Source organism: Lynx rufus, unplaced genomic scaffold (genome assembly GCF_022079265.1).
Source record: "Lynx rufus isolate CCGP_SWC_20201006 ecotype Redwood Valley unplaced genomic scaffold, mLynRuf1.p SCAF_2, whole genome shotgun sequence".
Taxonomy (NCBI): Eukaryota; Metazoa; Chordata; class Mammalia; order Carnivora; family Felidae; genus Lynx; species Lynx rufus.
The window spans coordinates 115,814,673-115,886,320 of NW_025814834.1; the positions used below are offsets into that span (position 1 = coordinate 115,814,673).

The 71,648-nt window shown below is 45.7% G+C and overlaps 2 protein-coding genes and 2 pseudogenes across 2 annotated transcripts; 3 read left to right on the forward strand and 1 right to left on the reverse strand.

The window, feature by feature from the left end:
* Nucleotides 1-16,957: 16,957 nt before the first annotated feature.
* On the forward strand, nucleotides 16,958-22,364 carry S100A11 (S100 calcium binding protein A11). Its single transcript, XM_047084236.1, has 3 exons — nucleotides 16,958-17,029; nucleotides 20,954-21,106; nucleotides 22,035-22,364. The coding sequence occupies exons 1-3, from the start codon at nucleotides 17,027-17,029 to the stop codon at nucleotides 22,188-22,190; spliced, it is 312 nt and encodes a 103-aa protein (XP_046940192.1). The 5' UTR covers nucleotides 16,958-17,026; the 3' UTR covers nucleotides 22,191-22,364.
* Nucleotides 22,365-43,775: 21,411 nt separating this feature from the next.
* On the reverse strand, nucleotides 43,776-44,641 carry LOC124514248 (phospholipid hydroperoxide glutathione peroxidase-like; annotated as a pseudogene).
* A 3,991-nt stretch (nucleotides 44,642-48,632) lies between these two features.
* Nucleotides 48,633-58,658, forward strand: S100A10 (S100 calcium binding protein A10). The gene is made up of 3 exons (XM_047084539.1): nucleotides 48,633-48,738; nucleotides 55,087-55,239; nucleotides 58,241-58,658. Exons 2-3 carry the CDS (start codon nucleotides 55,108-55,110, stop codon nucleotides 58,400-58,402), a joined length of 294 nt encoding a protein of 97 aa, XP_046940495.1. The 5' UTR covers nucleotides 48,633-48,738; nucleotides 55,087-55,107; the 3' UTR covers nucleotides 58,403-58,658.
* Nucleotides 58,659-60,749: 2,091 nt separating this feature from the next.
* The window catches only part of LOC124514249 (60S ribosomal protein L31-like), a 13,271-nt pseudogene continuing 2,372 nt past the window's right edge, over nucleotides 60,750-71,648 (forward strand).

Consider the following 71,648-nt stretch of genomic DNA (forward strand, 5'->3'; position numbering starts at 1 on the left):
TTAGTTATTCCACAGGAAAAGCTACATCGCACAGTACTTTGCCCGAACCTGAAGCACCCACTTTGCAGAAAAAAAGTGACATTCTTTCATCTCTTATAATGTTTATGCACTAAATTCTACTTGATACAGTTTATAAGTGGAAAAATGCTAAAGACAGGTGAGTGTAACAAGGCAAATGGGCAGAAAGAGATGATGTAGAAATAAAACATTCATTAGATTGATCCTTTGGTATTTATAAATCTAAAAATGGAAATATTTTGCAATTATGGAACAAATAAGAGGGCACACATGTCATATATACAGATATGTACCTACACACAAAAAAATAAGCAAACATACATGGGTATATTTTCAAATCCAGGAAAATATGGAACAAAAATTTGAGTTTGCCATATTTAAATTCTTATTATAATTTCTAATAAAGTCATTTTTACTATTTCTTTTTTCTTCTGTAAATTATAAAATGACTCAAAAGATATGTAGGTAGAGCAGTAGATTCAATGAGGGAGCATGAGGCAGGCTGAGGGACAAAGCATAAGTTAGCACCCGACGCCCACACCAGTGGAATATGTGTGATATTCCTGGGACACTCCCACTACCCAAGAACAAAAGAAAGAGGCTTAAATCCTTGCCATGGTCCTGTACGAAACTAAGGCAAATTAAAAACTAAATTCCCTTACTGCCTGCAGCCCATTGACAAGTCCTGGAAACCAGCAGAGTGACCTCCCTCTAGGAGCTCAGCTGCCTGGTTGATGACACTTTGGGGACAAAAGAGAACCTTGGCTTAACATTGTCCCAACCTGGAGGATTCTGTAAATCTACTTCCTTTATCTCAACTGCCCCAAGATATATGCTGGCCAAGCTTATGCCCCCCCCCAACTATGTATCTGAGGGGATCTCATGACTCAGGTTTTATTAAACTGTGATTAATGGTGTTTCCCTAGCAACAGCTAGCCCCTCAAGGTCCTGGAAACCTTGCTTCCAAAATTCCTTAGAGACTTACTCTATCCCCGACCCCCTGCCAACCTGAGGATGTATAATGATGTTACCCATCATGACCCCAGTGCAGCCCTTCTTGCCCATGGGTCCTGTCCCTGTGCTTTAATAAAACTGATGAGGTTTGGGGTGTGATAGTGGGGTTCGTGGAGTCCAGAGCTGACGATCAAGAACGAATTCTTGAAGACGTCTCTGGTACAAAAAGGTGATTTTATTGAAGCATGGGACAGGACCCTTGGGCAGGAAGAGCTGCCCCAGGACCATAAGGAGAGACTGGTAATATACTCTGGGGTTGGAGGAAGTAAAGTGCAGGGGAAGTTTCCAGTGAGATTTTTTTTTAATTTTTTTAACGTTTTTATTTTATTTTTGAGACAGAGAGAGACAGATGGTGAGTGGGGGAGGGGCAGAGAGAGAGGGAGACACAGAATCTGAAGCAGAGCCCAACATCCATGGGTTCATGACCTGAGCCGAAGTTGTATGCTTCACCAACTGAGCCATCCAGTGAGATTTTCACGTGCTGAAGAAGACTCCCAGGATAGTGGAGGCCTAGCTATTGTCAAGCTAGGGTTGTTTTCCCTTTAGCAAAGCATTAGCATTAAGACTATAAGGAGTTCTTGGAGAAACTTACTCTGCCGACCTCAAGTATCTGTCAATGGGCTGCAGGGTATAAGGAAATTTAGTTCCATTTGCCACTTCCTTCTGCCTGTTTCCCAGAATCTCTGTGGAGGGGTGATGGAGCCTTAGGTCCTGCAGAACCATGATCTCTGTCAGTTAACCATTTGTTTTGGGCCACCAGGAGTGCCTGAGGAATATCACACATGTCCCACCTGGGGTGGGAGGGTGGTGTTTGCAGTCTGTCAGTTTGCCTTATGCTCCCTCATCAAAATCACCTTTTTGCACCAAAGACATCTTCAAGAATTCCTTCTTGGGGGCGCCTGGGTGGCTCAGTTGGTTAAGCATCCAACTCTTGATTTCGGCTCAAGCATGATCTCACAGTTTGGGAGATCGAGCCCCACATCCAGTTCTCTGCTGACCGTTTGGAGTCTGCTCAGAATATTCTCTCTCCTCTCTCTCTGTGCCCCTTCCCCTGCTTGTTCTCTCTCTCTCTCTCTCTCTCTCTCTCTCTCTCTCTCAAAATAAATAAATAAATAAAATTTTTAAAAAAAAGAATTCTTTATTGGCCATCGGCTCCAGATCCCACAAACCCCCCATCACCCCAAAACTTCATCAGATAGATAGATAAAAGGGTGCATTGGAGCAGGTAGTAAACAGTGATGATTATTTTCCTGGCATACTGAGAGTTTAAAAGCCTCATGCAATTCCTGTAATCTGACAAGTTTTTTGTTAGTTGAGAAACCTGAAATGAATGAGGTGTGTCTGCCCCACCCTCCCATCACCAGCTCTGGGAACCAGGCTGCTGCACCCCACAGTTGAAGTCACCGGACTGTCACCTACTGAAACTGTGGGCAATGTAGGTAGCTGGAGGAAAGGCATCTCTGGCAGCTTCTGGGGCAGGGCTTCCTGGAATGTTTAGAGCCCCCAAATACCTATGACAATAACGTGTAGAGCCCCCAGACACCTGTGACAATAGGCAGTGCTCACATCTCTGAGTTCTGGCTGCTCAGGTGTCCAAGTCAGGAAATCAAGTACTGCCTGGCACTCAGAGACCCACCCACAGCCCTCCAGCAAGAGAAAGCCACAGCTCAGACATCTCAGGTCCCTGAGTCACTTCCTGGGGAGGCTCCCAGGCCCTACCCCATTCCACACTCTAAGCCTGGCAAGAGCAAACGTCATCGTTTCCACCCAGACCACCAAAACCACTAGTTTCCTGTCCACAGCTAGATCTATTCCTGACCAGCCCTGCTTGGAGGGGAGGGACAGAGCAGCGAGAGACAGACACAGACAGGAGTTCCTTTCTATTCTTGATATGTGAGACCAGAACAAGAGGCACAGGCAGTGCCCCTCAGCCCACACACACCTGCTTTGTGCCTTAAATTGGCAGAGGATAGGTGCTAAATAAACATTTACTGAATCCATATCTCCCTATCCCCACACTGTGAGCCTCTTTAACTTGCTTTCTTCTGTTTTAACTTTGCCACTTAAGACTCAAACTGCCTTGCTTTGGCAGAGCTTTGCTTTTCTTTCTCCCTCTAAACAGCACACACCAAACCACAAGGAGAGGCCACAATCTGGACAATAAGTGGGAGATCACAGACGTTAGGGGTTGGGGGTGGGGGGCAGTGTTGACTGAGAAACAGGTAATTCCTGTTCATGGGCTGGCTGGTTTGCTTTGGCTCCCAATCAAGGGTGACTAAGCAACAGCGGGAGATTTGGCCAGGTACAGAGAGACCCAAAGTGGAGTCAGGGCTGGGCTGGGGATGAGGAGAGGGCAGCTGGAGAGGCCGGCAGAACCAAAGCAACATAAGGAGGCCATGGGCTCCAGAAATGCCTCACCTCTGGGCTGAAGCACAGGAACGTACCACAACACTTAACTCTTTTGTGTCCACTTGGTGGTAAACGTCTGAGAGGACTTGCTAATTCACAGACCTAAGAAGTGACTTGTTTTATTTATCAAGAGTTTCTCCTCAGGTACGCCTATATGCATACAGGATTTCTGAACACTTCTTAGGGAAAAAAATGAAACTATCTAATTGTCTTTCAATAAAAGCTCACTATTAGGCTTTTCATACTGTATCTGTATTATAGAATACTATGAAGTCATTAAGAAGAATATGGTGGAGGGCGCCTGGGTGGCTCCGTAGGTTGAACATCAGACTTCGGTTCAGGTCATGATCTCACAGTTTGTGGGTTCGAGCCCCTTTGGATTCTGTGTCTCCTCCTCTCTCTGCCCCTTCCCCACTCGTGCTCTGTTTTTCTCTCTCTCAAAAATAAACAAACATTAAAATTTTTTTTAAAAAGAAGAATATGGTGGAAATATATGCACTGATATGAAAAGATGTCCGAAATAGATCATTAAGTGAAAACAAAGCAAGTGGTAAATCAGTGCATCCAGTGTGACTCTATACATGTAAGTCTGATAAAACAACTACTGAGAACACCTCAAAAATACTGATTACAGAGGGTAGTGGGTCTAGGGGGAATGAGAAGACTTCAGCTTTTCACTGTAAACCCTTCTGTACTGTTTGAATTTTTTTCATGATAAGCCTGTATTTCTTTTTTAATACTAGTGGTTAGTTTAAAGAGACAAATTTAAAATGCACATGTACAGGCATATATACACAATGTCTGAAGGAGACGCTTTATTATAAAGTAACGAAGCACGTGACCTCACAGGTACGACCACGGACAAATAGAGAAAGGCTGAAATTCACTGTCAAGGGAGAAAAATCTAAGATGTGCGGTTTCACTCCAACTGACTTTCACTCCAACATCCATTAATTCACACATTGAAGGCCAAGCCTGTGCTATGCGTGGCGGATTTTTAAAAAACTATGACACGGCCTCTGCCTTCAAGGAGCTTGCTGTCTCTGCAGGAAGAGATGTACGCGTAGATAAATAACTGTCTGAAACAGTCCAGGACGTCCGTGCGGGGTCCTGTGGAGACAGCGGTCAGTGCCCCTGGAGGGGGCAAGGCCAGGGGAGGCTGGCAGGAAAGCTTTCAGAAAGAAAGGCAGCTCTCTTGAGTCTTTAAAATGAGCAAGTATTTGCAATAAAGCCAAGAGACCCAGTTGTAAGTCTGCCTCTGCATCTCACCAAGTCCTGCAACCCCTCTGGGCTTCCGTTTCTTTATCTCTAACCAAATTGAGTCCAAATAAAATTGTTCATTCACCCAACAAATAATTATTGAGTATCTCAGTGGTCAGAAAAATAGAACCCTTGAAATAATAAAAACCCAGAGTGAACAAAGCCACGGCAATGTCTGGTCTTATAATTCAGGAAGCAACCAAAGTCACCTCCACACTGGATCAGCTGAGGGGAGAGGATGGTGGGGGCGGGGGGGGGGGGGGGCGGCTATCCTCCAAATCTATACCTGTTCTCTTCCTGCCAGAGGCATGGATGTTTCACAGAAGCCCAACTGTTGCCAGGTTGCAGGGCAAAGGATGTGCAGAGAAAGGAAAATCAATTCCAGGAACCAGTCACCACAGCAGGTACTTTGCAAAAATTAAAAATTAAAAAAAAAATTCAGTCAACAGGATAAACCTGTGTTTCAGCAGTACTCAAATCTGCAACTGCAAATTAATGGGTGAAGACAGTGCGTGAAGTCTGGACTTCAAGAAACTGGAGACAGACTCCGAGACTTATCTGCAAAACAATTTGAAGAATTTTGAATACCAGGAAGCAACCAGTCTGGATCATATGACAGGAGGCCAGCAAGGTGAAGCAGGGGCACATAAAAGTTCGGGGAAATAAGCAAACCCAAGATGACAAAGTAGAGGACCAAGACAGCAGTAATTCCTGCAACCACACCTGAAGAGTTTAGTCAGATCTCTAAGAGAGACAGAATTTGTTAGCATCAAAACCACATCACTACTTCCTTATAGATTGACCATGGTGTTAACCCTTTAAAAACGATATGTAGATTTCTCTAGAGCATGAGTTCAGTCTTTCTCTTGTTCAGTTAAATAAATGAATTCCTTGGGGGAATATTTACTTTAGTTGAGTGGACCCTCTGGCAACCAGTCAAGAGCCTGGCTCCTGGAATAGGTAAAAACAAGAAAGAAGCATCCCTGAGAGAATGATGCCTTGACAATGCTTGCTCCTTCCTGGGTGGGTCACACTTTCAGTAAAAAGAAAGTAGATATTAGTCATGACTACTTCCCTTGGATCTTGAACATCCACATTACAACCAGCCATCTTCCACTGCAATTTCTTGAGGGAGGTGTGCAAAATCACTGTTATTATTATAAAACCTGAACCATAAAATCCCATACAGGATTCCCAGACTTAGTAAGTTAAAGGAAACAACAAAATGCCTTCTAGGCGTCAAATCTTTTCTCCAGGCCCTCACCTTAGGCCTTGCCCTTGATAGATACCCTATCCAGTGACAGAAACAGTAAGGTACTACAGAAAGCAGTGAGGAAACACAATAATTTTTGTAGTGGGCCCCTGTTTCAGTTATCCATTGCTGCATCAAAAATCACTCCAAGGGGCGCCTGGGTGGCCCAGTCAGTTAAGCTTCCGACTTTTGATTTTGGCTTAGGTCAGGATCTCACGGTTCATGAGATGGAGCCCAAATCTTGGAATTCTCTCTTTCCCTCTCTTTCTGTCCCTCCCCCACACGTGCTCTCTCTCTCTCTCTCTCTCTCTCTCTCACACACACACACAATAAAATAAACATTAAAATAATAATAATAATAATAACACCCCAAAACTCAGCAGTGTATAAAACAGCACTCCAGCCTCACACAGTGTCAGCTGGGCAGTGTGACAACGTGACAGAAGCCAGAGGCTCCACTTCCAAGGCAGTTCACTCACGTGCTGGCCATTTGGTGCTGGCCACTGGTTCCCCTGACAGGGGTCTGCCCACCAAGTGGCTTGAGCTTCCTCATAGCATGGTGGCTGCATTCCTAGAGCAAGGGTCCCAAGAGAGAACCAGGCAGACCCCATATCACCATTTAACTTAACATCAAGTATCAGAAATCATAGAGTATCACTTACAAAGTAGGCACAAGCCCACACAGATTCAAGGGGAGGAAACACAGATCCCGTGTCTTTTTGGAAGGAGTGTGAAGGTCACATTATAAGAAGAGCACGTGGGAGGGCAACACTGTGACAGCCATTTCTGGAAAATACAATCTTACCTCAACTTCTGTTCCACCCCAACTTGTCTCAGCTAATGAGAGTGGTTCTATCCCTTCAGTCAGTGATTGGCTCTGGGTAGGCAGGCCTAAATTAATTGGTCAATAAGAGTTAAGAGAAGTTTGTTCAGAGCTTCCAGAAAAGAGAAGCAAGTCTCTCCCGCTGGATGCAAACAAGGAAATACACGCTCAGGATGTGCAACCTGCTGCTGGTGGCTGTCCTGTGATTATAGGATAGCTTGGACCATGAGATAAGAAGAACCTTGTCCCTGACAATGTCACCAGGCTCCTGAACCAATCAGGCCTGTAAGCTCTCCTGTCGTGGGACCTCCTGTTTTAGAGATCGTGAACAATTATTTCATGATTACTTAAACTGGCTTGAATCAACTTCCTATTGCTTTCACCAATCTCTTTGTAAAGGCTGGGAACAAAGCTAGCTAACCAGCCCATTCCTAGGCCTTCCAAGAGCTGGAGGTTGGCAGCATGGGAGCCAGGCAGAGTTGAGACAGAGGAAGTCCCACTGCATAAAAGTGTTAAACCATTAGAAAAGACAGACCACAAGAACATTTAAATTCTTCCCCTGTCACAGAGAAGTCCTCACACCTACGAACTCATCACTTTCTTGTCCTAGACCCAGAGTATGAGTAAGAAGGACTGTGAAAGCCCTCTAGAAAGTGGGATAGTGCCACCAACAAAAGGTATTGTACTAGATCCTGCCCCCCAGGGAAAAACTGGCACATACTTAAATAGCCAGAATTCAAGATCACCTGGAACACAACCCACAAGAAAAGTGCAGATAAAGGGCTGTAGTAGATCAGTGAGGAGACAGATCCTTTTTAGTTGGAAGAGATAAAGTGAAAGCTTCATAGATAAGGTTCTTTTTTAGCTGGGTCTTCATATAGGTAGAATTTGGACTTGAGGAGATGGGGAAAACATTGTAGATGAAAGGAAAATATCACAAGAATGAAAACCCCCTAAAGGGGCTGGAAGGTATTTCAAATGTGACTTAACACAGACCAGTGAGAATAGTGGCCAGGTGGCCACACTGGAGCAAGTCCTGGAGACCCTCACCACATCATACACTAACCCAAAAGCTACCTGATTACAGGAACTGCATGGCCCAGCAGAGGGACGAGGGTGGCTGGGCTTCAAATGGACAACACTCAGGGGTTCAGACAAGAAGAGAAGCCACTAAATAAGGGTTCAGACAAGAAAGAAGGGAGAGGAAATTTTCAAGATTTGAATAACCAGTGTGGCCTTACCAGTGAGAACCAGCTGGAAGATCAACTCTGCCTGCAGGCAACAGTGAAAAGTGCCCTTTGACTGGAGTTTGCAGTGAATGAAGGGAAATAATGGAAAAAAAAAAAAACAGCTGGGATTAGACCATAAAGGACCTTGAATTCCACAATGAAGAATTTAGACCAAATTTAAAAAAAAGCAATACAGACTCACTGAGAATATTTTGAGGACATATTTAGATCCAACAGATTGGATGTGGCTCTGAAATGGTGCAACCTCCTCAGAGCAGAAATTTTAACGTGCATGTGACGGTTTTCTTGTGGGTCATTGTGAAAGAGAAAATTTCTCAACTCTGCCTTACAACTATTGAAGACCTAAAAACAATGAGGCAGAGAACTTCAATGGTTTGCACCCAGCAGCATGAAAGATGTCTAGAAGAACACGAAGAAAATGTAGCTGTGTGCAGACAATGGGGGAAAGCAAACAGCTAACGCCTCCAGCTGGCACAGGGCCCCCAGGGCTGCTCCAGGCAATTAATGAGGGCCAGCCACTGGGACAGAGGCAACGGAAGTGAGGAGGGAAGGGCTTCCAGAATGACACCCATCATATACAAAGTACAGTTTACAAAATGCACTTTGATTTAACCCACACAGCGTTACTGCGGTAGCAATTAACACTGGTATAACACCTCACCATTTAAAGAGCTCTTTTATATTTATTATCTCCTTAATTACTATCCCCATTTCACACCTAAGAAAACCAGAACTCAAATAAAAAAAAACAGCTTATCTAGTAAGGGAGGGGGCTGAAACTCAAACCCAGGCATTCACATTCCCTGTCTGGCATTTCCATTTATACCACAGTAGCCTCACAGGTTGTGGCTCATTCCTCAGTATTGCAAATGTGCCTTCAGTGCAGGGGGCAAGACCTCTCCTTACAGTTCTTATCTTTGAGAGGTAAACCTTCTAGCCCAGGACTTAAATGGAAGGAGCCTTATCCCAGAGACTGAGAGAATACCCTCCTCTGCATATGCTATAGTTTCTAGAAAGATCCCAGTCCTATTTTATTAACCCAATTAGATTTGGGAATCCTCAAAGGCAAGAACCATGACTTTTTTATCTTTGTATCCTCAGACCCTAGCACATAGCACAGGATCTGGTCCTCGACAAATACTCACTGAATAACTTACTGAATATAAATTTAAGACCCATAACATAAATATATTGAAATTCTCCCCCACAGAAAAGAAAAACAACACAAAGAGTCAAATGATTCTTGGAGCAGCAAGTTATTTAACATTAAGTCATGAATGTTAAATTACACAGAATTGAAACAGAACGGCCCCTACTCTGAAACTGTATCACTCGTTCAGTCCCACAAACATGCATTGGGTCTTACTGTGCAAATTGGTTTTAATAACAAAGATGAATATAAGAGAGCTCTCATTTCCAGGAACTCACATGCCATCAGAAAATATGAAACATTGGGGCACCTGGGTGGCTCAGTCAGTTGAGTGTCCAACTTCGGCTCAGGTCATGATCTCACCGTTGTGAGTTCAAGCCCCGCGTTGGGCTCTGTTCTGACAGCTGGGAGCCTGGAGCCTGCTTCGGATTCTGTGTCTCCCTCTCTCTCTGCCCCTGCCCCGCTCGTGCTCGCTCACTCTCTCTCTCTCTCTCTCTCTCTCTCTGTCAAAAATAAATAAACATTAAAAAAAATTTTAAAGAAAATATAAAACATCTATTAACATAAACCATATATATATATATATACACACATATATATACATATATATACACATATATATACACACATATATATGTGTATATATATCTCAAACCCTCCCTTCCAAAACAGAATTTATGAAATACGGCAGGAGGGCCTAGGAGGGGTGTTGGAGATCAGGAGAGCTTCATGAGGAGAAGCTTCACTGAAGGAGCCATAGAATTTCATCAGAGGGAACTGAAATTAAAGATATTCCACAAACAGGGGCACCTTGATCAAGATCAAACCTCTTGATCTTGGGGTTGTAACTTCAAGCCACATGTTAAGTTGATCTTTAAAATATAAAAATAAACTAAAAAATAAACTTGCAAAAAAAAAAAAAAGGATATTCCACAAACAGAGAAAGCTTGAGCAATGGCAAAGAGATATGTAAGAACAGAGGATTTTTTGGTGATAACCAATGATTCCACTTAGCCAAAGCATAGCCTCTAGTAAGGAAAATGGCACCCTCTGCCCCAACCTATCAGTGCCATATACCAGTTTCACTTGAGACATTATAACCTGCTTCACACTCTGCCCTCCACCCCTACCCATTCATCATCCTCAATGAGCTCAGCATTGATGGAAATCAGCCAGCCACCCTCACCCTCACAGCATCTTGACCTCCTTCATGCCCACTCCATGTAAATTGGGACCAGCTTAATGTCCATGCTCATGCTTGGATTTTCCATCATTCATAAGGGCTCTACCTACAAACATTAAACTCACTGGAAGATAATGTTATACCAATAACTTCTCACCTCCCCAGCTCTCTCCTTCCCTCTTTTCCACTTGTTCTTTGATTTCATAGAGACTTGGTGCCACCCACCTTCCATGTCTTTGCCCCTTCATTTTCTGTCCTGTACTCAATGTCCAGTGAAGTGGACTACTTTCCTACCCATACCCTCAACTCTTTCACTGTCTTATCCTTCTGCTATATCCATTCTGTGAAACCCTAACCCTAAGTCTACTCTCCACACCTCTTTCTTGGATCCAATGGCTAAATTTCTAAGCACACCTGAAGAAATATAGCCACACAATCACACAACCATATCGATTAGAGTCACTGTAAGTTGTAGCTTCCTAAGCTTTTTTAGCTGTCAGTCATTCTGGGTCAGTTCCCCTCTCCATGTCCCTCTGACATCACTGAGAACCTCCTCAAGTCCTCTGGCCACTGCCACAGGTGGCCTTGCCCCCTGCTTCTTGGCATTGACAGTGGCATCAGGCAGGCGCTCCTCCACAGCCCTCTCAAACCTATGGACTATCTACAGCTTCATTCCTGATTTTCTTCTTCCACCCACAGCTCCTGTAGTACCTTGCTCTATCATTTGTATCCTTTCAACATTTGTCTTTCCATTCTGAGAACTCCTTCTCTGTGGCCTGGGAGCCTACTCATGCCTTCCTCCCTTGGAAGGATGTTTTTAAATCCTCCCTTGGCCTAGACCCCTTCTGGCTGCCACTCCCCCTCTCCTCTTTCATTGTCAATTTTCTCAAGTGAGTAATCCACACCCCTGTCCCCTACTCCTGGCCTCCCATTCACTCCTCATTTGCCTTTCTCCCTACCACTACACTAAAACTGCTCTGGCAAAGGTCTCCTCAGATACAAATGCCAAATCCAGGGAACACATGTCAGCCTTCATCACACTCAGTCTCTCTAAAGACCTTCACCTTGTCCACCACTCCCTCCATCTTAGAGGTCTCTCTTCCGTGGACTTCATGACACCAGAGAAGGCTATGGGTGTCCTCCTGCTTCCCTGATCATGTCTCTCTTTCCTTCCTCCTCATTCTTTAAAGATTGATTTATCCACAAAAGCTGGTTGAGCCTGATCAGAAAAGGACTTCATTTTCCTTGTTAGCCACTGCCACCCAGTGCTTAGGTCAGCTTCACACACAGGGAAGACCCTTTCTACACAACTACTAAGCACATGTACTGACTGTTGGGCACATTGTGGTGAGCAGGGCACTGGTTCTGCCCTCAAGGAGGTTGCAGTCTGGTGAGCAAGACAGGTAAGTAAACAGGAAAGGGCAGTAGAGTGCAGTAAAAGTCACATAACAAGGAACTGTGGGAGAACATTCAATGGATACACCACATGTTTAACACAATTCTGTCTCCCAGGGAGCCTCATGAAAGACACAGTGCCCAAGGTTTTTACTGGAGGCTGGTCACAGAGGCACACCCTGTCTCTCTGGCATGTACCAAAATGCCAGATTCCCAGAAGGAAAGCGGGTGTTTGGCATAAACCACAGTTTGTACAAACAGTTTAGGCACAGTGAGCCACTGTTAGGCACAATAAGAGAATGGTAGGAAACCTCCCAGAATCCAAGTTCCCAGAGGCCAGCCACCAACCTTGCAAGAAGGCCTTTCTAAGGACAGTGGTCTTATGCCAGATATGTGTCTAGCCTAGTCTCAAGAAATGAAGAATGCTTGAAGAAGATGATTTCTCTGTTTTAGGAAAAATGATGCTAAGGGGGTGCCTGGGTGGCTCAGTGGGTGAAGCATCTGACTCTTGACCTCAGCTCAAGTCTTGATCTCAAGGTTGTGAGTTCAAGCCCCACAATGGGCTCCATGCTAAGTGTGGAGACTACTTTAAAAAAAAAAAAAAAAGGACCATGCTATGGACTTAACTATGTTCTCCCCTCCCCTACAAAATTCAAATGTTGAAGCCCTAAACCCTAATGTGACTCAACCTGGAAATAGGGTCTTGAGGAGTAATACAGTTAAATAATTAAGTGATTAAAGGTCTTAAGAGCAGAGCCCTAATTCAATAGGACCGTGGCCTTAAAAGAAGAGCAAGATGTCTCCCTCTCTCACCACCACGTGAAGACACAGCAAGAAAGTGGCTGTCTGCCAGCCAGGAAGAGAACTCACTGAGAACTAAACTGGCTAGTACTTTTCATCCTGGACTTTCAGCCTCTGGAACTGTGAGAAAATAGATTTCTGTTCTTCCCTCCACCCAGTGTGTGGTGTCTGTTATGGCAGCCCGAGCAGATGAAAACAGATGAGGAGAGCGAGGAAGACAACCGGAGACACATCAGACAGAGCAGCAGAAGTCCTGAGGCGAGAGGGATTTGAAGAGCTATACCCAAATGTCACTGTTGTCAGTCCTATTCTCTCCTAAAGTGATTGCATCTCTCTTCCAAACCCTCCATATCCACACAGGGCATGGATTCGATTGCTTCTGCCTTCTCAGCACTGAGCAATCCCTTCCTCCCCACTTCATGGCCATCTCCCCTTGGTCATTGCAACAATATTCAATTATGTTCCAAGCCTCCAGTCTCTTTCCTTTTTGGTACATTTTCTAGTACACCAAAAGGTGAAGTGCATCATGTCACTCTCTTCCTTAAGACTCATCAGTGGTTCTTGATAGCTCTCAGGATGCAATCCAAATTTTGGGGCAGAGCCCTTAATGTTCTGACCTATCTCTCCAGGCTCATACCCTTCAGCCTCTGCCTCACACTGACCATCACCCCACACCCAGAGTGTAGGACTGCGGAACCACCCACAAGTCCTGAGAACACACGTGGGCTTCATCCCTCTTTACTTCTGCACGAGCCATCATGTGAGGCTTCCTCTGAAGGCAGTGCTCTGAGTTCTAAGCATTTTATATGAATTACGTCTTAATCTTCAAGACAACCACATGAAGCAAGCGCTACCATCCTCTCCACTCGGAAATGAGGAAACTGAGGCACAGAGCAGATAAATGTCTCTCTGGAACTCATAGAGATAGTGGGTTTGAACCCCACACTGTAGCTCAAGTCTGTCATTGGAAACACTGCCATACTGCCTGACTTCACTCAGCCTCACCACTGGGCCATCCGCCTGGTGGATTCTCAGGCATCCTTAAACAGCAGCTCAAGCAGCACTTTCTCCATGATGCTTTCCCTGCTCCCACAACATTAACCACTCATTTCCTCCCCAGCGTTGTCACTGTACCTCAGTCACACCCAACTATTATGTCTGTCACACTCTATTGTGTCCATTTTATTTTTTTTTTTAATTTTTTTTTCAACGTTTTTTTTTTATTTTTATTTTTGGGACAGAGAGAGACAGAGCATGAACGGGGGAGGGGCAGAGAGAGAGGGAGACACAGAATCGGAAACAGGCTCCAGGCTCCGAGCCATCAGCCCAGAGCCTGATGCGGGGCTCGAACTCACGGACCGCGAGATCGTGACCTGGCTGAAGTCGGACGCTTAACCGACTGCGCCACCCAGGCGCCCCTAGTCCATTTTAGAATCTACCCAATGCTGCACAGAGCTCAGGTTGCACATAAAAAAACTCCCCACGTTTATTTTCTGAATAGCCCTTTTGCTCATCTGTACCTCATTTTAGTCTCTTGGCATCAGTTTACCAGCCCGCACTTGTCCTCAGCTCCTCACCTGCTTTAGCCCTTTAGCTTGATGCACTATTTACCTACTTTGCCAAATCTACCTTTGTCTGCCATCTATCCTGAACTCTCCTTTGATGAAAACCTGGTAATGAACCCAGCTCAGCATGACCCTGGGCAGCTGCCCAGCCCTGGCAGCCCTGACCCGAAGGAGCTGATGCCCCAGCCTGGTTCCAGACAATTCATACATATTTGGTTCAGCTCTTTTCTTTGGTTTCACTCAAGCTACTTCATGGGGCAGAAGAGTTACTGAAAGAATAACTATCTTACAGAAAATCAGGAAAATGGAACAACCAGGTTCAGGAAGGACAAGAACACTAGTAAAGTTGAACTATAGGCTCTGGTTCTTAGTGCCTCACCATTTATGCAACTCAGCCAATATCCAAGTAGCTACTTCTTTTATTTCTAGTTAGCAATTCATTTATTTTCCCCTCTATTCTGTACACTCTTTCTGAACTTCATAGCTTCTACTTATTCATAGTGTCCACCTCTTTGTAATTTTGATTTGCCATGACCTCATGAGTCTCTCTACGCAAATGTTCAGCTTCAGCTCTTCTAAACGTCTAATTCTCTATGTGTTTCTAATTTCAATTTCCCAAGGGCAAGAAGCTGAGTTGCCTCAGCTCATCTTTCCATGTCACGTCATGAAACATCCACTACTGTCCATTCTATGGTTTGTCATTCCTTGAGTCCAGAGCTAGCCTCAATCCAATCAGCTGTGACAGTGAGCACAGGGTCAAATCATGCAAAAAGTCACCAATGGGGCTGACCCTTCAGCAGAGGCTATAAGTGAGGTGCTTTCCTTTAAAGAGGATTGTGGTATAAAAGGCCCCATGATTCACATATAGAATCATTTAGACTAATGATTCTTTAATATTTTTTAATCCTAGATTTTTCTAAGAATCAAATGAAAGCTATAGATCCTTCCCCAGAAGGAAAATCTCTTATGCAGAAAATTTCATATATAACTTAAGGGTATTTGTGGACCTCAGTAGCCATCCATGGAACACTCCCCAAACTACCAAGGGTTTAAAGTCTATCCACAGACCACCTCAAAGGCAGACACTATATCATATTCATATTTGTATGTCTTGTGCCTATACTGGGCTTAACACATAGGTTTCCAAAAATGTTTGTTAAATGAATAAAGTGAAGAATTCATTCATTCATTTGGTAAAAGAAGTTTTTCCCGTCCAGATAGAGGCTGAGAAGTTCATATTTTATATAAAAAGCAATAGGGCGCCATTTTGTTTCATTCTTTTGTCATGGTTTGCTTCCTAAGTAGGCAATTGATCAGAGCTGTTTGTCAGGAAAATGTGTTTTTAACAGTCAAAAGAACAGATTAGTGGGGCAAGAGACCAGTTAAGAAACTGGAGGAATGAGGGATTGAAAATCAAAATTAGAGCACTGGAGGTCGAAATAGAAAATATGGGGGGGAGATCCAAAAGAGTAAAAAAATAAAATTGATAGGAGTTGGTACTTGATAAGATTTGGGGATAAGAAAGGGATTTAGAGTCAAAGCCTGGATCCAAAGTTCTCAAGTTGGAGAAGAATGGCAGAATGGCAGTACCACTAGCAGAGAAGGGGTAGATGGGAAAGAAGCAGGTTACTTCTTGAATTATTGAGTGTGGGGCTCAGGTGGGGCTTTCAAGTGGATTCAAGAAAATGTGTGTCTGATGGGGCACCTGGGTGGCTCAGTTGGTTAAGCGCGGGACCTCGGCTCAGGTCATGATCTCAGGATTAGTTGGTTCAAGCCCGCTTGGGCTCCATGCTGACTGGGCAGAGCCTGCTTGGGATTCTCTCTCTCCCTCTCTCTCTGTCCCTCCCCTGCTCACCCTATCTCTAAATACATACATACATACATACATACATACTTAAACTTTTTTTTTAAAGAAAAAAGAATGTGAGTCTGCAGTAGCTGAGAGGCAGATTTGCTCAGAAGTGACAGCAGATGTCAGGAAGCAATTTACACCATCCACTCCAGTTTTTGAAGCCCTCACAAAGCTCTCATTTCACTGGACAGTTCTAACAATGTTATGAAACAGGAAAGGCAACGTCACTACTTTTAACAGATAAGGAGATGGAACTCTGAGGAGAGAGGAGGTTTGTCAAAAGTACTGCAATCAAGTTAACAGGCCCACGAGTAGAACCCAGAGCTTCTGATTCTCAACATGACTTCCAGCTCCACTGCCCAGTGCACACAGATAAATCCCTACTCACACCGCTCCGTTTTTAATTGCAGTGGTTTGAGGTTTTGTGGGCTTAACTGTCTTCGGTTAGGGAGACGTTTGAGACAATGGTACTCCACTTGGCACAAATCACCACCGTGTATTAGCCCTCTTTAATGTGAAGGGATAGATAGCCCTGGCTTCTAGGGAACTTCCACTCTACAATTACGGCCCACACTCCGTGCTGCACGTTTTTAAACGGATCTTTCTGCCTCTCCAACCGGAATGAGCTCGTTCGCGGAAAAGAGCCACGGACATCAGGCACACCACACCCAAGACCGCCATGCAGAAGTTTTAATTCAGAAAAGTCCAGAATCTTTCAGGGACAGGGAGAGACGGCGGGTCACGGGTGAGCGGCGCGCTGGGCCACGCGGGCGGGACAGACAGGTCTGGATCTGCGCCGGGGAGGGGGTGTGGGGAAGGGGTTGGGGGTGGAGACCGGCCGGCCGGGAGCCGGGCTCGGGAGTCGGGCGGCGCCGCGCTGGGCGGCGCGGACAAGTCCGGATCTGCGCCCGAGGGGCGGAGGCGGAGGCGGGCCCGGGAGAGGTGGGAGCCGGACCCCGAGCCAGCGCCCGCCTCCCGGAGCTCACAGCCCGCCGCTGCCGCCGCTGCCGCCGCCGCCGCCCCGCCACAGCGCCCGCGACCGCTCCGCGCAGACATGGTAAGCCCGGCCTTTGTCGTGCCTGCCTCCGCAAAGACAGGAAAAAAGGCTCGGTGTGCTTGCCGCCACGCTGATCCTTCATTCCTGTGGGACGTAGCGGGAAGCCGAGCCGCGAAAGTCAGTCGTGGGAGGGAACTGGGGTAGAGGCTGCAAGGAAAGCAGCCGTAGGTTCCGCCTGTGTTAGCAGACGAGGGGCGGCCACCCGAGGGTCTCTGGTTCCGCCGCGCGGATGCGGTGCGAGCCGGGGGAAGAGGGGCTTGCGCCCCTTACCCGACCCCCCTCGGCCGGGAAGGGGGCGAGGCGCGGGGTCGCGCTGGGCCCCTGGCCCGCCCCCGGGCTCCGGGAAGCCTGGGAGACCGGAAAAGTTAAAGGGCGGGACGCGGCGGGGGGGAGAATCCGTCAGCACTGGTTGTTTTTGTAGACCAGGAAGGGCACTTCTCAGAACTGAGTCGTCAGAGCCCCGGGGAAAATTGGTTTCAGTAAGCTGTCGGCAACCGGCCAAGACCCCAAAGCCTGTAACCGAAGCCGCTGCCAGCCAGCCGGACGCAGCCCAGACGGTGGGAGGAGCCCGGTCCCCGCCAAGCCCCTCTTCCTTCCCTTCTCCTTTGAACCCACCACCTTTTCAGGCACTCACGCCAACATCTGTTTTTCTCTTCTCAGCTCCTGCCAACCTGCTTTGAATTCTCTCTCTAGCGTTTCCATTAGGCCACCTCCAAAATCTACCTCCTGCTTGACCGCTTTCGTGAAGGGAGTCAGCAAACTTCTGCCCGCGGGCCAAATAGGGTTTCTGACCCCTGCACAAGCTACAAATGGATTTGACGTTTTTAAGTGGTAGAAAGAAAACCAAAAGAAGAATAATACTTTGTGACACCTGAAGTGACACGAAAATCAAACTTAATTGACCATAAATAAAATTTTATTGGCACACGGCCACGCCCGTTCACTTATGAGTTGTCTGTGTAGTTGCTGTCCCGCTACAAAAGAGTGACAGAGACAACATGGACCACAGTGGCCTAAGATATCTACCATCTGACCCTTTACACAACACATTTGCCAGCCTTTATCCCTGCCCACTCTTCCCTCCTTCCTTTCCATGCAAGAAGGGAATAACAAGGTCCCAAGGAACCTTGAAAAGGCAGACCCAGCACCAATAGGTGGTGAAGACTGGGAACGACTGCCCTGAAGGAAGGTGGATGCCTCCATGGATCCTCGCTAGGGTGGGGCTGGGGGAAGCACTTTGGTTAAGAATGACAACAGCAATGCTGGAATCTTTCAAGTGTTACTTTTTCACATTCCTTTTTCTTCCCCCTTTCCTCAAATGTTGAGTATTCGGAATGCATTTTTAAAATTCTTTCACTGTATCCATTTACCTCACACCATTTTCTCCTTCCTATCATGGTGCCAAATACAACTGTGAGGGTGCAGTGAGCTGTGGGGAGTGCTGGCCTCCAGGCAGGAGATCTTGTTCTCCTCTCTTCAGCCTCTCTGCTTCACCTTGAGCAAAGCTTTCCTGTCTCTGGGCCTCCCTTCTCTGGAACCATCTCCCAAACTCCCTCCAGCTTTACAAATTTTACAATTCCATTTTAGTAATTCAGTAATTGTGTTTCTTTCTTTCACTCTGGAAAATTACTTCTGAGAAGAAATACAGAGGTTTTAATTTTTTCCATGTGTGGCTGATAGCAACAGTTTTCAAGAAGGGGAAAAAAATGGTCTAAATTATAGTCCTGGTGTTAAGGAGGAAAAAAAAAATAAAGCAGAAAGCCACTTTGAAACTAGAGAAGCAAAGCAATCAGAATTCCCCAAGGTAAAGGGGCAGAGGAGCATCTGTAGGCCTAGAAAAAGGTCACAAAGCCCTTAATCCTCAGCCTGGAATCTTCTACCCTATATGGCATGTCGTTCCAGCTGACCTTCTTCCTGTCATCTGACATATTAAGACAGTGAAATTTTAGTCCTGATAAGGAAGACTGTTGTGCAAAAACTGTTTCTAGATTATGGTATTCTATTTCACTCCCAAACCCCGGACATTTTTCTTTCCTTAAAAAAAAAAAAAAGTTCTCTCTGAGAAAAAAGAAAGCATTCCAACAACATGACTGTTGGGAAAGAATCCATCTCCAGAAGAGTTCACTAGAACCCACCTCTGGACAGGGCTTTACAGATGCTCCCACCTGCAAAGGGCAGCAGTGAGCTCAGCTAGGCTGGTAAAACACATAGTGGAGACACTGCAGATGAAAAGCCTGGGGCGGCCGGAGCAGCGGGGAGGAAGGAAGGAGCCCAAAGCTGTGCCCCTAAGGGCTCGGATCAATCCGAAGCATGTTAATTATGGGTCCCAGCTCTGAGCTCCAGGAAGTCCATGCAAAGACCAAATTAAGGGGTAAAAGCTAATTGTAAATGTCACCGTCCAAGCAAAGATCATTATTAATACCTGAAGTTTAGTAAAGCCTGAGAGGAAGGGTGTGGCTGGCAACTTTTCCAGAAAGCCTGTAGTTGATGTCTGAACCACCAGGGGGCTCTAGGTGAAGGCAGAAATGACCTGAAGACTCTGCAAAATAGAAAATTTCCCTCAAGAATTCTGTTGTAAGGAAGGCAGAGGCCAGCACAGAATTTGGCCCTCCAGCTCCTCCTGGTGCAACCACTGATGAGGTCCGGCTCTGTAGATGCCAGGGGAGCTGCATGAGTGGCAACCTGAGAGCTCCCTTCCTGAGATCAACCTTTGTGGTTTGAAGTGACCAGAGAAGTTCCTCTGGCCATTCCTGTAAGAATTAGTGGCATCTGGAAGAAGGAACAAAGACCAAGGATTGCAGATAGGGACCTGGAGGCTGAAATTCTAGGGGTGGCTCTACTGTGTCAATTCCCTTCTCGTGGCTCTTGTTTCCTCCCATGTAAAATTAATGATTCTTAACCTTCAATATGAAAGCTGCTTTTGAACATCCAAAAAGCTCCCAAATCTCCCACCCCACACACAATAACTATGCATTTAGTTTTCTTCTAGAAAATGCAGGAGTCCCAGGAATTCGGTATTGCTTTAAAAAGAACTGAATTTCATTTATCACAGTAGCCTCTATATTTGCTTAGAAAATAGGAAATTGTTGGGGCACCTGGGTGGTTCAGTTGGTTGAGCATCCAACTTCGGCCCAGGTCATGATCTCAAGGTTCACGTGTTTGAGCCCCGCATGAGGCTCTATGCTGAGAGCTCAGAACCTGAGCCTGTTTCAGATTCTGTGTCTCCCTCTCTCTCTGCCCCTCCCCAACTCATGCTCTGTCTCTCTCTGTCTCTCAAAAATGAATAAATGTTAAAAAATTTCAAAATATAAAAAAAAGAAAATAGGAAATTATTTAATCTCCAAACAGTGCTTGGTGCACATATGGATTTGTGGGTGTATAGTTATACATGTTTACCCACAGATTCTAGAAACATCAGTAAACCCTGCCACAGTCACACTCATCCAGACAGTCTACTGCTTTAAAAAAAATTTTTTTTTAATGTTTATTTATTTTTGAGAGACAGAGCATGAGCAGAGGAGGGACAGAGAGAGAGGGAGACACAGAATCGGAAGCAGGCTCCAGGCTCTGAGCTGTCAGCACAGAACCCATTGTGGGGCTCAAACCCACAAACTGTGAGATCATGACCTGAGCCGAAGTTGGGTGCTTGACCGACTGAGCCACCCAGGCGCCCAGTCTACTACTTTTAGACACACCCACATGCTCCATGTGTACCCTCACTATATTTCACCCAGAATAAACATGTGATATGGGAGGGAAGCTCATGGAATGTGACCTTCAGTGTTTGTCTTGGGCTCTTCTGCCCCCTAAAAAACGGCCTAGTCTTTTAGGAAACTCCTTTGGCCCAAAATGAAGGTATGAGATTCTCTGGAGTGTTCTCCAGCATCCAGCCCTTGTCTGAACCCTGACTTTTCTTCTCTCAAGGCAAAAATGTCCAGCCCTACTGAGACTGAGCGGTGCATCGAGTCTCTGATTGCTGTTTTCCAGAGGTATGCTGGAAAGGATGGTAATAGCTGCAAACTCTCCAAGACAGAGTTCCTAACCTTCATGAATACAGAGCTGGCTGCCTTCACAAAGGTACTGCTCCCAGCCCCTTCCCCCAGACTACCCATAGCTCAAAACAAGACCCTGACAAAATGGCTGGGAGTGAGGGCCCAGCAACTGACTCCCCCACCCCTGCCTCCTCTTCATTCACTCTAAGCCAGGGACCTGCACAGCAGAGGCGGAGCCCCCAGGCCTCAAGTGAGCTCTGAGTAACCATTCAAGGACCTTTCCTTCTTTTCTTTGAACACGGTGTGTTTTAAAGATCAAAGTTCTCAAACTACATGACCCAGGGAATGTTGATTTGTTTCTTTCATTTAGGGAAGGAGCATATGAAACGGTAAGTGGTGTAAAAGGATAGTTTTCAAATTTGATTTCTCCATCCCAAAGCTTCTAGGGAAGCCCTGTCCCATAGAACTTTCTGTGATGTTGGAAATAATGTTTTGTATCTATCTGCACAGTCCAGTGTGGTAGCCACCAGACACAGGTGCCACTCAAGGACAGATTTCTAAGTCCCTAATTTAAACAGCCAGTGTAACTAGTGGCTGTAAGTGTGTATATGTGTGGGGAGCTCAGAGGAGTAGAAGATGAGGCAGATCAGGGCCTGCGTCTTCTTTCCACTTCAAATCACTTCACTTCTGTGCAGTTTGTACACTGGAGTAGCAGGTGACACTTGAAAAAGTGTGCCACTACTTTTATACCACTGAATAACCCCTGTCACAGAGGAACCCGGGAATGGGAGCCAGAAAACTTGGGTTCCAGGCACAGGTCTTCCCCTTAGGCGAGTCACTTCCCTGTTTGAGTCTGTCATTGTGTCTGGGAAGTGGGAGTGTTACTAACCCCTAGCCTGTACCTCACACTCTTGTGAGAATGAGATGTGGCAACATAACTGAAAGTATCTTAGAAAGTACAAGGTCAGGTACCATTAATAGTATCATTATTATGGTTATTATTACCTTTGCAGAACCAGAAGGACCCTGGTGTCCTTGACCGCATGATGAAGAAACTTGACACCAACTCCGATGGGCAACTGGACTTCCAAGAATTTCTTAATCTTATTGGCGGCTTGGCCATAGCTTGCCACGACTCCTTTTTAAGGTCTACCCATTTCCAGAAGTAAATCTGAGGGGGGCTCTTGGGCCTGGCCTGCAGACCACCCCCTTTCCTTCAAAACAGCCTCCCAGTCATCATCTCCTCATCACATCCTACACGTCCTTGAGCCCAGAGCATCCACTGCCCCGTGCAGGCCAGTCCTGCTGGTAGTAAATAAAGAAATGGCGTTTTTTAAAATTTACGCTAGAGAGTCAGTACATTTGTGCCAAGGAGGAAGCAGCATGGGAGGGATTAGCCTGATGGAAGCAGTTCCCAGAACTGCACAGTAAATAGTGAAAATACACCTTGGGTGTATTTGTAAGTATGACTCACGGTACCAACGGAATCATTCCAGATCACTCAGACTGATGGAGAGATGTCACTTGTTACTCAATAAGTGTCTATTCACCCCTCCTACAGGCACTACCACAGGCTCTGAGGATACAGTCAGCAAGACAGACAAGGTCCCTCATTCACCGAGCTGACTTTCTGGGGCAGGGGGGAGAGGGGAGAGGCAATGAATAAGCAAACAAGACAACTAGATAAATCCTATGGAGGAAAGACTACAAGGTGGTATGTTACAGGTTACAGGGGCTGGGGAGGGCATTCTTCTGAGATCTCATGTGTGCTGACATCTGAAGGATGAGACAGCAAACATTTGGAAAGATGGAGGAGGGACTTCCACGAGAAGGAACAGTGAGGTTCTGAGGTGAGAAAGAGCAGGACGCTGGAGGAATGGAAAGGAGGCCAATGTGGTCAAGGTCGTTGTATTGGGATGTGGATTTCCTTATTTACATCGGACTTGGGCCAGTGTCAACATTAGTCTTCATTTTCTAAGCCCTCTGATAAAGCAGCAGGGAAAGAGGGACCTTTCTAGAAAAAGGGACCAGAAGGCTGACCCAGGGTTAAAAATAATATGGGGCGCCTGGGTAGCTCAGTTGGTTAAGTGCCCAACTTCAGCTCGTGTCATGATCTTGTGGTTCATAGGTTCAAGCCCTGCATCGGGCTCTGTATTGACAGCTCAGAGCCTGGAACTTGCTTTGGATGCGGTGTCCCCCTCTCTCTCTACCTCTCCCCCGCTCAAGAGAAGTGTGTTTTTGCATCCCTAAGCCGCACAGGTGAAAGCAATTGTTTCCAGAGGCCCTCAGATTCCTTATCCATCTGTGTGAGTTTTCTTAGTAAAAATCTCTCTGGATTGCAGTTTCTGCCCTCATAAATTAATAGAATGAATCAGACCATTTCTGGGACTGCTTGTTTGGTTCTGACATTCCAGAATGAAGACCAGTGCCTAGGCTGGCAAGTCCCTAAATTTTTCGAGTAGAATTTGTAACTACTTCTTGGATAAGTTCCTTAATTCATTAAAAAGTGTTATTATCCCAAAGAACACTGAGCCAGGGAAGAGATGGAAAAACACCAGGCACCCTAAGTTTACTGGCTGATTTGCTGTTCTACCAAGAAATCACTATCCGTGGCTTTAGGACATCAGGTTGAGGGAACTAACTGAGAAATCTTTACTTGCTTGGCTCCTTCGAGTTTTGAAAGAAGACAGACCCGATCTGTACCAAGCTTCTAATTCAAGATTGAAAACAACTATCTGAAGTGTCTGTTTGGAAGGTGAGTGATGGAGAGAGACCTCACTCCACATCATGGCGAGAGACACAAGGCATTGGTTGGGGGAAGTGGTGATGAGCTCAGTGAAGGTTGCTGTATTTAAACTGCCAACTGCCCTTAGTAGGTCCAGTTGGCATCTGCATTTGAAGTCTGGGGAGAAGACCTGGCTTGAGAAACAGGAGGGCTTGGTTCCCTCGGTTAAGGGTAGGAGGAAGTAAGAGGAAGAAGACTGAGCAAAGGAGAACAGAGGAGAGTCTGAGAGGTCGGGGAAGAGGAGCAGGACAAGATCACGGTTAGGAGCCACATCAGACAATCACGGTCCTTCAAAGCTGCTGCTTCTCCACACCGTGTGCAGAGCCTCCCTCCCAGGCCTCACACTCTGCCTGCGCATCTCGCCTACTCTGGTCTTATTTACTAGTAGAGGCCAATGACCACGCAAATCTGTTTCCTCAACCCACTTCTAGTTCCTGAGCTCCAATGCTGCCTCCTAGATTTCTCCATATAAAATAATACAGGTTTGGGAGCGCCTGGATGGCTCAGTCGGTTGAGTGCCCGACTCTGGCTCAGGTCATGATCTCAAGGTTCATGAGTTCGAACCCCACATCAGGCTCACCGCTGTCAGTGCAGAACCCACTTCAGATCCTCTGTCCCCCCTTCCCTCTATCTGCCCCTCCCCCACTCGCACTCTCTCAAAAATAAACATTTAAGAATAATAATACATGGGGCACCTATAATAAAATAATACAGGTATCTTTCACATACTCAAGTATTAAAGATTTACTTAAAATGTGTAAGACTGTTCTGTGTATCTGTGTATTCATTCCCAGAGTGAATAAGGCAGAGAAGACTCTTGTCTTCAAGAAACTTGCACTCTGGTTCATTGTACCCCAAACTGAATTCACCGTGCTCCCAAGCCCCCAGCAGGCTCCTCCTCCACTGCCCCCATCTCAGGAAATGGCACCTCCGTCCACCTAGCCACCCTGCCCAGAAACATGGAAGTCACTCCTCACATTCACCCAAGCCCTCAAGCTAATCAAATGCACCAAGATAGCCCTCAAACCCGCTCCAGCCTCCCCCTGACCCAGGCACCACAGCCTCTGTCTGGATACAGCAGCGCCTTCCTCTGCGGCCCTGCCCCTCTCCAGACCCTCCTTCCTGAAGCCTCTGATGCCATTGCTCTCCAGCTTAAAGCCTTTTGGCAGACTCCATGAGGCTCTTGGGCATGTAAGGGACACAATGTGCCCCCACTTAGCTTGCTGCACATTGGACCTCCCCTGCTTTGCCCTCACAGGGGCACCCTCTACATTCCAGCCATCAGGACCCTTACTTTTCTCAACACACTGGGCTGCACTCACTTCCTGGCCTGAGCTCTCTGCCTGGAGCTCTGTCCCACCCTCCCCACACCCATTCCCAGGTATGGTTCCACTTACCCTGGCTTCTCAGCCTACATGTTTTTTTCCTCCAGGAAACCTCGCGAGGTAGGGATGAGGGGGCCCTTCCACGTAGGATCATGCTGTGTGCTTCCCGTGTCATGGCACTCTAACTGGCCTCTGTTTTTGATGGTGACCTTCAAACTCATGGCATTGACCTATACGCTCATGACTTACATTTATATATCCCCAGCCCAAATCTATCTCTAGAATTCTCAAGTCATTGGTTGAACCCAACCTCTCTACCTGGCTGTCCCACAGCCAGGATTCTTGTTGCAGCTGACAGGAAATTCAGTTTAAACTGTAAGCAGAGCAGGAATTTATTGACTCATATAACTAAACAGCCAAGGGACAGCTTTAGCTTCAGCACAGCCAAAGGGATGGTGTCTTTCTAAATTCCTGGGCTGTTTCCACCCCTAGGTGAACCAGTGGGTCTGCAGGCCTGCCATGCACAGATCAGTGGGAGCCTGGACCGTGTACCTGACCTTAGTTGGAACTGGGGTGGGTTCCCACCCAAAGTACAGAACCAAGAGTTGGGGAGAGTGGGTCAGGTGGGGGAGATGGATGCTACAAATACAAGGCGCACACCCACTAAGGAACACGTATCTCAAACACAACATGTTTGAAACTGGACTCTACGGTCAACTCCAGAACAACACAGGAGTCAGGGCACCAATGCGCACACAATCAGAAACCCACATGTAACTTTTTAAAACAATATTTATTTATTTTGAGAGAAAGACAGAGTGCACGTGTGTGAGCTGGGGAGGAGCAGAGAGACAGAGGGAGAGAGAATCCCAGGCAGGCTTGGTGTAGCCAGCCCAATTGAGCTCGATCCCATGAACTGCAAGATCATGAGCTGAGCCAAAATCAAGGGTCAGACGCTCAACTGACTGAGCCACCCAGGCACCTCTGAAAATCCACATAATTTTTGACTCCCCATAAACTTAATTACTAATAGCAAGAACCACAAGAGATTACTTTTTACTACAATACACAATTTACCAGCCAGGCAACTGTTCAGGTGGCGGTATTAGCATCACACAGTGTTTTGTGCAGATACTGGGACACTCAAGACATCTGGGCTCTCTGCAATGACAACAGGTGGCTACAAAATTATTACAGTAGTGTATATACTACAGTGAGTTCTATGCACGTTTCATACTGCATTTTTACGCTTTACATTTTACGCTTTACATTTCTCTTGGTGGTGCCACATACAGTCTGTAAGTGTGTGTAAGTTTTGATAAAATTCAACTTTTATAATAGATTTCTGTATACTTTATGCAGGAAGTAATAAAATAGACTAGTATTTACATATATTTTATGCACTTATGACGTACCTCTTTCTTAACATTTTTGATATTTTGGCTATGCAGTTCATGAGTTTTTTCAAATCGTTACAAATCTCTAAAAAAAATTTCCAATATATTTACTGAAAAAGATTCACATGTAAGTGGACCCGCCCAGTTCAAACCTGTGTTGTTCAAGGCTCAACTCTACATCTTTCTCCTGGAACCCGCTCTTGTTTCATTCCTGGTTTCAGTGAATTACACCACCATCACCCAGCTGTCCAAACCAGGCACCTGGAGATAATCCTAGACGTCTCATGCTCACAACCACATCCAGTCATCACATCTTGGGTTTTACTTCTGGCACATGCATCTCCTCCTCTCCACCCTTGTTGCCTTCTTTCAGACTTTCTTGTAACTGATTCATTTAACCATCTCCCCATTCTTTCTAAAAAAACTGCTGACTGATGACCAAAGAACCACAAATGTCCAAGGGTAATGGATAACTCTAGGGGAGCCCCCATCAGTGAAATCATGTGTTCGCTAAGAACGTAATTGTGGTTGTTCCTAAACCTGTTTATATCAGTTGTATAACCTGAAATTTAATTAGTGTATAAACCAATAAAATATGGGTATAGATAGTTGTTTTATGAAAGTCAAATTGAATTCTTTTCAAAGACTTGATTAGGGAATTTCACTGAAGATCATTGTAGTTGATGTAGTTGTATCTGAGACAACCATGAACAAATGAGGAAGAAACTGGTAAAAATCTAGAAACATCTTTCACTCAGATTGCCCCATAAGTATCTTTAAATTTTCCATTAAAAAAAACCTAAAAATCATTATGAATATGATTTACACTAGAAAGATAACATAGCAAAATCCTGGTAAACGTACATTTTTTTTAATGTTTATTTATTTTTGAGAGAGACAGAGACAGAATGCGAGTGGGTTGAGGCAGAGAGGAAGGGAGGCAGGCTCCAGGTTCCGAGCTGTCAGCACAGAGCCGATGTGGGGCTTGAACTCACAAGCTGTGAGATCATGACCTGAGCTGAAATCGGACGCTCAACCGACGGAGCCAACCAGCTGCCCCCATACATGTTTTAAGTAAATGTTTGAAATATTGTTACTTTTATAAATACCCATTTGAACTGATTTTTTTTTATTTTTCTTAATTTTTTTTTTAATGTTTATTTTTGAGAGAGAAGGTAGGGAGGGGCAGAGAGAAAGGGAGACACAGAATCCAAAGCAGGCTCCAGGCCCTGAGCTGTCAGCACAGAGCCCGATGCAGGGCTCGAACTCACGAACTGTGAGATCATGACCTAAGCTGAAGTCGGACGCTTAACTGACTGAGCCACCCAGGCGCCCCTGAACTGATTTCTTTTAATTAATCAGCTAATTACTGGTCCCTCTCCTTTGGAAAAGACAGCCTCTACTATTTTGCAATAAGCTCTCTTACTCTTCTCCCTGTCCCCAGTTTGACCTCTTCCACTCCTTTCTCCACCCTGTGATCAAAGAGGTTTTAAAGGCAGACTTGATGGGGTCACTCCTGTGGTAAAACGGCATTGGTTCCTCTCAACATGCAGGATAGAAACCAGACTTGTCCTGGGGCACTCAAGAGTCATCACGGTCTGGTCACTGCCTGCCCTCCAGTCTCGCGAAGCTTTATGCCTCTATGCCTTCATAACCTCTTCTTGCTGCCCTGCAGGCCCACTGCCCCCTTTCCACCTCTTCCTGCTCATCCTCTAGAGCAGCACAAGTGTCATCTGCCTTGAGAAGTCTTCCCTACACCCACCTGCAGCCAAGACTGGTTTCAATGTTCTTATTCTATGTTGTCACAGCACTCTGGTTTACCTCTCTCATAAGCACTTACCACTCTATTGCAATGGTGCTTTTACTTGTCTGTCTTCCCAGACTTGCCTGCGAACTCAAGAACAAGAACCTTGTTAAATGCACCCTGACATCACTAGTACTTAATGTGGTGCCCAGCATTTACAGTAGCCCTCTTTATCCACGGTTTCAGTTACCTGCGGTCCAGAAGCACATGATCCTCCTTCTGACACACCACCAGAAGGTCAATGGCAGCCCAACACTATGTCACAAGGCCTGCATCATTCACCTCACTGCATCTCCTCATGCAGGCATTTTATCATCTCACATCATCACACGAAAGGCAAGGACAGTATAAGAAGATATTGTGAGAGATTACACTCACATAATTTTTATTACTGTATATTATTGCAACCATCCCATTTTATTATTGTTGTTAATATCTTACTGTGCCTCATTTATAAGTTTAACCTTATCAAAGATACGTATGCTTGGAAAAAACATAGTATATATAGGGTTTGGTACTACCCCTTGGGGTCTTGGAACATATCCCTCACAGATAAGAGGGGACTACTGTAGTAGATTGGGGAAAAAAATAGATAACGCTATAAAATCAGATTTGGCGTGCTTTGTCAGTAAGGGTCCCCAAGAAAACACAGGCACACTCAAAGGGTCACTAAAGAAAGTTTAATAAAGAAACTATCACAGAGGTGTGGGCAGGGATAAGAAAGGCAACGATGGATAGTAAAGCACCAGAACTAGCAAAGTTAAGAAGCTGTTTCCACCACCAGGCCTGACTGGGAAAGGCAAGGGAGCAGTCACTGGAAGCCAGCAAGAGCCACAGGTGAGAGGGGTCCCTCCCAGATGTTGTGGCCTTAGGTACAGAAATGCATCCACTGTCAGAGTACACGAAGCAGGAAGGAACCAAGGGAATAAACATCAATTTCTTTCTCTTCCCACCTCTGATCTCCTGCCAGTGTCTTCCATAGGACAACCCAGGCTGAAGACTAAGCAGGACAGAGAAGCATAGAAAGTGAATCTGGAAGGACAGGGAGGATATCCGATACATTGTAGAGTGGGGACATCAGTATTTCCCTACCACATGGCCATTCCTGCTGCAGAAAGAGGCAGAGGATAAAGTGCCACCACTGATGCACATAGATTTTTTTTGGAAATTTTCTTAATTTATTGAATTCTTTTTTATTTTATATTGTGTTTAAATATATATAACATGAAATTAACATTTTAACCATTTTTAAATACACAGTTCAGAAGCATTAAGTACATTTTTCACATTGTTGAATGTGAGTTCACCATCCATCTCCAAAACATTTTCATCTTCCTCAACTGAAACTCTGTACACAAATATTATCTCCTCATTCCCTGCTTCTCTCATTCCTGGAAACCAACATTCTACTTTTTATTTCTATGAATCTGACTACTGCAGGTACCTCATATAAGCAAAATCATACAATATTTGTCCTTTTTATACCTGGCTTATTTTACTTAGCATAATGTCCTCAAGATTCATCCATATTGTGGGATATGTCAGAAGTTCCTTCCTTTTTAAGGCTAAATAATATTCCATTGTATGTGTATACCTCATTTTGTATATCCATTCATCCATCAACGGACACTTGGAATGTTTCCACCTTTTGGTTATTGTGAATAGTGCTGCTATGAACATGAATGTACAAATATCTGCTCAAGCCCATTTTCAATTCCTTTGGATACATATCCGGAAGTAGAATTGCTGTATTTTTTTTGGAACCATCATACTATTTTCCATAGCAGCTACACCATTTTACATGCTCACTAGCAATGCTCCAAGGTTCCTATTTCTCTACATGCTCACCAACACTTGTTATTTTTCTGTTTTGGGCATGAAGTGGTATTTCATTATTTTGATCTGCATTTCCCCAATAGTTATTGATGTTGAGCATCTTTTCATGTAATTCTTGGCCATGTATATATCTTCATTGGAAAAAATCTATTTGGGTCCTTTACCCATTTTTTTCCAGCTTTATTGAGGTACAATTAATATAGAAAAACTGTATATGGTTTATGTATATAATTTGGTGACTTTGCCCAGTTCTTAATCAGATAATTTCTTTTGTTATTGAGTTGAATTTGTAAATAATAATCCCTTATCAAATTCATGATTTGCAAAATTGCTCACATTTTGTGGGTTGCCTTTTCACTCTATTGGTAATAATGTCCTTTGATGTACAAAAGTTTTTAATTTTGATGAAGTCCAGTTTCTTTATTTTTTCTTTTATTGCCTGTGATTTTGCTATCATATCCAAGAAATCATTGCCAAATTCAATGTTCTTCTTTTTTAATTTTAAAGTTTATATATTTTTGAGAGACAGAATGAGTGAGGGAGGGACAGAGAGAGAGGGAAAGAGAGTATCCCAAGCAGGCTCTGCACTGTCAGCAGGGAGACCAATGTCGGGCTTGAAATCACAAACCATAAGATCATGACCTGAGCTGAAATCAAGAGTCGGACACTTAACCGACTGAGCCACCCAGGCACCCCAATGTTGATTCTTTTTTTAATGAAAAGAAAAAAAGAAAAAAATTCAGCCCAAAGCCATTCCTTTTGATAAAGATCTGGACCATGATGCTAGGACTTCTGTCAAGATTGAAGATGGATGCCAGACCTACTACAGACAATGCTAGATAAAATGGAAGCTATTCCCCACAGAAGTTCAAATATTTGGTCAACCAAAAGGCAGAAAGAGCAATATCCAGATGCCAAAAGCAAAAAGGGAACTCAGAGCTGTAACAGTACCCAAGAGAGGAGGCCATGTGACCCAGAGCTGCAGTGGAGAACAGGAAGTGAGCCCTTACCTGAAGGAGACAACTACTAAAAAGTTGCACTGTCCCTGAGAGAGACCGGAAAACTCATCCTACCATCCTAGACAGAGCTCAGAATGAGCTCCAGGGTCTGGGGAACAAAGTCATCAGAGAAATCAGAGTCCCACACCTGTGCTTCCTGAAGCTATAGGGCTCTCACACACACTGCTCCCTAGTACCAAATCCCTAGGCTAAGAAATTATCTAAAAAGTGCTCTGGGGCAGTAAGAAACACAAAAGGCAAATGCAAACCACCGCATGAAGACAACCCAACCACTTGGAGGATTTCTACAGAAGACAAATCTTGTTCAAATGGGCTCACAGACAAACATTATATTGCCCATGAGGGACGACCATCAGTTTATCCAACAGAGGAGAGACTTTGCACCCAAGAAATGAGAGAGACAGAGAGTGAGCAAGCTGGACAGGACTTTAACATGAGGATGTTTAAAATGTTTATAAAAATAAAGCAAAAAATTGCACACATAAAACAAGAACACATGAAGAAAAAAGGAACCAAAGAGAGCTTCTATAAATGAAATATATAGTCATGCAAATATATAAAGATGGTGAAGCTGGGAGTCCCACCAACAATTCATGGCCCAGCTCCAGTGTTGGGGGAGAGGCTCTTTCCCCACCCACTGCACCTCAGGAAGACTTCAGTGCCTCACCGCCCCACCCACCTCACAACGACCCTATTGTACTGTCCACCAAGCGAACCGGTGAGAGAGATACTGGGAATTCAGGCAGAAAGACAGCGGGCAGGGACCACACCTGTGCTGGGACAGTGATAATTCATGCTTTGTTTCTCTGCCCTCTCTAATCCACTAAATCTCCCCAAGTCACCGTGGAGAAAGCATTGCTGCACGACTGCAGCCAAGAAAGAAAACCCTGGATGAAAAGACAAGTCTGCACTGGCTGGGAACTGGGTTCTGAGTGATCCCGGGCCCCGGTGAACAGGCTGTGAGGGCAGAGAGAAACAACTGTAATCCTGAACCCAAGCCCTACCTCTCTCAGCTAAGAACTTTCCCAAAGAGAAATGCTCCGGTTACCAGATTCGTATTTTATGCCCACAGCGACTGAGTGTCAACACTGTCTTTACCCATGATCTGTGGAGTCATCATGGCTCCTGGAAGGAACGCAAAACAAAGACAATGACACAGGAACGTTGCAAGTCCAGTCCATAAAGAGATTAACTTCTGGAAGAGGAAGAAAACCAAATATGCAAGTCAGGGAGGGTGTAAATTAATAACCAGGCAGCAGGGACTGCTTCATCAATGCTAGTTCCCCTGCTCCCCATTTTCTCACCACTAAACCTCCTCAAGCCACTTGCAATCTGCTCTCTCCTCCCCATGCCTCAAATTGCTTTCCCCCAGGGCCAGTCAAGTCCTTACTGTATTAGCAAATCCAGTAGCCAGCGTTCTACCTCTGCAGTCCTCAACTCGCAGCACTGTGGGACCTGGCGACTGCTCCCATGTCAACAGAAGTCAGACCCTCCCTGGATCCCCACTGCACCACACAGTCTTCCCCAGGTCTCAGAACGTGCGGAGTCTGGTCTTGGACACCACACACCAGTTGTGTGATCTTGAGTAAGTTCTCCAAGTCTCTCCTTCTTTAGCAATAAAGTAGAGATGACAGCACCTACCCTACCTCCCGACAGGGTGGTTGTAAAACTGGAGGGAAGTAATGAGCGTGAATGTGTGTTTAAAAGGGAATGCTAGGCACAAATGATTGTTTTTACCTCCTGTCCCATTTTTCTCTTTATCATGGAAAAGATCCACAAAAATAGAACAGTATAATCTGACTCCTGGGTGCTGTCCTGTTTAATTTATAGCTCTATAAGCTGCCACCCCAATGCTGGATTGTTCTGAAGTAAATCACAGACAACGTATTTTATCCATAAATATTTCAATATAGATCTCTAAAGGACAAGGACTCTTTTATTATTAAAATATAATTGAGATGTACCTAAAAAATTAGTAAGAATTCCATAGTATCCAATGTTCAAATGTCCCCCAATTATCTCATAAAGGTATCTTTTTAGTTTGCACAAATTAGAATAAAATAAGGTCCCCTTAGTGCAACTGATTGATCTGTATCTTACAGCTCTTTTAATCTGTAGTCTCTCTCTCTCCCTTTTCCTCCCTGTCCCTTGTTATTTTTTTATCGAAGAAGCAAGATCATTTGTCTTGTAGGATCCTCATAGTCTTTTTCTAATATATTTCTGTGATCATATTTTTTTTTAATGTTTACTTATTTTTGAGAGAGAGAGAGAGAGAGAGAGAGAGAGACAAAGCATGAGCGGGGGAGGGGCAGAGAGGGAGACACAGAATCTGAGGCAGGCTCCAGGCTCTGAGCTGTCAGCACAGAGCCAGACACAGGGCTTGAACTCACAAACCCCGAGATCATGACCTGAGTCAAAGTCTGATGCTCAACCAACTGAGCCACCCAGGTATCCCTTGCTGTGTTCGTATTTAACGTGTTCCTCTTTTCCTATACTTTCTAAGAATTGGAGTCAGATCTGAAGCTTGATCAAACTCGGGTTTGAATTTTTTGGTAAGAATACTTTACGGGGCGCCTGGGTGGCTCCATCGGTTGAGCGTCCGACTTTGGCTCAGGTCACGATCTCACAGTCCGTGAGTTCGAGCCCCGCATCGGGCTCTGGGCTGATGGCTCAGAGCCTGGAGCCTGCTTCCCATTCTGTGTCTCCCTCTCTCTCTGACCCTCCCCATTCATGCTCTGTCTCTCTCTGTCTCAAAAATAAATAAACGTTAAAAAAAAAATTTTTTTTTAAAAAAAGAATACTTTAGAGCTGATGTGTCTTTCTTCAGGATACACATAACATGTTTGCTTCTCCTTTTGTGAGGTCATTGATGTTCACTGATGCTCATTATCCCAATCCATTATTTCATTAGTTGCAAAATCAAAATAATTTTATTCTATTTTCTTCATTGTTAGTTATAATGCTTTTGTAAAGAGAAACTTTTTGGTTATGCTAAAGAACAGTTTACACAGGAAAAGTAGGGCAAATCTTGATTCTTTCCCTTTATTTACTAGTTTTCAAAGTAACCATTGGTTCCCAAGTGTGATACTGTGATTTATAATGAGAAATATATATTTGGTCTTTGTCTCCATTTCTGGCACAGAGTTCCTAAAACTCTTGGGACTAGAACTTTGTTATGTTAATGAGGCGACTTTTGGAAAGACCTTGAGGTTGGGGCTGGCTACCAGGGGGACAAACCACGTGATCAACAATTGGAATTTTTCATCCAAATCCCTGACCTTCCATAGATGGGACAGGGGCTAGAGATGTTCAGTCACCAAAGGCCAACAGTTTAATCAGTCCTGCCTCTGTAATGAAGCCTCCACAAAACCCCAGAAAGACAGGGTTCAGAGAGCTTCTGGGTTGCTGAACACGTAGAGATTAGGGGAGAGTGGCACTCCCAAAGGGCGTGGAAGCTCCACGCCTCTTCCCACATACTTTACTGAATACATCCCTGCCATCTAGCTGGTCCTGATTTATATCCTTTTATAATAAACCAGTAATCTAGTGAATAAAATGTTTCTCTGAGTTTTGTGAGCCACTCTACACTCTAGAGAATTAATCAAACTTGGGGAGGGGGCTGTTGGAACTTCCAATCTATAGCCGGTTGGTCAGAAGTGCAGGCGCATCCTGGACTGTCAACTGGCTTTGAAGTTGGGGTTGGGCAGTCTTGTAGGACTGAGCCGTTAATCTGTGGGGTCCCATGCCACCTCCAAGGAGGCAGGGTTAGAATTCAATTAAATTGTAGGACACTCAGCTGGTATCAGAGAATTCCTCGGTGGTATGGGAGAAAAAACCCACACACTAGTTGGTGTCAGAATCACTACCTAGCATTCTCTAAAAGCGAGCAATGAAACCACTTTGTTTAGTTTCATTGTTACTCGTGGATTTGGGCATATTTAATGTGTTTCGGTTATGTTCTTGGTGCTCATATCATCCCATGTTTGGCCAATGGAAGCTCTGCTGAGTTGAGTCCTAAACCCTTCTGACAAGACCCCGGCAGTCTTTGGTAACTTCCATGCTTTCTGGTAGATGTTCCTGGCTCACCTGGTACATTTCCTGCACCAGAGCTTTGTTCAGGGACCCTTTTTTCATTTCAGCAACCGCTCTCATTCTTTGTTTCCTTTACCAGCTCTTCTCCCTGTGCTTTAACTATTGTCATTGCCAGACTCAGTCTTTGACCACCTCCTCTTGTGTCCGTATCATCTCTCCCATCAGCGGAAGTCTAACCAGTCATGCTTCAACTAGAGCTCCATGCTGGTCTCTATTTCTACATTCCCAGCAAGAATAAGCTCTTCAACCTGGTTTGAAGGCCTTCCACTGCCTCTGTACCTTTGATATTCCTCCCTTCACACGGAATTCAATTTGACATAATTCAACTTCAATTTATTGAGTGTCTTCTAATGTCCTAGGTGTTGTACCCTTACTGTTGATATTGGTAGTAACACTGATAATAGTTAATAACTTATGGAGTACTTATTACATGCCATACACCACCTAAAAGTTTCACATACATTATCTATTGTATTCCTTTAATAATCCTGTAATATAAGCTCAATTATTAACACCTATCTTACAGAGACAGAAACTAAGGCACAGAGAAAATCAGAACTGTTTCCAGGTCTCAAAGCAAATAGGGGAGAGACAAGGCCAGGTTGTCTCTGACTCAAGGTGGTGGTTAATATTATGTGTCAACTTAACTGGGCAAAGGGATGCCCAGAGAGCTGGTAATACATGATTTCTGGGTGTCTGTGAGTATATTCCCAGAAGAGATTAGCATTTGAATTGATTTAATGAGTAAAGCAAATGATCCTCCCCAATGTGGGGTGGGCATCATCCAGTCTGTCGAGATCCTGAGTAGAACAATAAGGCAGAGGAGGGGTGAATCTATCCTGAGCTGAAACTGCCATCTCCTGCCCTCGGACATCGACGTCTGCTTCTTGAGCTTTCGGACTCAGACCGGGGCTTATATCATCAGCCCTCCAGATTCTCAGGCCTTTGGGTTTGGCCTGAATTATACCCTGGCGTTCCTGGTTCCCCAGGTAGCAGACAGCAGTTGGTGGGACTGCTCGCCTCCATTACCTTGTGAGCCGATTCCTACAATAAACCTAGTCTGTTTCTCAGGAGAACCCCAAATCCGATCTTGACCACTACACCATCCATCATTTCTCACCTCTCTGTTTGGCCAAATCTCACATATTCTACAGACTCTACCTCAGGCCTCATGTCTTCCAAAAGCCCCCGCACCCGCTCTGAGCAGCATGGCTCTCCCTCTCCTTGAACTCCTGCACCACCAAGAAGCACTTCACAACACTCTGCCACACATCTTTGTTTCACTCCAGCTGCAGATTTGGATTCCCTGGGCCCGGGGTGCAGCCTGAGGTTCTGCATTTCTAACAAGCTCCCTGCTGCTGGTCCATGGACTGCACTTTATGTAGCCAGGATTTAGTAGACATGTCCATATACGTTAATCAAGTATATTTACCAAAATATGATTAATGGTTACCTCTGATCGGTCCTCTTTTTCTTTATATTTCTGTATTTTCCTTTTTTTTTTTCTATCAACGGTTACAGTTCACTTTTATAATCCAAAAAACATAGTGTTAAACTTTCAATATTCTTTACAGTATTCAAAGTAAAGTTCAAGTTTCTTCTCTCAGCACTGGAGGCTGTTTGTGATCTGGCTCTTCAAGGATTCCATATCCTGATCTCCAGCAACCTCCAAACACATACCACACACAACCACCAAACCTTCCAAATCATCTGTTATTTCTATTATAGATGCCTCTTCCTTACTCCCTCATTCCCCGACCTTCCTCACCTGGACAGCTCGGACTTGTCCTTCAGATGAGCCTGAAGGGGCTCCCTCTGCAAGAAGCCTCCCCTAACTCCCCGCCTCTGCTCTCTGCTCTGCACTCCAGCAATGACCAGGGGCACCTGGCCATGATGTCTTTCACCTTTCCATGTAGTTTTGTCTGCCTGTCCTGCTAGACCGGGATTCCCAAATGCAGAGACACTGAATCCACAGTATTTAGATAGTGTTGGGCATAAAATTGATGTTCAGTAAGTATCTGAATGAATATACCAAGTGATCTATAAAATGGGTTTCCCAAATATCGGTTATTGTTATCCTCACTTTAAAGATAAAGAAACAGCTTCAGAGAGGTTAAGTGACTTGCCATATGTCTCAAAGCTAATAAATGGGAAAACCTGAATTCAAACCTTGATTTTTCTGATCTGCTTTCTACTTCACCACAGCTGCCACCATTAAATACTAACAAGGAAAAATAGGTATCATGAGTTGGGTCAAGTTGATGGACAGCTGTCTCACACTGGAAGATTTTCTGTCATTCATAGACCTTGATGACACATGTGGCTAATGCATCTACTGTTAACTTTTAAGAACAAATGGACGGGGCACCTGGGGGGGCTCTGTCGATTAAGGTCTGACTTTGGGTCAGGTCACGATCTTGCAGTTCATGAGTTCAAGCCCCGTGTTGGGCTCTGTGCTGACAGCTCAGAGCCTGGAGCCTGCTTCGGATTCTGTGTGTCCCTCTTTTTCTGCCCCTCTCCCGCTCTGTCTCTCTCTCAAAAATAAATAAACATTTTAAAAAATTAAAAAAAAAACAGATGAAGCTGAGAAGCATGAATGTGTTTTAAAACATGAAGGGCTTTAACTCTTTTATGTGCTAGAATAGGAGACAGAATTTTTTTTTTTAAGTTTGTGTATTTATTTGAGAGAGAGAAAGAACATGTGCATGCAAGCAGGGGAGGAGCAGAGAGAGAGAGAGTGAGAGAGAGAATCCCAAGCAGGCTCCATGCTGTCAGCACAGAGCCCAATGCAGGGCTCCAACTCACAAATCATGAGATCATGACCTGAGCTGAAACCAAGACCCAGCAGTCCCTAGGTGACAGATTTTAAATTACATTTTTCACAGAGAGGAACTGGGCATGCTCAGCTGAGATGGGCTACAAGGGCTTTCCCATCGACCCCTTCTCAGATGCCCTGGCAGGGTTCGTAAGCAAAGGGCACGAAGCTCGAAGCCAGGGCCCCTGTCCTCGGCAGCCCGTGCTGACCCGATTTACACTCCCTGCCAACATCCACCGTGTTCTGCTAAGAACACACAATACATCAGGACAAATCTCTGTCCCCAAGGATCCTACAGGCACTGAGGGAGACAGGTGCACAGGCAATTTCTACACCCTGGGATGAGGGCCATGAGGTGCTAAGGAAGGCCTGAGGACCAGCACCCAACCCTAGGCTGGGGGGATTCAGGGAGGCTTTATGGTGGAAATGACATCCGACCAGAACCTTGAGGGTGCCCAGTTCTGTAATCAGCCAATAAGGCCACCTTCTTATCGCTCCTCACTTCTTTCCATCACACCTGTGTCCTCACCCACAGCACTAATTCCTCCACACAAGGAACATGTCCCCTTCATCCCTGCATTCCCAGAAGCACCTGGCCCAGCAGCTGTGTCCTGCTTTCCAAATCCCAGTCTGAAGCTCCCATCAATAGATGCCTGAGCCTGGCCAGGAAAATCTCTGTGGGCACCGGGCATCCTGCCACGACCCCAGCCTGACCACGAGCCTGTGCAGGAAGCCATGGGGCCTTGTCCAGGGAAGCGTTCTCTGTACAGCGACAACTGGGAGAGCCGTCTACACACTCTCCCAGGTCACCATACCAGGGGTGGATCTGATGATTTGGGACTAATCACAAAGCAGGTCGCTTCCACCTGGAATCCCACCAGCAGCTTGTTCAGCACCCTCCTTCCCAAACCAGTGTCTCTTCCCTGCATTTGGCAGACACCTCAACGACACAGGTGCCGGGCTGGAAAATTCCAGTGGTTGGGCTCCTTCCTCTCCCTTGGGCCCCCAGCTCAGTAGTGGCAGCCCCACAGATTGTTCCGGAAGATTTTCTCAAATCTGCGTCCTCCTGGCCACTATCACAGCTGTCATTCCAATTCAGGCCTGCATCATCCCCGCCGTCATCTCCTAGCTCCTGTTCTCCTGCGCCTCCAGTTGGTGACTCCGCCTTCTGTGGTTTAATTATGTTTGCAATTTAAATCTTTAGCCTGGAGTTCAATCTTGAGAAACTTGCTGTTTCTGCAAATGCATCCTGATGTTTGACCCTGTGATTCTACTCCTCTTACTCCCTCTGGATCACCCTCCTCTCCATGCCCATTCCACATGCCCCATCAATGCCTGTCAGATGGGACAGCACCCAACCCTCAAGGCTCACTTCAAACTCTGTGTCTCCCATGAAGTTATTCCTAAGGGTCCTAGCCAAAAGGGAGCCTACTGTTCTGAATCCCACTGGTCTTACTGTCTACACTTGTGCAACACTGGCCACACACACAACTTCCATCAGGTCTACTTGTGAACACTGCTTATGTTCCTGCCTAGATTCTGGTTACATCCTAAAGCAGCTGTGGTTGATCACAGAGAGGGGTGGTGGCAAGACAGAGGCTTTGAGACTAGTCTTGTGTGGGTTCTGATGGGGCCACAATATGCCTGTAGGTAAGTACATCATACGGGGTGTCTTGTGACAATAGAGATCATCTATGCAAACCTCGAGGACTTACCATGACCACAACATTAATCAGTCTAAAATACTTCTTGAGGTGACTACACAGAACAAATAAGTCAGAGTATTGTAGACTATAAAATTATGTTAATTTTTAATATGCAAAACTTGGATTACATTTCTGTTCTTACGATATGATCCATATAGACCTCAAAGATGCCCCCACTGATTACCAGCAAGCACATTCTCCAATAACTAGGCACTCTGGACTTGAAAATGTCTTGCTCAAAACCATGAGAATGAATTTACTTAGGGGCACCTGGGTGGCTCAGTCTGTTAAGTGTCCAACTTCGACTCAGGTCATGATCTCTGCAGATTGTGAGTTCGAGCTCCACATTGGGCTCTCTGCTGTCCCTGTCAGCATGGAGGCCACTTCAGATCCTCTGTTCCCCTGTCCCTGCCTCTCCCCAACTTTTGCTCTCCCCAAAATAAATAAATACTAGGGAAAAAAATGAATTTACATAAAAGCCAACCAATAAAACTGGTTGAATTCTATGCCCTAATTGGGTTCTGATCCATATGGCACCAAGCACTACTTTAACCTAAATCTCTATTTTCATTTTTTGTTTTGCTGGTTTCTTGCACCTTGTACATGGAAGATTACTGTTCCCACTGCCCAAGCCCTGAGAAACGCTACCAAAGGCATGAGCAAATAGGGGAGGGTGCCAACCTAAATCACAGCCTCCATGTCAAGCCAAATGGGGAAAACTTCCCAGCCCCATATTCACTCCACGGCTTCCTGTCCCTTTTCTACCAGAGCCACACAGGAAAAAGCCAACACCACAGCAGAGCTACTCACTCCACAGCCACCAGAGGGTCCCACAGCACTAGCTAGGAAGCAAGGACACACCCTCTCCCTGTGCAAATCCAGGAGGGCTCGTCACAGCAACCTCCCCTTGCTTCCAGGCTGGAATCAGGATTGCCAGGAAACCCCAGGGCTAGCTGCCGGCTGACTGATGCTGTTGAGGCTTCAGCTCTTACCAAGCAGCCAGCTTTTCACAAAGAGTCGGAGTCCCCAGGACTCGATGGGCCTGAGCCCTCCCCAGCCACATTCCTTCTTGCATCACCAAAGAACACAGTATCTGTGGCTTAAACAGCATTTTTCAGACAGCCCCCAGAATTGCTGCCTGAGGTACCACTTGCTGTCAAGTGTTAATAAAGGAAAAGGAACAGCATGTCTGACAGGCAGGTTACAGCCCATGAGAAACAGGTCCTATCTTGCCCCCAACACCAAGCATTCTTGGGGTTCAGACAAGCTGGTGTTCTATTACTTAACTCAAAGTATGAGGTCTGTCTTTCTTCCTTCTTGCAAGAGACCAGGGAAATCAGGGATCCTCATGATGAGAAAAAGGGAAAGGAAGGCTAAAATGCCCAGGTTTTTCTCTGGCAGCCACCTCAATCCATAACACAAGCAGAGTCACAAACTTAGATGCTCATTCAGGTTTTGATTGTCTCTTTTGGGGTATTTACAAAGAGGCTGGAATATTCAGACAAATATGTTTTTTAATGTTTATTTTTGAGAGAGAGAAAGAGAGAGAGAGACATAGCATAAGTGAGGAGGAGCAGAAAGAGAGGGAGACACAGAATCCGAAGCAGGCTCCAGGCTCCAAGCTGTCAGCACAGAGCCTGACATGGGGCTCGAACTCACTAACTGTGAGATCATGACCTGAGCTGAAGTCAGAAGCTCAACCGACTGAGCCACCCAGGAAGGAGCCCCTTGGGACTATGCAGGAAAATATTTTTAAATAATTATGACCTTAAGGGCTTGGTTCCTCCCTTCAGGATGACTGCACATAAATCACCTCATATAATTCCCATAATAATCACCCCGCAGGATAGGGATTGGAGGAATTTTATAGATGAGGAGACAGAAGGCATGGAGATTTACCTGCCCACGGCACAAAGCAATGCTGTAGCAGAGCCAGGATTCAACACGGGTCCATCTGGCTCCACCCCACCCTCCACTTAATAATAATTATAGTTAACATGAGTGTGGCACTTACTATGTGCCAGACACCTGCTAAGCACTTACATGCTTTTTCTCATTTATATTCCAAACATCCCTAGGAGGCAGGTACGACAATCAAGTTCAAGTCCCTTTTCCAAATGAGAAAACTAAAATTTGAAACAGCTGGGTGACATGTGCCACATCACATGGTTAATGAGAGGCAAGGAAATTGGATTCACCCCAACCTTGTGCTCTTAACCACTATGTTGAGACACAGCCGACTGCGTCTCCTACCTCATCTCCTGTCACTCTCCGCTCGGCTGCAGGCACCTTGCTGCAGGCACACTGATGGCTTTTCAATCCCACCCCCCCACCCCCCCCACCTCTCCACCCCCCCACCCCCCCGCCAAGCCCAAGCCCCTCCCTGCTTCCTAGCCTCTGCACCTGCTTTTCCCTCCACCAGAAAAGCTTCCCCCTAGTCCCTGCTGTATTTACAACCTTAGTTCCTTCTCTTCCTCTAAGTCTGGGTTTAAATGTCCCCTCTTCAGCGCCTGGTGGCTCAGTGGGTTAAGCGTCCGACTTCGGCTCAGGACATGATCTTGTGGTTATGGGTTCGAGCCCCGTGTCGAGCTCTGTGCTGACAGCTCAGAGCCTGGAGCCTGCTCCAGATTCTGTGTCTTCCTCTCTCTCTGCCCCTCCCCTGCTTGCACTCTGTGTCTCTCTCTCTCTCTCAAAACTAAATAAAGATTTAAAAAAATTTTTAATGTCCCTTCTTCAGTGTACTCTTCTCTGACTTTTTACCTAAAATGTGTCCCCTTCAATTCTCTCATTCAGACCCTTATTCTTCCCATCATGGCACTCATTACAATCTACAAAAATTGTACAATCTACAAAAATTACAATCTACAAAAATTTTATATTAGTTTAGTTTTCCCCTTCTATTTTATTTGTCTTCCCCCTAGAATGTGAGGCCTGGGAAATCTGTCTGTCTTGGTCACTGACATATCCCCATTACCCAGAACATGCCAGATATTAGAAGGTACTCAGTAAATATTTGCTAGATTATAATCACTAGAATTTGCAGCTCACCTATGGTTTCCAAACCAAAGCTAAGAGTTCTGCATTTAAAAGGAAGGAAAGTGGTGGGGGGGGGGGGACGCTGGGTGGCTCAGTTGGTTAAGCATCCAACTCTGGGTTTCGCTCAGCTCATGATCTCACGAGTTCATGAGTTCAAGCCCCGCGTTGGGCTCTGCACGGGCAGTGTAGAGCCTGCTTGGGCTTCTCTGTCAATCCCTCTCTCTGCCCCTCCCTCCCACACACTGTCTCTGTCTCTCTCAAAATAAATAAACTTAAAACAAAAGAAGTAAAAGGAAGGAAGGCAAGCTATAGTCCTTCAGCTTTTGTGGCCCCAAGAGATAAATGAGCACAGTGAGCATAGCCTCTACGAAACCCTCCAGCACTCCAGAAGGAACACTGCTCAAAGGCATTTAACCACAAATCACACAGACCTTGAGCCATGGAAGGGCCCCACTTGGCCTCCCCAGAGCTTCTGCTCCACAGAGGGAGGGACCACACAGAAGCTGGTTCTCCCGAGTAGAACCTGCTGCCTACTGGGCAAGGCTGGGTGCCTTCACAGTCATGACCTGCCCAGAGCCTGGCAGCTAGTAAGTGGGACAACCACTCACTCTCCTTTAAAATTCTTCAGTGGCTCTGTGTTACCTTCAGAAACACACTCCAGACTCCTCGGTAGAGTATCTCAGGCACCCCAGGAAAGGTACCTCCTCTCGGGACCAGGGCAATTCCTGGGATGGAGGTGCTACCTCACAATTCCACGCTCTGGCACATGCTTTTCCTTCCTCCCTGCCCCCACTCAATCTAATCCCTAGTTGTCCTTTAAGATTCCTGATAGGAATCCATCCTAAGAAAATAAATATGTGGGCAGAGATGTTTATTCAAAAGTAGTCCTACTGTATATCATTATTAAGTATGGCAGTAACAAAAACTGCTAACAACCTAAATGTTCAAAAAATATGGGAAAGGTTTAATAAACTATATTTCCCTTAAACTTAGGGTTACTAGTTGAGCCACACTTGGGGGTTTGCTGTTTTGTTTTGTTTTCTCGATCGCCAGCCCTAGTCTTGACCAGGCAACTGTAAATCTGTGGTCTCCACCTGAAGTGCCATGGAGGACCGCCGCGACTCCTTGTGAGGGGTGCGAACTTGTGGTGCTAGAGGTAGCAGGGCAAGCCTTTCTCTGCTTCCGGGGGCTCTTCCAAGGGACCATACCGCTCCAGCACACAGCCCTTTTGCCAGCGAGGAACCTGGTGAAGTTCCATTTGATGGCATTTCCCAGGATGCCCCTCCCCTCGGGCTGGACTTTCATCCACTTCCACAGCAGGTGAGCATTGTCCCATTCACACAGATCTTGCAGAACATATCGAGTGTGACATTATGGTCAGCAGAGAGCTGCCTGATCTCCGCATTGCTCCCTGGCTGCTGCCTCCAAACTGGTTGCAAGGGAAGGCCAGGATCCGTAAACCGTGTGCAGCAAGCGTATCGGGCATGCAGGTCGACAAGCTGAGTATAGTTGACATCTGTTTTGCCTCACCGCGAGGCCACACTGGTGACGATGCACAGGAAGCCCTGGTACTTGCCCAGGTGAACCATGTGCCCACCGATGACCTCGTCTGAGAACTCCTGCAGAGACTGAGTACAGAGTCAGTGGTCTCAGGACACGCACATGGTGCGGGGCGGGCTGGGCTTGGCCAGGGCCCCGCACAGCAGTGCCGGCTTCAGCAGGCAGCACGGGTGGCTGAGGTTCACATCCACAACCGCATCTTTCTGAGTCTGCTGCCAAATTACCAGCACTCGAAAGAACGCCATTCTATTTGTTAGGGTTATGCTGTAACAAATAACCCCCAAATTTCGGAGTTTTTTTCCTCACCCACATAAGTATTCCAGTGAAGGTGTGCCCGGTTAGCAGGTGGTTTTCCTCCACTCAGTGATTCAGGAACTCGGACCCCTTCCAGCTGTGATTCTTCCAACCCTAAAGCCTCAGAGTCTAGCAGATGGAATGAAAAAGTGTGGTAAAGTCGCCTCTTAACCAATTTGGTCTGCAAGTGACACACATCGCTGCCAGTCCCATTCAGTTGGTGACTAGTCAGAGTCCCACCTACGTGTAAGGACTGCCTGGAACGTAATTCTCAGCTGATCGGCCACAGCCCAGCTGAACCTCTACACTCGGATGGGAAGAAAGCATCTTTCTGGAGGATAGGCTGCCCTCCACGCTACAGCTACAAACCTCAGAAGTTAAGTACCACTGGGTACCAGGTTTTGTTTCCACACGGAGAAGACGGACTACTGCCTGAGCAGTGGAACAATGCCCCCTGTCCCTAGCATTTAGTGCACTAGAACATACCAGAGGCCTGGTGGCTTAAACATGGCCTTCACTTTGCTCCAGGGACCACACTGCCTCAGGTTCCCATTCCTTGGATGGCTGTTAACCTAAAAATAAAAGGGCCAATTTTATTACCAGCAAAAATGGGTTTATTTGGGAACAGCAGAGAATTACAAACCAGGACAAGCAAACAATAGGCAAGTCAGGAGAACAAAGGAGAGGACCACTCTTTTATAAAGGAAATTAGAAGTTCAGAAGGGCTGTTATAAACATCAAGTCCCTTGGAGTAAACTGGAGTTTGAAGCGTAGTGGCTTTTCGTTGGCTGAGTTGTGACAGTCTCTCACTGGCTGGGCTGTTGCTGGGGGAGGAAGAAAACCTTCCTCTCTCCTGCCTGGATGGTGAAGCGGTATCCACCTGCGGGTCCCTCTCCCTGTTCCATCTTCAATCGATGAGTGCTAGGGCATGAACACTCCTCCTGCTGGCCTCCCTACTCCGTTTTCAACATGATATCCTTTTATTAATTTTCACATGGCCATTCTATCTGTTCTCTTCCCACAACTCCCCTTCCCCCTACGGCCCCACCATCCTTGCTGGGCAGCTCCAGCTCAGGCACTGCTGCCTGATCTGATTGGTTGTCACTAGTGACACAGAGTTGACTCCACTGTATGCATGTGGTTTACAAGGCACAAGTACGTTCTCAAGAAAGAACTGCCAGGGACCACTTCTTCTAGAAGGAGATTTATAGCCATGGTAGATATTTAGGATTTTATGGACCTACCAGTACAAAGTCATAAAAAACTGCACAAAGGCAGAGATAGCAGCCATCCTACTGACCATTTTCACCACTGTATCCTCAGCACTTAGCAGTGTTTCAGAAACCCAGGTTCTTCTGTCTTTGGAGCTGCAGCTACTAGGACCTGGGAGCCCTCAGAGTCTGGCACCAGCTGGAAGAAGAAGAGAATAAAGAAGCTACCGTGTAGTTGAATAGTTACTTGTTGAATGGGGAAAAAAGAATGAGTGAATAAATAAGCATGTTCTTGATAAATATTTAATGACAAAAGAGTAAAGATAAAGTATTATGGGACAAAAATAGAACATGTAATTCTATAATCATAGTGATCACAATTTAGGAATCTCACATCAAAAGCAAAAGTATATATATTTACTTTTTTTTTTTTTTTTTACAGTCTTCAGCACTTCTTACCCCTTCACTAAATAAATACTATCCAGCCCACCAAAGGACTAAATAGCAGTTGTCACATGGCTGTTTGCCAGTTCAGGCTCATGTGTGACAATTCTTCAAGGAAAAGTGGATGTACTCCATTGGGGTAGAGAAGGCTTCTGAGTTCATTCTTCCTACTGCATTGCATCTGGAACTTTTTTTTTGCTGCCCACTTTTCTAGTGAGCAAGTTTTATGTTTGGGGAAAGGTGAGAGAGACAGCCTGGATCCAACTCATTCTTTCTGAAATCACTTTAGGGATCAACTTCAAGAATAACCCTGGGTTCAAGTTTTAAAATCCACCCCACTCACTGCAAATCCCCAAATTATATATAATAGATGTATAAAAAGACTAGAAAAAAAGACATAAAAAGTACTTATCTTTGGTTAATAGGTTTACAAATAATTGTATTTTCTTTTTCCACAATAAGTGTCTTTTTTTTTTTAGGTTTATTTCTTTTGAGAGAAAGAGTGCACACACACATGTGCGAGCAAGGAGAGTGGCAGAGAGAGATGGCGAGAATCTCAAGCAGGCTCTGCACTCAATTTCACATGCCCTGAGCCAAAATCAAGAGTTGGATGCTTAACCGACTGAGCCACCCAGCTGCCCCAAGTCATTGTTATTTTTTTAAAAATTTTTTAACATTTATTCATTTTTTGATAGAGACAGAGCATGCATGGGGGAGGGGCAGAGAGAGAGGGAGACACTTCTGTGAAGCAGGCTCCAGGCTCTGAGCTGTCAGCACAGAGCCTGACTCGGGGCTTGAACTCACAGACTGCGAGATCATGACCTGAGCTGAAGTCGGATGCTCAACTGACTGAGCCACCCAGGCGCCCCCATCATTGTTATTTTTTAAATGGCTGTCAAATGTTGCCTCCTCCAGGAATTGTTCTGTGACCACTCCAAGGGTCAACATTCTCAAAGTATCCCCTAGTGTCCTCTACCATTCACTGGGAACACTGGATTTTGACTGCTTATCTATCTCCTGACAAGACTTGAAGATCTTTGAGGGAAGAAACTGAGTCTTTAATGTCTGAGTCCTCAGGGCCTACCTAGCACAGAAACTAAGCATTTGTAAAGGTTTGTGGATCAAATGAAGAACTCAAGTAAGTGGGAGTGTAGAAACAGATTGTTCTCATTCTAAATTCAGTTGCATCTTCCCTGGGACTAATGGATCCAGGATTTTCTCCACTCTTGACTGTACCCTGGGGCCTGGGAAAAACTTGGGAAGCATACAGCAAGATTTTGAAGAACAGCCTCCCTAAACAGTCAGCACCAGGGTTGCATGAACCTAGAGTGAGCGAGAGCTTAAATTCAAATTGGGGTTTCCTAGCAAGAGCCAAGATCAGTCACATGGTGGCACTTAAAGGATTCCCTGAGTCTGCTCATTCCTTTGGGATCACTCACTCCTCCCAGGACCTCCCCTGGGAACAAAGGAAAACCCAGGACTTGGGACTTTTATAGCTGCTAGTAGTTTGCATTTAACCCTAACCACAATTAAAATAAATGGGGGCGGGGGAACACTATCCATCCAGTAGGAGACACTTAGGTTTTCTCTAAATTTCTTCCAGAAATTTCTCCTAAAGGGCTTTGAGAACCAAACAAGCCAATTACAGGACAAAAAGGAGGCTTAGAAACTTTGGTCTTAACAATGCCAAGCTGAGTTTTCCACCACGTAAAGCCATCCCCAAGGAGGGGTAAATCCCTTGTTGAACAAAAGGTTTGTATCCACGGCGCCAACAAGCCAAGCGGCACTCTTCATACCCCACCCAGAGAGACGGGCACCAGGAGTAGGTGGAGCGGGGCTCAGGCCACGAAGACCCTCGGGACTGAAATCCTGAGCCTAACACGAGAACTACGACCAACCTGCGACGGTTAGGACTCCACGTGCCCCTCCCAGCAGTGTTGTCTAGAAATTAATTCCTGGACCTGTAGGTTACACCGGTTGTGGGGCAGCGCGCCCCACCCGCAGAACAGCTGGATTGAGGACTGCGCCTTCCCTCTCTAAAACCAGACCCGAGAGGAAGGGCACGGCCCAGGGCGGGGGTGTCCTGAACCATCCGAGAGCCCTGGAGCGGGGACGGACTTGCACAAGAACGCTCTCCGCCGAGGTGACAGCGGGCGGAGGCTGGGCGTGAGGCCCACGGCATCGCCTGGGAGGGTGTGTGCCCGCGCGGGGCGCGGGGGGACAGGAAGAGGAGGGCGGGGAAGGGGTGGGGTGAGCAGGGACCGGGACACCGGCCCAGGCTCCTCCTGCCTCCCCTCCCCACCCCCCATACTAAGGCTCCCAGCCCGCCACGCTCTGCTCACTGGCCCGCGCGTCCCAGCCGAGCGAGAGTCCCCGCCGCGCCTCCAGCCAAGGTGAGTTCAGCCCGCTGCTCCTGAGCCCCCCCCGCCCCCCCCGCCCGGCCGCGACCCCGCGCACGGGGAAGCCCCCCCATCGGCTGCCCCAGCGCCGGGGTCCGCTGGGCGCCCGCCGCTCCGCGCCCTGGGCCACACCCCGGCGAGACCGGCAGCGCCCCTGCCGCGATCCTCGCGGAGTGGAGGAGGGGCGCTCGTCCTCCGTACCGGACCTCCGTGTCCACGCCTGGGGCCTCTGCTCTCTCCTCCCTTTCCGTCGATCTCTCCTCACTCCCACTTTCCTGCTTTTCCACTCGTCACCCGAGCTATTCGCCCCGTCCTGGCCGGCATATGCGCTCGCTCTGGCTGCAGGCTGACCTCTGTCCAGATGTGTGCGGCCTCCTCCGAGCTGGACTGCCCGGCAGCCAGCAGATCCCTTCCTAAAGGGCACTGCTCAGTCCCTCGCCCTGCTGTTTCAGGTTGGGCTTCCTGTTGTTTGTCTGCCAGACAGGAGAGGGGGAGGTCTATTTGTTTTCTTTATAAACCTGGCTAGCGAGATTTGGGGGGGAGGGGAATATATGAAGGGATTTCTCTACTCAAAGGATTCCCTTCTTGCGATCTTAATTACACAAGTGGAACTATAAAGAGGGGGAAGAGTAGGTTTGATGAAGGACCTCCCAACCCAGATTAATCTGGCCCAGTGCAGAGACAGATAGACCTGCCCTTGGTACCTGGTCACCACTTTGAGCTTGGCCAAAGGAATGTAGCTTCCTCCAGCCCTGGACGCTGCTAACTGTCCATCTAGACTCCAGCTAACTGAAACAGGGACTCTGGCGTGTCGGGTGGGGCTGGGGAGGAAAGTAGAGCGGCTACAAGCTGGGCAGAGCCCTTAGCCCAGACTCTGGAACACATTAAGCCTACACCCCCTTCCCTCCCCAGGGGAGCTGAGAGCATTGCACAGGGCGTGGTTAGCACAAAGGGCTCCCAGATCCCCTTAGTGCAGGCCGGTGACTCAGCTGTGAGACCATGTGGGTGTGGTCCGCGATGGTTCCAGATACTCTCTGCAGATGGCCGGACAGAACACTCCCTAAAGGAAAAGGGGAACTGTGCCATCTCAGAGGGCATTTTCCAAGAGGAAGTGAGTCACACCAGGACTGGCTGGCAATCTGAAGGAGAGGTTTCTTGACTGATCCGTGGGTGAGGGCAGCAATTAGACTGGCAGAGCCATGGTAAGACACAGCACTGTCGGATGATTGGCCCTCGTGCCTGCTGGCAGGTGGCCTAAGCTTCACTAGTGAGGTAGCTCTTCCCGTCAAGAGGTTTGCGGTAATTGCTGCAGATTTTTTCCCCCTGCAGCTTGAGATTCAACCTGCAGTAGCGGATCTTTACATCCTGAACTTCAGGTGAGGCCAGGCTCATGGAAACACGCCGACGGACAGAGATCTTTGCCTCCAACATGTTTCGGCAGATTGAAAAAGATAATACCAGAGGCTGGGGCAGAAATGAGTTCATGTAACTCATTTGAAATGTCTTCATGCATTCTGCCCCTACAGATTCCTATCCCATTTGTATTTAATTGTCTCTCCTAAATGGTATATGCCTTCCTTGACAGCCAGAAGCTACTTTCTTCATCTGACCTATTATTTGGAGTTTATTTCAGGTCTTCAAATTTTCTTAAAGGTGCACTGGACATAAATAAAGTACACTGATTTCTAGGTGATGTTTTCCCCTGGTTTCTCTTGCAAACAATGTCAGATGGGCCCTCTTCCTCCCGTGCTTGGCCTCTAACCTTAGTCTCTTAAGCAGCCACCCCAGTGAGGTCAGGCCTTGGGCTGGGTGGAGCTGAAACTGGGTGCCTTCCTGCTTTCCAATGACAGTTCCAAAAATGTGGCTTTTTAAGAGCACTACCCACTTGGTATGCCCTTGGACACAGTACAGTCTTTCAAAGTTGAGGGAAACAATGGAATCCTTTCAGGTTATGATGTATAAATTAGCACTCTGAGTGCAGGGAAAGCTGAAATGAAGTTTTAGCATCTTTCTTAAGCTTCTCATTTTCCTGGGGACTTAACGATTTAGGAATCTCGTATCAAAAGTAAAAAGAATGAACTCACTTATTTTTTTTAAACAATTTTCAACACTTCCTACCCTTTCACTAAATAACTACCACCCAACCCACCAATGGATTTGATAGTAGTTGTCACAATGGCTATTGTTTGCCAATTCATGCTGATTGTCTGACAATTCTTCAAAGAAACATGGTTGTACTCCACTGGGGTAGAGAAGGCTTCTGGGTTCTTTCTTCCTATTGCATTGCATCTGGAATTTTCCCTCTGCTACCTCCTTTTTTTAGTGAGCAAGTTTTATGCTTGGGGAAAGGTGGGAGAGACAGCCTGGATCCAGATCCATTGCCTCAACTCATTTTTTCTGAATTCTCTTTAGGGATCAAATTTAGGAACACCTTCTGTGTTCAATTAAAAAAAATTATTTTCTTTTCAAAATCTCCACAGCAAAAGAAAGGAAACCCTAAACACATTTTAAATAACAGATGTTTGTTTTTACTGACACCCTGCCAATTATTTTCTGGGTGGGCTGCAAGAAAACTAGGGTATGGACAAGACACAGAAGAGCAAAGTAAATCAGGCCTCTTGCTCTTTAGAAGTATCCTTTTTGAAATTACGGTCTGGATCTGGGCATGGATCCAGAGCAAACATTTGGGATTGCTCAGGAGCAGACACATTTCTAAGGAGGCTCCCTGCTACTCCCAGGAGAATCAAAATGTACATTGCTGTCAATTTCATTCTTACCAATTCATTGAGCAGGCTGTGATGGCAGGTTGCTACCTACTGGGACCCTGATCAAGGAGCTCACAATCTAGTGGGAGAAGAAACAGAAACACAATTAACTAGACTTTTTAAATAGTATGCCATTAGCTGGTGGACTCCCCCAAAGGCAAGCACCATGGAGAGAGAGAGAGAGAGAGAGAGAGAGAGAGAGTGGGAACGCACCAGCCTAACACCAGACATGCACAGTAGGTGTTCATTTTAAGAGGACAAGAAATGGAAAGTTTAATTCCCATCACTGTGACTAAATCTGTGGAGTCCAGAATTCTTTTCTATAAAGAAAAGTACACTTGGGGCGCCTGGGTAACTCAGTTGGTTAAGCCTCCGACTTCACCTCAGGTGAGATCATATCTCAGTTAGTGAGCTCCACCCCCACGTCTGGCTGTGTGCTGACAGCTCAGAGACTGGAGCTAACTTTGGATTCTGCATCTCCATCTCTCTCTGCCCCTCCCCCACTTGCCCTCTGTCTCTCTCAAAAATAAACATTAAAACAAATTAAAAAAAAAAAAAAGAGAAAACTACACAGAGAAAGACTACAGAGTTCTGAGCCCCCATCTTACCAAGGCAAACAGGTAGGGAGGTTACACAGACATCAGAATAAAATGGTTCAATAAAAAATGAGAAAACGATGAGGTAGTTATAGCCTGTGGGGCTCACAGTGAGAAACAAAACACAAGAAAACAGCAGGAGTCAGAAGAGAAAGAAGTCCTGTTCAGGGTCTGGCCAGACCTGTTTAGCAGGACAGTTTTTCCCTGCACTCCTGGAATGCGCTTCCCTCTGAACTCTACTGATGCATTCACAGGGCGCCTGGGCCCCTTCCCCAGCTCTTCCCAGCCTCACGTCCTTCTGCTGGGCTCTGAGCTACACAGTTTTCAGTCCAGACCTGAGTGGTCACACAGGTACTTCGGGCCCTGCCAAGGGGTTTGTCTGACTTATTCATTTAGCAGATGCTTATTTTGTGGTTCATAGACAGAAAAATTCACAGTTCTTGACGTACAGGATCTTAAATCTGAGAGGCCAACAGGAAACCGATTAAAGGGTGTTTCAAATGCAGGAGTAGCTTGTCTCAGGCACAGAGAGGACACACACTGCCATCCTCTTGCCATCCTCTCGGCTGCAGGCCCAGGCCCCCATGAGAGCTTATCAAGCTCTTGCCCAGGAGTGGAGCATGTCAGGCAGCTGGGAAGATCCAAGTGCCAGATTCAGGTCCCTGGGCTTGCGACTTTAGCAGCCAATGGTCAGCCCTACAGTCTGCCCTACCCAAGACCAGAGGGCTGCCAACTCCATGGGAGAGCTCTGTGACTCCTCCACTGGCCAAGAGAACACTTCTAATCCTCACTGTCCCCGCTTTTCCTTCGTCTTACTTTAAAACCAGTGCACTGGCTCCTCCTTCAGAACAATAAGTTGCTCGTTGCCCTTTTCAGTGCTCTATGGGCACTGGTCCCCGATGAGACCATGGGCATCTCCTCTGGTGTCCAAAGTCAGTTATTTCACCTTCATGAACTTAGATTCCTGGCTAGTCACTGTTCTGCATTCTCATTTCAAAAGGTCTACCTGACAAATAGGGAGTCAGCTGGGTGCCTGCCATACTCACATACTCATGGCCCATGTGCTGAATAAAACAGCAAGTGGGCAAGGAGGGGTAGGACTGGAAGGACCCGGGGCAGGGGACTGGAAGGACGGGAGACCTGAGCGTTCACTCAGGGAAGACCGGCCTCATTTTCTTGAAGAAGATACTCAAGGGTGGCCAAGATTTCTTCCTGCTTACAACTTGTGTTTCTTACAAGTTCCTAAATTGGCCTGTTCCCCTATTATAGCGGTCCTTACTCTACTACTGCGTCCCCTTTCTTTGTCCTCTGGCTTTGCGGTGCACTTTCCTTCTGCTCTGTTCTGTGAAGAAGGTGAACAGGGTGTCTGGCAGCCAATGCAGTTTCTGGCATCTTTGGGAACTGGTTGTGAAATACCCTCCCGCTCTGAGCTTAGACACAGGTATTTTTACACCTCTGGTCTCCAACTTCTTTCCTGAGTTACTTCAGAACTAGGGTGGGTTCCCACGTCTTCCTCCCGTAGGTGGCTCATTGGTTCAGTTCTCTTACACTGCTGGACTTCCAGAACAATCCAGGCAAGGGCAACTCCATCTCAGCACTGTGGACTGCCCTCTGAAACCACAAGGGCTGTGTAGGAAGAGAGGGGAAAAGGGTGTGTTTCCCCTGGAATTCATCTCACAGCAAACGCTGAAGCATTAATTTGCTGATCTCTCCAAGAGAACTGCCTTTCAGATGAATCATCCCAGATCCTGGCGTATAGCATTCTCTAGAGTAGCACATTCTTTGGCATGCTGGTTCCTGCACTTTTCTGGGGATTAAGGGGGTAGAATTTACAATTCCCTAAGTATAATTACTCAATCCCTGGGGTCACCAACTAACTCCACCTTCTCTGTAAAAGGCAGCATTTAGGAATCTGTGTTGAACACAGATCTGTCAGGAGCAGGAACCAGACTGAAATCAGCAGGGAAAGGTACTAGCCTCTCCTTCAGCCTGTGCTCAAAACCTATTCTTGTGAGGTGTTTTTGTTGTTTTGTTTTACTGTAAGTGGTATACTACAGTCTCTATTCAAGTTAACCTGTTATCTATCCACTAGTGATCTTAGGCGGTGTTAGCCAACAGTGCTCTGTTCTGGCCATAGCATTCCTTCCAATTAAGCCAAAACTCACCGAGTTCCTATTAAGTACCGGGTGTATGCCCCAGATCATTATACATGACTATAGTGATCTGATATGCTTCCCTTCCCTCCTTTCAAATACTTTCTGATGGAAAGCTCTTGCTCTCTGTCCTTCCTGCCAAAAACCAGGTCCCCAAAGGAGTCCTGACTCCTGTTACCTGTTCCTTTTCAAGAAACTAGATAATGAGCTTTGGGTAGCTTTGAGTAACAGCATTTTACTGCCGGAGATGCAAATGTCTGTACTGCAATCACAAGTTCACACCTTTAGTAAAAAATACACACCCAGCAGACAAAATTCATTTGTAAACGGGTTGCTAAACCTAGACTTACACCGAACCAGGTTACCTACTTAACCTTGGAGGGTTGAAGTTTTCAGTATTAACCAGGCTTGACTGTGTGGGTGGTTGGTATCAGCCATGTCTAAGAGTCCCATCTGCCAGTGCCAAGAGAAAAGATGAAACGCCTGCTCTTTCTGCAGATGCTTTGTCTGTTAAACAGAGGGACGTGGACCTTGCTTTTCCAAATGATCCAAATGATTAGAGTTTTTATTCCTCATTAGGTGATTTATGCAGAATTAGTGGGCAACTAGACAAATTCCTCATTCAAAGCACCAATACCTGAGGTACCTGCTTCCATCAGCAGGGGGGCCCACCTGGGGTGAACTGGGCCTCAGAGTCGTTGAACTTTAGAGCCGAAAAGGGTCTGATGGATGATCTACTACTCATCTTCCTTCTAGTTACCTACAGAAGACTGGCAGTACGTGTGGCTTAAAAGTTAATGTAAACTCTTTCTTTACATCTTTTAAAAGGTTTCAACAGACCTCTTCAAAATGCCATCTCAAATGGAACACGCCATGGAAACGATGATGTTCACATTCCACAAGTTTGCTGGGGACAAAGGCTACCTAACAAAGGAGGACCTGAGAGTACTCATGGAAAAGGAGTTCCCTGGATTTTTGGAAGTAAGTGCTGAAAGGCTCAGAAAGAACCAGACACGAAAACCAGTGCTTCTAGCCCCTGGTTGCTTTTCCTTCCTCTTCCCATCCCTTCCCTGTGGAAGCCACTAGTAGAAAGGTGTCCTTGTTCATTCATTTATTAAACATTATTGAGTGCCTCCTGTTTGTAAGGTACCGTAGGGGAAACGGAAGGTAGAGAAGACGCAGTCCTTGCCCTCAAGGGGCTTACAATATGGAGCTGAAATAAAGCTGCACATGAATTGCCACAAGACAAGGTGGAGTCACCTGCATCCACTGAGACAGAGTCACCGAAGAAAAGCCTCTTACCAGAGAGTCATCAGCTAGGAAATGGCCACCTCAGGTCATAAACCTGGCACTGGCATTGTCACATTCTGGTCATATCCACTCTGAGCAACTTTGCATCTCTTAAATCCCTTCAGATAAGGGCTTTTTAAAAATATTATTCCTACTCTATAAAGGAACAGTGTCAAGCATCTGCTGAATGAAAACCAAGCGTCACTCCAGAAATAACTGCTTTTCACATTGAAAACACTGTGAGATTTAAAAAAAAAAAAAAAAGCTATGAGAACACAGGAGCGCAACTTGAGTTTGAAAGACCAACAGCTCCATCAAGACTGGAAGAGGAGTCTGCCATCAGCTCTGACACCTCACTCAGGACATTAGGCTGCAAGGCACAGTTGTCCTTTTACATCATAGACCCTCAAGACATGGTTGTTGCATTTAACGGAAGGTGAAACATTACTTGACAAAATATGAGCATGAAATGCAAGTCCCTCTTTCCTTGCACTACTGTGCTTGGTGCAGAAAATGACTTCAGCCTCTAAAGGGTGAAGGGAGATGATGGTAAAAGGCTGGGTCCTGTCTCCTGTCATGTGCCTGGTGGATAGCACGTTAGTCAAGCCCTGACTGCTGGCTCAGTAAACAGGGTTTTACGGTACATTCTGATTTACACGTCGTCAATACCAGTTAAGTAAACAGGTATAAAGCCTAATGACAGTCTCACAGCTGCAGTTACCACAATGCCATCCCAGAAAGAGCTAGAATATGCTGTTGCTCTGCTTTTGCACACCCTCTGGTATAGCCCCAGACCAGAAGTCTGGCTCTGCCCTGACACTGGGCAGGCTACTTTGGCTTTCTGGGCCTCAGTTCCTGCCCCTGAAAAATGAGAGGGCTGAACATGATTACCTCCATGCTTCCACTTTCTGTGATCCTTCCAGGCAAGCATAAAATGCAAGGACATGTGTTCATCATAAGCCTGCCCACCACATAAAGGCATTCCCCACGTATTAAACCCTTGTGCTTTATTTGGTTTTTCTGGGTTTTTTTAAATGTTTATTTATTTTTGAGAGAGGGACAGAGCATGAGTCAGGGAGGGGCAGAGAGAGAGGGAGGCACAGGATCTGAAGCAGGCTCCAGGCTCTGAGCTGTCAGCACAGAACCCGACACAGGGCTTGAACTCCGAACCGTGAGATCATGACTTGAGCCAAAGTCAGATGCTCAACCGACTGAGCCACCTAGATGCCCCCTAAACCCTTGTTAATTGTGCTGTTGCATATGTTAGAAGCCAAGATGAATATCACATGAGACACAGACCCTTGCTCCCTAAAGGCTTTGTAGCAGAAGAAACATAAAGGGTGTGTATAGTACTGAGTACTGAACATGGTAGTGTAATTTATTCCAGGCACGGGTCATAATTCTGGGCACACCCACACTTGCTGAACTGACAAGAGTATTTTGTTTCTAAAGTTGACCCCTTGTGTCATCCAAATTTCACTCCTTCAGACCACAACCAGGAAGCTGGGGGTGAAGCCAGAATTAGCTGAAACCCACCCAAAGTGAAGACAGCCACACAAAGGGGGTTGTAGTTGATGGCTTAGGAGGGAGTCTACCGTCCACAAGTAGGAAACATGGCTGCTTTACTGTAGAGATTTCTGAGTGCAGGATGTACACATCCAGCATACCTGAGACACTGAGTGTGCGATTCCTCACTCATGTACACGATTGATGGGATTACACAGACTTTCCCTGAACACTTGCACACCTCTAGGAGGCCATATTTCCCCCCCCCCACCGGTTGATGGTCTGGACCCTGTGGGAGCAGCCACACTTCCCCACCTCACTAGGTAGGACAAGGAGTGATCTGAAACTTACTCCCTAAACTATCTTCTGAGATCTTTTTGTTTTTTTAATTTTTTAAATGTTTATTTATTTTTGAGAAAGCGACAGAACATGAGTGAGTGAGGGACAGAGAAAGAGGGAAACACAGAATCCAAAGTAGGCTCCAGGCTCTGAGCTGTCAGCACAGAGTCTGACGTGGGGCTCAAACTTACAAACTGCGAGATCATGACCCAAGCTGAAGTTGGACACTCAACTGACTGAGCCACCCAAGTGCCCCCCCCCACTTTTGGTAATTAAAAAAAAATTTTTTTTTTAATTTTTTCTTTTTTAATGTTTAGAGATTTTTCCTTAAGGAGTTTCCTTTTTCAAGGATTTGACCACGCCATCGGGAATAAACACGTGTTAAGAGAATGTAGGCTCACACTACAAAATGGGAAGTTTAGGGTGGTTCTTACGCAGAATCCTGTGATACTGAAAATTGTGGAAACAGCTGAACTAGGAGCAGAGCAGTTCACAAGGTCATGCCAGGGTCACGGTGGCAAGCACGGTGGACTGAGAATTAAAAGGCTTGGGTTTAGCTTGTCTGACGTGAATCTCCTCTTTCTAGAAATAGGCAGTTCCTAAGATCCCTGTAGTTCTACGAAATGATGCCACGGAAAACCTCTTTCTGAGCTTAAAATATGCATTTACTGAAATGCTCTCTCAAGGCAGAAAAACACATGTAGGGGACGTCCAAAGACCACTTACAACCTAAAACAAGAGTTCAGGTAATGGGAAGACTCTATTACTGGTTGTCAGTGGGACAAACCAGAGAAGCTGGCCACTGCAGCCACTGACTGATAGTTCTTGCCTTTGTTCTTCTTTGCAGAATCAAAAAGACCCCCTGGCTGTGGACAAGATAATGAAGGACCTAGACCAGTGCCGGGACGGCAGAGTGGGTTTCCAGAGCTTCTTTTCGCTGATCGCTGGGCTCACCATCGCATGCAATGACTATTTTGTAGTTCACATGAAGCAGAAAGGAAAGAAGTAGGCAGCACTGAGCCACACTCCCACCCAGAGAGTTCTCCTGAGGGCCTCTCAAGGAGTCTGCCCCGCAGCTACCCCCCTCCACCCAGTATAAAGGATTCCATGAGCAGATTGGGACCCTCAGAAAATGTATACATAAAATGCAACCCCCGTTTGAGAAGCAGAGAAAGTAAAGTCAGTGAAAGCCAGATAAGCTTTTGATTTTTATATTGCCTGCATCCTCTTGCCCTCAATAAACAAATTCTTTTTTTAGTTCCTCAGTTGGGACAAATGTTTGTTTCTCCTTCAGAAATGCTGGGTCCCCACTTTATTCACAAGAAGTCTGCATGCCCGCGGGCAGAGGGCACACCATAGAGCCAGCAGGGTAGGAAAGCCCTCTCCACTGAAGCCTGGGGTCTGACTTCTCTGATCCATCTGCCCTTGTAGTTATGACCTACCAGCACTTCCAGAAAATACCCTGATTTCATAATTATGGAGGCCAGTCTTGTCTAGTTAAGTCAGAGCCTTCCCAACAAGTACCTGGAACACCTGAGATGTCAGAGTCCAGTTTTCTGACAAAGTTTCAGCAAATTCTCAGGTAGAAATAAGTCCATAAGACAAGATCAAGACACAGAGTGTGATGCTTCAGTAACAGCTCATTAACATACACTGAGTTGTCACGAGAGGTCATGATTATATTGAGATGGCAGGAAACAGGCCAGCGAAACTTACACAGTGGGGCGGTCCTTTCCTATTGAAAATGAAGTGCCAGGGGCGCCTGGGTGGCTCAGTCGGTTAAGCATCCGACTTCGGCTCAGGTCATGATCTCGCGATCTGTGGGTTGAGCCCCGCGTCGGGCTCTGTGCTGACAGCTCAGAGCCTGGAGCCTGTTTCAGATTCTGTGTCTCCCTCTTTCTCTGACCCTCCCCTGTTCATGCTCTCTCTCTCTGTCTGTCTCAAAAATAAATAAATGTTAAAAAAAAGAAAAAGAAAAAAAGAAAATGAAGTGCCAGTACTGATGTCTTAAAAGCCAGCAAAATATTTCCCCCAGCCCTGTCTGTCCCTATTTCAAGCTCCAGCATATGTGCAGTACATGCTGTATGCTTAATAATAACACAATATTCTGTTTTATGGAGAGATGATGTAGGGATTGGCACATGAAATTGTTCCAATTAAACAGGTCAGTGAAGATGGAAACCTTTGTTTTTATGATTGGACATATCAGCATAATTCTCGGGAAAAGTTCAGTAGAAGGAAAAGCATGCAAAAGGGAACAGGGTAGTCCAAAACTAGCTTTGGGAAAAAGAAATCTGTAATAAAATCAAGGTCAAAGATAAAATTCCAACCATTTTATTTTGTCTCAGGCATCACATGAACAAGGTAAGACCACTTGCAGCTTTGCAGCTATGGGATTCCATCTGGTTTACAAAGAGAGATTTATTACAAGATATTAAATGGAGGAGGGGAGTTGGCAATTGAAGAAACTGACCCCAGGAAGTCATCCTGTCACAGAACTCAGCCCCCAAGGGGGCTGCTGAACTGGGAAGCCCTGGCTACAACTGGCAGGTCCAGAACCACACAACCCAGACACCCATTCCCCTGCCTCTTTCCACACAGCACTTGGCTCCACATCCAAGGCTCAAAGAAGAGCATCTGGTTAGCAGAACCGCAATCCTATCAGAGCCCTAGCTTCAAGGGAGACTTGAACGTTAGCAGTTGGACGATCTACGTCTGCCACACTGGTGATTATTAATTCTAAGGGAAGTCTTCCAACCTGTAGGTTAAAGAAACCATGGCTCTCCAGAAAGGAGGCTCTAAAAGATAAACTCTGACAGGTACAGGGAACGGAGAAGAAACTGACCCATCACAGTCAAGCAAACCATCTCTTTGTCTACAGGAACATGTATCAGCCCAGATTTACCTGTTAGTGTACACCACCGGCCTCCTGGGGCAAATGTGTTTACTGGGGAATGATAAAATTGGAGTTCAGGGCGCCTGGGTGGCTCAGTCAGTTAAGTGTTCAAATCTTGATTTCGGTTCAGGTCATAACCTCAACCCAAATGATCTCATGATCTCACCTCCTGAGATGGAACCCCAGGTCGGGCTCTGCACTGACCGTGTGGAGCCTGCTTAGGATTCTCTCTCTTTCTCTCTGCTCCTCCCCTGCTAGTGCACATGTGTGAAATAAATAATAAAAGAAATTGGTGTTCAATTCACAAATGGGCAAGTGAAACTGTAACACAGAGATACTACTGTGGGCTCAGATGTCCCCAAATCCACAGCAAGCTTTCACACTCTAAACCTCTTTAGCCCAGGAGAGAGGGTTCTGGAGGATAGGGCAGAGGAAGTATCCACTCATGTTCATAGTGGGTATGGAGATTCCAAAGAAACTCTCAAGCAATGTGTTATTCCCAGGAGATGACCCCAGACTCTCTGGCATTTCGAAAAGTACCAAGTGCCAGGGAATCATCTGGGCCACTGTGTTCAGCATATGTGTGTACATGTTGGAGTTGGTAGGGGAAGGGGAGAGTAACACACTTCTGTTATGTTAGCCCCATTGCTCAAAACATATAGTTCTGAGCTAGTATAAGGAAAATAAAAACAACATTTATGGTTCAAAACCCTACAGGACTCTCCATGCCAACATAAACACACGGATCCCACAATCTGACCTACTGAAACAGCCGTCTAGGCTTCAAGAGCCGCAGCCTAATGACTCCCAGAGGGCAAAGCTGCGATTATGCCAACAGCCATCAAGAGGAACCTCTGGAAAATTCCACTCATTCTGCTACACAGCTGAGTTGTAAAAACAGATCCTGCCCCTCTCCACACCTAGTCATGAAGAAAGAATGGGTGACAGTGTGGAAAGTCAGTTTCCAGCATGCTGCAGAGCTGACCCTGAAACATAGCTCACTTTCTTGTACCCCATGCCCCTCTCCAAGCCCCCTGAACATGAGCCAATTACCTGTGATTTAATACTTTCCCAGCCAAGCCATCTCCATGGGAGACCAAGGGCAAGTATATAAACCTCTCTCTCAACGTGACCAACTTGAAAGTGACTGTTCAAGTATATTCCCCAGCTCTTAACCCCAGAGGGATACTTGTGAAGAGAAATTCATTCTTTTGGCAGATATTTACGAAGGCTATCTATGTGAATGACAGTGAGCAAAGTTTTATGTTGGATACACAGACGCCCACAGTACCTGTTCAAGATTACAATCTGTTGAAAGATAATGACAAAGCAGACAAAAAATTAAGTAACAACACAACAGATCATCAGCAACAGTGAGATGTGACAGGCACCCATGGTCACTGTTGACAGGAATGTAATTTACACAGTCTTTGTGGGAGGCAAAATTTGGCAATGTGTACCAGGATCCTTTAATGTGTTTTCTTTGACCCAATGTCTCTATTCCCAGGAGAATTTACCTTAACAAAGTAGCAAAAGATCGTTACAAAGATTCATACACAAAGATATTTGATGCAGCAATCCTTAGAATAGCTAAAATCTAAATACAACTTCAAGGTCCAATAAGTTAAGTATAAATGTATCTGGGATGCTATATAACTCATGAAAACCATGACTTTGAAAAATATTAAATAGATGGGGAAATGTCTATGTAAAGTAAAGCAGGTTGCAAAATTGGTGTAGAATGTGATTCCTTTCTTTTTAAAATATGTGTGTCTACCCACAGGACAAAGACTAAAGGAAATATGCCCAGCTGTATTTTAGTTTCTAAGGTAGGAGTTACTGTTGGGGAAACTTGTCTCCAGGAAGAAGTTTATGAGATTATTTTAATTCCCCCCCCCTTTTTTTTTAAAGTAGGCTTCATGCCCAGCAAAGAACCCAGTGCAGGGTTCAAACTCACGACCCTGAAATTAAGACCTGAGCCAAATCCAACTCTTGTTTTTGGCTCAGGTCATGATGTCAAGGTTCATGACTTCGAGCCCCGTGTCTGTCTCTGCTTAACCGACTGAACCACACAGGAGCCCCTGTATGAGATACTTCTTAAGCGTTATCTTACTTAGCTCTCACAATAAACTTGTTAAGTTTTATAACATACATTTTTTTTACAAAGGGCAAAACCAAGACACTAGTAACTACCCCAAAGCACCATAGAAAGTGACAATGTCAAAATGTGCTCAGATGTTGTTTTTCTTTCTATTGTGCAACTGTCTCAGAATGCTGTCTGCGTAAATTAAGTATCAAATAAGTTATACTATCAAAAGAGTAAGTGATCATTATGCGAGGGGCAAGACTAGGCAGAGAAGATTACAGGTAAGAGGTAGGATGCTGTCTGGTCTTTGAAGATTAGAAAAAAAATCAGATAACAGTTAACATTCATTGAGCTCTTACTGTGTTCTAGTGCCATACAAGTACTAACTCCTTCGTTCCTCCCAACAACCAGTGCTGTTACCGTTCCTACCTTGCAGGTGATTTGACCTGCAAGCTAATGACCTGGAGCTAAGTGGTGGAGGCAGAATCTGAACCTAGACCATCAACAGTTTTAGCCACTCTTCCCTGCTACCTCCCTGGACATAGTAATGATGGCATAAAGAAATGCCCAGGACACAGAGTTCCCGGGAGGTTAGAATGGAGTATATTCATGTGAGAAATTACATGTGGATGAGATAGAAAAGGTAGGTGATAAATGAATGACAACTGGGAAATAGTAAATGATATGTGAAATGTGGTGAGTGAGGTCACTGGATTAAAAACTCTACAAATTTAGGGGCGCCTGGGTGGCTCAGTCGGTTAAGCGGCCGACTTCGGCTCAGGTCACGATCTCGCACTCTGTGAGTTCGAGCCCCGCGTCGGGCTCTGTGCTGACAGCTCAGAGCCTGGAGCCTGTTTCACATTCTGTGTCTCCCTCTCTCTCTGACCCTCCCCCGTTCATGCTCTGTCTCTCCCTGTCTCAAAAATAAATAAATGTTAAAAAAAAAAATTAAAAAAAAAAAACTCTACAAATCTAAGGTTTGGATTATCTCTATTCCTTTGGGAGACAGAAATAACCCCCTTGTCTAATAGGGGGTGATTGACAATAAATATGTTCTTGTGAATGTTCTTCCCACTTTCCTCCAGCACTCACATTCCAATCACATTCCAGCTTACAAAAGATAAATAAGGGTAGGGACTTACATTTATCTTTCTAAAAAACAATGAAAACAAAGAAGAAAGGAAAAAAAAAAACAGACCTCTGGCAAGTCAGGTCAAAATGAAGAGAGGGAGAAAATCAAGATAGGGCCACAAGATCTGGGTGAGGAAGATGCCTTCATGGAACACTAATTCTTGTTTCCTATCAAGATTCCCACTTAGCTGAAAAACGATATGTTCACTCTGACTATAGCTACCCTATATATTTTTTATGCATGAAAGTGGGCAAAGTCTGGAAGGAGTTATGTAAAAGTAAAAATGGTGATGTCACTGGGGCACCTGGGTGGCTATCCAACTCTTGATTTCAGCTCAGGTCATGATCCCAGGGTCATGGGATCGAGCCCTGCATTGGGCTCTGTGCTGAGCTTGGAGCCTGCTTGGGATTCATTCTCTCTCTCTCTCTCTAATAAATAAACAAATAAAAATGTTTAAATGGTGATGTCATTAACATTTTCTTTAATATTGTTATGCATCCTTCCTTTAAATAAGATTGACCTGGGGCGCCTGGGTGGCGCAGTCGGTTAAGCGTCCAACTTCAGCCAGGTCACGATCTCCCGGTCCGTGAGTTCGAGCCCTGCGTCAGGCTCTGGGCTGATGGCTCAGAGCCTGGAGCCTGTTTCCGATTCTGTGTCTCCCTCTCTCTCTGCCCCTCCCCCGTTCATGCTCTGTCTCTCTCTGTCCCCAAAAAAATAAATAAACGTTGAAAAAAAAAATTTAAATAAGATTGACCAAAGGAGGAAAAATCATTTCAGCTAGCTCTCTGGACCACAGAACTTGTACTGTTGAATCTAAAAATCTTATCTGTCATGTTTCCTGAGCAGCTAATCAATGATCAGCCCTGCACTGAGGCTTCCTCCTGCAAAGGTTCAACCTATTCATTTCAACCTCTTCTAGGCACATCCATCAAGGCTCTGAAGAGCATTAACAGTATATAGCCTCAAGCCAGTTTTTATACAAGGAGCAGGATTCAGCTTGGGTCTCTGTAGGGAAGACTCTGTTCTGTCCTACCCCCAATCTGGGTGAGTCAGCACTCAGAGCCAGGTTTCTTGGCCTTCTTACAAATTTTTCAACTTATGAGGTAGGTACTGTTACTGTTCCCACTTTACAGGTGATTTCCTGTAATGAAATTTCCTTTCCACGATGTGATTTAAAAGCACCAAGGAAGTAGCAAACAACTTAGAAAATGTGGTCGCTGGTCTGCACAGGGTTTACAGTCAGGTGGAACAAGAGCTACACATATCAACAGTGCGTGGGTGACAATGTGAGGCAAAGACACAGCCTGAGTGATGAGTGGTAAATGCCGCCATTAGCACCGAGTTGGGGGTTTCATGGAGAGAGGATCCAGGAGAAAAGAACAGACAGGAAGATCCACTTTGCGCATGGCAGGGTGGGAAGAGCAGAGAGGAACAGAAAACATGGAAAAGGCAAGAAAGAGCAGAGAGGCCTGGCTCAGCTGGGATGGGCGTGCTATCAGATGCAGGAAGAGAAGGACCTTGTCATTCCTGGAGGGGTGGGGGAGGGAGGAGAAGCAGGTAGGTTTGAGCAAGGGAGGGACATTTCAGCACAATTAATCTGACACACTATGACAGACACTATGAGACACTGGAGAGATGCCGACCAATGAAGAGCCTGCTGCTTCCCTGGGCAATAGTGACAAACAACCCACCTCAATATGCTGATCTGCAAAATTCACAAGATACACGTTAAAGCAAAAAATAAAGCTCAGGACAGTGTGTGTCTCTCTGTCTGTATGTCCATTAAGCCACCATTTGGGGGGCGCCTGGGTGGCTCAGTCGGTTGGGCGTCTGACTTCGGCTTGGGTCATGATCTCACAGTCCGTGAGTTTGAGCCCCACGTCGGGCTCTGTGCTGACAGCTCAGAGCCTGGAGCCTGCTTCGGAATCTGTGTCTCCCTCTCTCTCTGCCCCTCCCCCGTTCATGCTCTGTCTCTCTCTGTCTCAAAAATAAATAAACATTAAAAAAAAATTTTTTTAAAAAGCCACCATTTGGGGGGAAATGATAGTGGAGAATACATGTCCATAATGAAACAAGAAACTGATAAAACGGGATGCTTCCAAGAAAAAACAGGATAGCAGGGGAACAGGAAGTAGGAAGGAGAATATTTATGTGTCCTTCCATATCATTAGAATTTGAATCCATGATACAAAAAATTTAATAAAATTTTACTTTAAAAATTAATTGGTTGTGGGGCACCTGGGTGGCTCAGTCAGTTAAGCATCTGACTCTTGATTTCAACTCAGGTCATGATCTCACTGTTCGTGGATTTAAGCCCCACATTGGGCTCTGTGCTGACAACACAGAGCCTGCTTGGGATTCTCCCTCTCTCTCTGCCCCTCCCCCGCTTGCATGTGTGTGTGTGTGTGTGTGTGTGTGTGTGTGTGCGCGCGCACACACACGCACACACTCGCTCTCTCTCAAAATAAAGAAAAAATACCTTTATAAAAAATAATTCATTGCTTTTTAAATGTTCTTGAGAACTATCCTGTCTTTAGTAAATATGTATTGTTTTAATAATTACATCACAATGTTGTGGGCTTTTTTTAAGGATTTTAAGTGCACATCATAATAACCCAAGTTAAGAGAAGCTGAGATCTGGGGGCGCCTGGGTGGCTCAGTTGGTCCGATTTCAGCTCAGATCATGATCTCGCAGTCTGTGAGTTCGAGCCCCGCGTCAGGCTCTGTGCTGACAGCTTGGAGCCTGGAGCCTGCTTTGGATTCTGTGTCTCCCTGTCTCTCTGCCCCTCCCTCATTCATGCTCTGTCTCTCTCTCTCTCTCTGTCAAAAATAAATAAACATTAAAAAAGAGAGAGAGAGAAGCTGAGATCTGGACCAGAGTACAAGAGATGGGAAGGTAAGAATAGGATGGAACAGAATACCCCAACTCCAGGTCCCTAAGCTGTGTTTCTCACACTGTGTCTTTGGGGGCTGGGGTGAGGGGCAGTGACAGACTACTCAAGTTACAGCATAAGCAGGGAACACCCACTTTACTTGATGCTGTCCTTTCAAACAGTTTTATGTTAAAATAAACAGATCTCGGGGCGCCTGGATGGCGCAGTCGGTTAAGCGTCCGACTTCAGCCAGGTCACGATCTCGCGGTCCGTGAGTTCGAGCCCCGCGTCGGGCTCTGGGCTGATGGCTCAGAGCCTGGAGCCTGTTTCCGATTCTGTGTCTCCCTCTCTGTCTGCCCCTCCCCCGTTCATGCTCTGTCTCTCTCTGTCCCAAAAATAAAAATAAACGTTGAAAAAAAAAATTTAAAAAAAAAAATAAAAAAATAAACAGATCTCCAGTATAAAACATAAGACCTCAAAGAAAATTCTCTCCTACAGGGTATTAGTTTTGGCTGAACTTTTCAGACACCTCCTCCTCCACATGTACACACATGCACACACACACACGTGTTCACTTTCTTCTGCCGGGAGCCATTCTTTAGGGGACCTGGTTGAGAAGCCTGCATTAGGCAGTGAGGCTCACCCCATGCCATGCCAACAACCCCATGTGGCAAGTGCCCAGAGTCCTCATGCTCTGCCCTTGGACTCCCACCATTTACCACACCTTCTGGGCTCTCACTCTCAGAGCTGCCCCCATTCGGCCAGCATCTAATCACACTTTAATTTATGGCCCTATTTCCCCTTAGGGCCTGAAGCACACCCACAGTTTACCTGTAACAATCCCGACTTCTCTCCTTAACACAGATTCTCTCTAATCTATGATTTCTCAGACCACCCTGAGAAATCTAGAACATTCTACACTCCTGCAGCCTTCTGAGGAGCAGCACTGCTACTGGGCAGTCTCAGGTCACAAAAAGAAGGGCCAGGACACAAAAACAGAAATGTAACAGGACTTGGGGCGCCTGGCTGGCTCAGTCGGTAGAACATGAGACTCTTGATCTCAGGGTTGTGAGTTAGAGCCCCAGGCTGGGTGTGGAGATTACTTAAATAAGTAAACTTATAAAAAAAAAAAAAAGTAACAGGACTCAAACTGATTAAAAATGGATGAAAAATAGAAGTATTAGACACACCTTCAAAATCTATGCAAAATCATCAAAATCTAGCCTCTAGGGCTGGGGGCTAGGATGGCAGACTTCCAAAAGACTGCCTGTGATGAATCGTTATATACAAGGATTTGTCTAAACCAGACCCGAGGTGGACCTGACGTTAGCCCATAGACTTTGCACATTCCCGCAGGGAGGGGCCGGCAACACTGTGAGTTAGGTGTGTGACCCTGGCCACGCCTGTGGCCTTGACTTATACTCCATGGACCAGGTCTTGACTCCTTATCCCTACTCCTCTGGTCTCCGACTCCCAGTCTGGTCCTGCTGCTGCCTTCTCTGCATTGAATGCTATCACAGTCGGACAGGAGGAGGGAGAGCCAATGGAGCCACCTGAGTGGACAGAACACTGACAGGTCCACTGACAGCATCCGGGAAGTCTACAAGCAGGGCCTGCTGAGCACCAGGATGAGGACGCTCAGGAGGTAATTGATACGGTAGGGGACGGGGCGGGGGGGGGGGGGAGTTAAGCAGACCCATGCTCCAATCCTGCTGGTTACTGACAACTTCACCATACATTGATAACAACTACTGCCCATTATCCAATGCCCTGCATTCCTGCTGAGCTCTTAATAGGCTTTATCTCATTCAACCCTCACAAAGACTCTGAGTTGAGTATTGTCAGTGTCTCTATATTACAGATGAAGAAACTGAGCAGGTAGAGAAGAGAAGTAATTTGTCCAAGGTCATACCACGGTAAGTGATAGAGCTGAGATTCATACCCAGGTCTGACTCCAAAGTCTATGCCTCTAGTCAAATCACTAAACTGAGTGAACAGGGAAGAAGTCATAGAATCGGCTTTGAGAACCCAGTGTCGTCATTCTCCTGGTCAGAGAGCAACAGTGCCTCCCTGAGAGGCAACAGCCCAGACTCTGGGTTCTAATCCTAGCTTTGCTACTTACAGGCTATGTGACCTTGAGTAAGCTTGGGCCTCTTTGTGCCTCAGTATCTCCTACATAAAATGGAGACAATAATAGAGCCTACCTCATAGTTTGCTCTGGGATTAACTTACTACACCTACAGCACCTGGAACAATGCTCAGTATGTAGTTGGCACTATATAAATATTGACTAGTATCAGTCCTATAACACTTTCTCAGTTTAAGTTAAACAAGCTGAAAGGAGAAAGTCAAAATCCTGGTAGACAGGTTCTATGCCATGGCATATTACAAAGTCTTATAATTCATCCTCCAACTAGAAAGTCCCTCCCTACCTCTCAAACTACATGAAGCAATACGTTGTTGAAAGAGCAAGAGATTCAGAGTCAGAAAGACTTGGGTTCAAACTCTTGCTTTGCCACCTACTCTGTGGCCTCGGGCAAGCTACTTGACCTCTCTGAGCCTCAGTTTTCTCATCTATAACACAGATCCCATTGTACCTACATGGTGGCAATTCAACATTGGGAAGAATGAAGAAGATAAGCCATGTAAGATATGCATGTTGGTGTTGCTCAGCCACACAAAGAGGCAGAAGCAAGGTTGTTTATTCTAGCAGTCTCGCTCAGAAAGAAAAGTCAGACCTTTGATACGGAGTTGGTCAAACATTAATCAAACATAACCTCTTTAGATCTCTACCAAACGGAATTGCATGTTTGTTGCGGTAAAAGCTCTTTGCATCCTAGCTTATCAAATCGTAAAACAAGGACCCAACTAGATTTCACTCATTTTCAGGGCACTTCCTTATAGGGAACTTAAGCTTTTACACTATCACAGGTAAATGAGTATTACAGTTCGGGTTCAAAGCAACCTTGGGGTCAGAAGACCTAGGTTCTCCTGTGAGACTCTGGGCAGATTACCTAACTTTTCCAGGCCTTTATTACATCATTTGAAAATTGGGGAAAACAACATCCAGCCCCAGAGAGTTCTGTAAAGATTAAAGGACATAATACATAACCTACAGCAATCTTATGCGCTTTCCTCCTGTTAAAATGGACTAGACATCCCTCTTCTCCTGAAGGGTTAATCCCTCCTCCTGTGTTCTCATTCTCACCACCTCCCTGCCTTCTTTGAGATTTCCTTCCATCCACCACCTACCCTCCTCTGTCTCTTCTTTCCATCACTCCCTCTTCCAGCTCACTGCACTCATTCCCATCAACATTTCTACTAGGAGGAAAAGCACTCCTTCAAATCCATACCTCACAAATTTCTTGAAAAAATTAATCTCACCTGCTCTCTCCATTGCCTCACCTTTTCCTTCTCAATTCTTTCTGATCTGTATTATACCCATACCATGTCGCTCAAAATGCTTTCATCCAAACTACCAGAAAGCTCCCTCCAAGAGACAGTTTTTAGCCCTTGATTTATTTGACCTTTTGGCAGCATTCACTCTCGTTGGCTATTCCCTCTTTTAAAACATTCTTCCCCTAGGTTCCATAAGCTCTCATTCTTCTGATTTTCTTCCTGCCTCTCAGGTTCATCCTTTTTTTAAAGATTTTATTTATTTATGGGAATGAAGGCTGGTGCAGCCACTCTGGAAAACAGTATGGAGTTTCCTCAAAAAACTAAAAATAGAACTACCCTACAACCCAGCAATTGCACTACTAGGTATTTATCCACGGGATACAGGTATGCTGTTTTGAAGGGGCACATGCACCCCAATGTTTATAGCAGCACTATCAACAATAGCCAAAGTATGGAAAGAGCCCAAATGTCCATCGATGGATGAATGGATAAAGAAGATGTGGTATATATATACAATGGGGTATTACTCGGCAATCAAAAATAATGAAATCTTGCCACTTGCAATTATGTGGATGGAACTGGAGGGTATTATGCTAAGTGAAATTAGTCAGTCAGAGAAAGACAAAAAAATCATATGACTTCACTCATATGAAGACTTTAAGAAACAAAACAGATGAACATAAGGGAAGGGAAACAAAAATAATATAAAAACAGGGAGGGGGACAAAACATAAAAGACTCTTAAATATGGAGAACAGAGGGTTACTGGAGGGGTTGTGGGAGGGGAGTGGGCTAAATGGGTAAAGGGCATTAAGGAACCTACTCCTGAAATCATTGTTTCACTATATGCTAACTAATTTGAATGTAAATTTTAAAAATAAAAAATAAAATAAAATAAAAAAGATTTTATTTATTTATTTTTAAGTAGGCTTCATGCCCAGTGTGAAGCCCAACACAGGGCTTGAACTCACAACTCTGAGATCAAGACTTGAGTTGAACACTAACTGACTGAGCCACCCAGGTGCCCCATCTCAGGTTCATTCTTATTCTGCCTTTTTAGCATCTCTTTTCTTTCCTTAAATGTTGGTCATTCTCAAGGACATGGCCTGGGTCCTCTTCTCTTCCCACATGAACCATATCCCTGGCTAATCTCATTTACCCCCTTCCCCATTCAGGCATCATTCATAGAGTAACAACTGCACTTGGATGTTCCACAAGCCTCTCGAACTAAGCGTAAAAACCACAGTCATGGGGTTTGGGTCCAGCAAGTAAGAAGCATGCAAGTCACTGCTTCACCCCAACAACAAGTAAAAAACCGAACAAACTAAAAACCAACAACCCTTCTTCTTTTTTTTTTTTTAAAGTTGTTTGTTTGTTTTCAGAGCGAGAGAGAGTGAGAGCACAAGCAAGTAAAGCACAGAGCAGAGAGAGAGGGGAGAGAGAATCCCTAAGCTGGCTCCTCACCATCAGTGCAGAGCCCAATGCAGGGCTTGAACTCATGAACCATGAGATCATGACCTGAGCCAAAACCAACAATCAAACACTTAACCGAATGAGCCACCCAGGTGCCCCAACAACCCTTCTTAATGTCCATATCCACCAGCGAAGTGAGGCCACAAGTCAAACTGCTGCCTCCACAACTGGAGAAAATCACCAGGAGGATACAGAGAACCACAACTGGAGCAAAACCCTCATGAGTGCCACAGCAGGGCAACCTCAACTGTAACTGACCAAGTGTTGGAGGCTCAGGGTGGACAAGTCTGAGAGAAAAAGTCCAGGGAGATTCAGTTACTGGGAACCCTCACACTTCTGAGTTTTACCTCCTGAGCTCTTCCAGGTTCTCACAGTGAACACTGTGTTTCCAGCAGTG

Excerpts from the sequence above, each read along its gene's own strand:
- S100A10 (XM_047084539.1), top strand. The coding sequence starts at position 55,108 with ATGCCATCTCAAATGGAACACGCCATGGAAACGATGATGTTCACATTC. Across the intron at positions 55,240-58,240 it reads AGTTCCCTGGATTTTTGGAA|AATCAAAAAGACCCCCTGGC; the intron begins GTAAGTGCTGAA and ends TCTTCTTTGCAG.
- S100A11 (XM_047084236.1), top strand. Across the intron at positions 21,107-22,034 it reads AGCTGGCTGCCTTCACAAAG|AACCAGAAGGACCCTGGTGT; the intron begins GTACTGCTCCCA and ends TTACCTTTGCAG.